The sequence below is a fragment of the Enhydra lutris genome, unplaced genomic scaffold, assembly GCF_002288905.1.
Source record: "Enhydra lutris kenyoni isolate GAN:26980312 unplaced genomic scaffold, ASM228890v2 scaffoldscaffold4, whole genome shotgun sequence".
NCBI classification, from domain to species: domain Eukaryota; kingdom Metazoa; phylum Chordata; class Mammalia; order Carnivora; family Mustelidae; genus Enhydra; species Enhydra lutris.
Window position 1 is genome coordinate 46731822 of NW_019154088.1, and position 51832 is coordinate 46783653.

Sequence of the window (51832 nt, forward strand, 5' to 3'; positions counted from 1 at the left end):
ACACTCATGAAAGAAATTGAGGAAGACACAAAAAGATGGAAGACCATTCCATGCTCTTGGATCGGAAGAATAAACATTGTTAAAATGTCTATACTGCCTAGAGCAACCTATACTTTCAATGTCATTCCACTGGTATTTTTCAAAGAGCTGGAGCAAATAATCCTAAAATTTGTATGGAATCAGAAGAGACCCCGAATTGCTAAGGAAATGTTGAAAAAACAAAAATAAAACTGGCGGCATCACGTTACCTGATTTCAAGCTTTACTACAAAGCTGTGATCACCAAGACAGCATGGTACTGGCATAAAAACAGACACATAGACCAGTGGAACAGAGTAGAGAGCCCAGATATGGACCCTCAACTCTATGGTCAAATAATCTTCGACGAAGCAGGGAAAAGTATACAGTGGAAAAAAGACAGTCTCTTCAATCAACGGTGCTGGGAAAATTGGACAGCTATATATAGAAGAATGAAACTCCACCATCCTCTTACACCATACACAAAGATAAACTCAAAATGGATACTGATTCAAGTGTTAATCTCATCCAGAAACTCTTCTCAGACACACCCAAAATCATGCATGACCAATGTCTGAGTACCTCTGGCCCAATCAACTTGACACATAAAATTATCTACCACATTGCCCAAGGCTGATTTTTTTTTTAAAGTAACTCTTTTGATTTACTTTCTCCTTACCAGACTATATTTTTTACATAATTGCTTTCATATTGTTTTCCATTTCTCTTCAGCCACCTTAAGCTGTTGGTTTTCTGTTTTTCATTTAGATGCCATGATTAGGAGTTTCTTCTTTGCAGATTCTTAATGGGGCACTGTCAATATATAACTTGGAAGACCTCAAGTTCTTTTGGTTTTGTAACTAGTCAGGGCTATAATTGTTAATACCACAAAGCAGTAGATGTGAAAGCATATTTTAAATTTTTTTGGTATTAAACCAAAAAAAAAGAAAATGTCCATGTTAACTGGTTCATCTTCATGTTAAATATCACTGGCGCTTTCAAAGAATTGTGTACAATTCCAACGAAGGAAACCAACAACAAAACAAAAAGACAACCCACTAAACGGGTTGCTTCCCACTAAATGGGAGAAGATATTTGCAAGTGATATATCAGATAAGTTAATATCTGAAAAATATAAAGAACTTATACATAAAGAACTTCTATAACTCAACACCAAAAAAAAAAATAAATCCCATTAAAAATGAAAAGACATGAATAGACATTTTTCCAAAGAAGACATACACATGGCCAACAGACAATGAAAAGATACTCAACATCATTAATCATCAGAGAAATGCAAATCAAAACCACAGTGAGATTTCACCTTATACTTGTCAAAATGGCCAAAATCAAAAACACAAGAAACAACAAGTGTTGGTGAGGATGTGGAGAAAAAGGAATCCTGTACACAGTTGATGGGAATGTAAGCTAGTACGGCCACTGTGGAAAACAGTATAGAGGTTCCTCAAGAAATTAAAAATAGAATTACCATAAAATCCTGTAATTCCACTACTGGATATTTACCCAAAGAAAATGAAAACACTAATTCGAAAAGATATAGGCACCTCTATGATTATTGCAGCATAGCCAAGATATGGAAGTAGCCTAAGTGTCCATTAATAAAGGAAAGAATAAAGAAGATGTGAGATAGATAGATAGATATACACAAATGGAATATTATTCAGCCATAAAAGAGAATGAAATCTTGCAATTTGCAACAATATGGATGGAGCTAGAGACTATAATACTAACTGAAATAAGTCAGTCAGAGAAAGACAAATACCATATGATTTCACTCATGTGGAAATCAAGAAACAAAACAAATGAACAAAGAGAAAAGAGACCCCCCCCCAAAAAAGAAAAAAAAAACAGATTTAAATATAGAGAACCAACCAATGGTTACAAAACAGAAGATAAGAGGATAGGTGAAAGAAGGGCATTAAGAGTATACTTATCATGATGAGCAGAATACTGTTTACAATTGTTGAATTGCTATACTATACACCTGAAACTAGTAACACTATGTTAACTATACTTGAATTTTAAAAATAAATAACTTTATAAATATGTGCGATTCCTCACCAGTAAGATCTTTATGAAATTTGGGGAAAGAAATATTTATTTAATCTCATAGTGTTTATCTCATCACCTGTGCAGATAAGAAATTTCTCTCTATTGTTCATGAATACTGTATACACATTGACTAGAAAATATAAATATAAAACACCATATGCTGTTTCTTAGGAACTTCCTTCTGTGGAATGGAACACCCATGAACAAAAATTAAAATCCTCAAAGAGATACCCTCCATACCAAATATAATAGCTTGTTTGCAAACATGGCTGCAATAGCTCCCCTCCCTACCTATGCCCTGGGGATTCCCATTCCACACTGATGTGGCTTGGCCATTTGACGTGCTTTTTTCAACAGGATAATAGCAAACATGGTACAAGCAGAGAATCAAAACGAGTTTCCTTTCTTGGCTACTTTTCAGAAACTGCAACCACCACAACACAAGAAGCTCAGGCCAGTCTGTGGATGATGAAAGACACTTAGCCAAGTCAGCTCCCTTCACCCCACAGACATCTAGGCAACTGTCAGACATGTGAGTGAGGCCATCCTAGAGCTCCCAGCCTAGCCTGGCTAGCCCAAATCAGAACCACCCAACTTGCCCACAGATTGTGAGAATTGATCAACGTATCTTGTTTTACACCCCTAAATTTGTGGGTGATTTGTTACAAAACAAAAGCCAACTGAAAGAGAAATGATCCCAGAATTAGAGTGCTAAAGTAACGAAATCTAAAATAGGTAGCATTGCCTTTTCAGCCAGGTAGCAAGCAGAGCCTAGAAAAGCAACCAAAAAAAAAAAAAAAAAAAAGTTCAGGCAACTCTAAAAAATAGCAAGCAAACTGTTAGCAGAGCAAAGCCATGAAGAACCTGCTGTATCACAGGCTGGAAAAATGGCACCCCATGTTATTTCATAAAGAAACAATTGGCAAAACTATCATGTATGGTAACTTAGAAGATAGGAAATAAACATAATGAAAGTGTAGAACTTAGCACAATGATTTCCAGGCAAAATGTCAAAAGTGTTCATGGGTAGGGCGGTGGGGGGGGGGTGCACCTGGGTGGCTCTGTCAGTTGAGCCTCTGACTCTTGGTTTCAGCTCAAACCATGGTCTCAGGGTCATGAGATCGAGCCCCCAGTCAGACTCCATGGTCAGCACAGAGTTTGCTTGGGGATTTCTTCCTCTCCCTGTGTCCCTTCCCCACCTCTCTAAAATAAACAAGTATTTTTTTTTAAAGTGCCAACTGACTCATTTTATCTGATTATGATAAGATATGAGAAAAAAAGAGCAGAACTAAAGGAAGAGCTACACCATTTGCAAGCAGAATTCAGAGCTACAGAAAGAAGCCAAAACTTGCTGGATTGGACGATGCATTTGCTTCTCATTCCCAGCCCCTCAAAGATTCTCAAAGTAAGACACAACCTCAGGACAAGGATCAAACTAAGAAGACTTTGCAAGCCCACTCGTTAATATCTCAGAAAGACTGCAGGCAGTGACCAGTGGGCTCTCTCAGCTATGCCAAGTGCTTTCATTAAAGTTATTGTCCCACTGCAGCCTGGCAAGTCCCCCTTAGAAGAAAAAGGCCTAGCTCAGAATGTAAGTGAGATATCTATTGAATGGAGTAAGAATCTGAATCAGATTCTTAAAAAAAAAAAAAAAAAAACTCACGGATAATTTATATCTGATAAAAGTAATGCCAGCTTGGACTAAAATAGACTGAGACACTTAAAAATGAAGGGAAGTCTCTGGGCCTCCAGCTTCCTAGAAGAAAAAAGCAGGGTGGAAAATTTACTCACCTGCAAATGCCAGTCATTCCTTATAGACTAAACTACCTAGTGAACTAGGGAGCCACTCTTGGGGGGCAGAGCTCAGCCCTAATCATGGACCATCCCCTGATCCCAAAGAGAATCATGTATGGCACATGTGTTTAGCTGGATGTCAGAACTGCTGTGCACTAGCAAGTTCTCTGTGATTCCTGTTTTTTGCCTTTTTGAACTGACATTTTAATGCGGCTTTCCTAGCTCTGTCTCACAAGGGGCTAGATAACCTTGTCTTTTCAGTTCATAGGTCCTTAGACCAAGAAGCTCCCCACACAGGAACCCTCATTGGGACTTGACATAGACCACAAGACCCTAGACTTCAAGCTTGGTGCCCTTAATTACCACAAGACTTCTGGGGTCCTGAGTTGGGAATATTTTCCGTTTAAGAGAAATGTGAATAACTGATGGCCAAAAGGCAGGCTATGGGCTGATTGTAATAGTGGCCACGAATTCTATCCAGCTCAGTATGTTGCTTTGCAATGTGACTGTATGGGTATTCCCATTAAGAGGCCGTCTCTTCTTGTCCACTCTGCAAACCTGGGATTGGCCATGTGACTCACCGGGACACATAGGACATCAGCAAACGTGACACAACAGAGACAAAAAGCATTGCTCACTGGGGCTTTCCTTTTGCTTGCTGAACTTTGAATCCTGAGTCTGGTATGTGAATAAACCCACGAAAGCCTTCTAGAGGATTAGGAGCCACATGGCAGAGAAGTACAGCTAGTCAGACCAGCTGAAAACCTGACAACTGACAGACACACAAGTGGAGCTAACTTAGAACACCCAGCCACCAGCTCCTCCAACAGCTGATTGCAAAAGAACTGCCTGACTGAGCTCAGTCCTTGTGTCCATCCACTGCATTGTGAGCTAACAAATAGGGTTACTAGACCAATAATTTTGAAGAGTTATTGTGCAACAGAAACTCATTCATTCACCAAACAACCAATACTTATCGAGCCTTTAAGGAAACGACAGAGGAAAATATAAGATATAATCTCTATTCTCAAAAAACTAGCCATTTACATTTAGGAAAAATATCTGAAAGAAAATTAATAATACATGGTAGAAAGAGAAGCATGTTACCAGTTGAAAAGACACTGGATGCTTTTAAAAAGAGAGAGAGAGAGGGAGTGTGTAGTCACCGCCTGCCGAAGTGAGGTCCAGGGAGATTTTATAGAGGAGGTGGGTTTTAACTGTTTGAGCCAGAACAGCGGAGGTGAAGAGTGAAGGGATTTACAAAGCAGGGGAGTAGCAGAGCTTCGGGGCTCTTTCAAGGACCTCTCTTCCACTGTAAAGGTCAGCAGAACCCTGCCCCATTCTGGGAATTGTAAATGCAACCAGGCTTTTATCTGCCCACCCCTCTTCAAACCACAGCTGAAGACCCCTGGGGTCCACAGTCCTGAGCTCCACAGGCACTCCCAGATGGCACTACTGAGTGAAACCCCCATCAACTTATCCCTGACACCCCTTCTCAGGCTTCGCCACTGAACTCCACTCTTACCCATTTCCTGGTACCTAGCTTCAGCCCTGACCCTTACTCCCCACTGATCCTCCCTGCTCTCCATGGTCATCCAGACACTTGTCTCAGCAGATGTTCCAGTAAGGTTTAGGCTTCTGGCCTCTGAACCCACCCTCCAAGTGCCCTGACTGGGCCTTATGTCCAGACACACAGCTTTTGGCTTCCCTCTACATGTGAATTAATTCAATTCAACCAATGACTAAAGGCCCAAGTCCCTGTAGTGCCAAATGATTAAGCAAGAATTCCTGCTTCTGGAAACAAGAGACAAAGTCTGTATGCCATAGAAGCTGTGGTAGATTCTTTGCCAAGATGGCCACAACGATTTTTCCCCTCCCTGTAGGCATGCCTCCTTTGGAATGAGACCTTATAGATCCTCTCATCAAGAGGTGGAGTCTATGATTCCACTCCTTGGATGTTGGCTGACCTGTGACTTCCTCTGACCAAAAGAATGCAACAGAAATGACATGGTGTGATTATCTGAGCCATTATGTCAAGAGACCTTGAAGATTCAGCTCTAGCTGTCTTAGAAGGCAGTGTTACCCTGCAAGGAACCTCAGACTAGCCTGCTGGAAGATACATCTACATATAGCAGAGATGAGCCATTCCAACTGAAACCCCCAGATAACTACAGAGACCCAGGTGACTGCAAGACAGACAAGCAGGAGAACCAACCATCTGGTACCAGCCCAAATTGCTGGCACATACAATCATGAGCAATTGAAATGACTGGTGCTCTTGAACCACTAAACTCAGGGTATTTTGTTACACAGTAGAACTAACTAATACAGAACTATAGAGCAAAAAGAGGTTAATTCCACCTGTGAGAACATTATTTATGCTTTCCACAGATATTGCATGTTTTTAAGGTGTTTATTTACCCAGATGGGTTCTGACTGGTAGGATTTCAGGCTGAATTACCAGGTAAAACAATGGGGGTGAAGGATAACTAACATTAACTAGAAAATTCTTGCCTGGGAACTAGCCTGGGTTGGGGAACAGTTGGCCACTTCCCCTCCACTGCTCCTTCTTCCTCATCTCAAAACCTAGTTCTCCATCCTAGTGCATCCTAGAAAAGTGCATTTTCAAGCACTAATGTATTCACAATGACTCCCATGTCAGGGACAGTCAGATAAGAAAGGACAGGACTAGAATGGAGACTTCCTGTATAGAATACCCACTTGATGTCCATAAGCGACATAGGCATTGTTTTTGCCAGGTAATAAGACTTGGAATCAAAAATATGCTCCTACCCATTCCTGTACCTCCCAAAAAAAGTTTTTTCTGTCTTCTGCTGAAACTTTGTTTCTATCTTAAGCTCACAAAAGGGAGAGTACCTGCCATCTCCATCAAACAAATACAAAGTGAATATTTAAAAGCTGATGAAGCAAGAAAAAGTCATAATTCTAGTCTTTTCTCCTACGTGGATTTTAAATAAGCCCATTCTCCGAAAAAGTAACAGAAGACCCACTAGTGAAGATCATTAACACCAGAAATAGTCCTTGAGGAGTGTGCAGGGTAAATTAAAAGCCCAAGATAGGAGCCATACTGTAACATCTAGGAAGGGACCCACACCAGTCTTGATAACCAAAATTAATTGTAGCTGTGCCCCGGCCCCCGAAAGTGCTAGCCATTAATCTGGGATAGCAACCTATAATTTTCCTAAAGAAAGAAAGGATGGAATACCCACAGAGTAAATTCTAGGCAAAGGGAAAATAAATTACTAGCTACGGGTAATTCCCTTTTGCCCTCCAAGGTGGGAGCTTTCTTTGGATTTTCTGAGAAAAGTGTGCAAGCAAAAAGGGGGAGCCAAAGTAGTTACAGGGATAAAAAGATTCAGGAGATGGGTAGGAATCAGAAGAGAGGTGAAACAAGGCAAAAACTGAGAACATAGATGTTAATGAGGAATTTCAAGGCTGGGAAAATCCTCTTCCCTGTCCCCCTAAAGCCCTCAGTAAACCCACCTACTGCCCGATCTTCTGAGTATTGGATTTGGATTGTTTCTGTTGTTGTTGAAATGCCTCAAAAAGGATATGGAGCAAGGCATGGGCTCCCCCAAAGAGACACAGTTACATTTGGGTTATTCCAATTAGGATTTTACCCATAAGTCCTTCTCTAGTCTCCTGTAACTCTGGATTAAATCAGAAATAGATCCCAATCATCTGAATTCTATCTCCTTTGCTTCTCCACTGGCCTGCTAAGGTAGGAAAGCAGGTGAGGCTCCTCTTCCAGAGCAGGGGCTCACCCTTCTTACTTCATCAGAGGGCAGAATGAAAATAGCAAAGGAGAGTAATTCAAAAAGAAAGTGAACAGAAGGAAAAAGGAAGAAAGAACTTTACACCTCTTCACACCTTCTTTCTGCCACTTATTTGTAGTGATATCTTCATCAAAAACCTAGCCTCCATCTAAATCTGGATCTTCTTGAAATCTCTGTCCTGTTCCATTGGGTCTACTTCTCTGTTCATGCACCAAAATCTTACTGTTTTTATTATTTTGGCTTTGCAATATGTTTTCATTTCTAATTGGGTGAATCCCTCTCCAATTTTCCTCCTTTTCAAAGTAGACCTCGCTTTTCTTGGACTTTTATTCATTCTTCCATATAAATTTATTCTAAAATTGAAGTTACATTATGCTCTATTCCTCTATGAAGCATGTGATCTCCTAAGTAAACCTTTTTTCCAGAAGGGAATAATACCCTGGGAAGAAAATTCAGGTGGTTAAATCAGAACTGTGAAAGCTTGGCTACCTCCAAAAAAAGAAGCAATAGAATTACTTTTATGAACCTGAAAATCCAATTCTAGAGTTGGTGAGTCCACCAACATGCAGCTGCTCCAAGAGATCATTCATGAACAGCTTTCCCCTTGCCTAATTTTACTGCAGTTCCTAGAATTTTGAAATCCTCAGGGACCATGAGGTCTGAAAGAGAGCTTAATACCAAGTCCCCATCAGGCCAGCTCCGTGGTGGCAACACATGTTTTTGACTTGATTACTCACCATCATAGAAGGCAGTATTAATGGGCTTAATCCCAAATATTTGGGTATGTTAGATGCAACATGTGTGAGATGAATTTTAACTGCTTTTAGAGCAATTTTTTTCCTCCTAATTCTGTATTTCTCAAGGGGGTTTAAAGTATGTTTCCTTTTCCAAACACATACCAGGAAGTCCATGGGGAAAAATTACCTGAGTTCAAATTTAAGAGTAAAATTGTCCTTCAGGGCTAGTGTCCAAACTCTATAAAGAACTTATCAAACTCAACACCCAAAGAACAATTGATCTAATCAAGAAATGGGCAAAAGACATGAACAGACATTTCTCCAAGGAAGACATACAATGGCTAACAGACTCATGAAAAAAATGTTCAACACTACTCACCATCGGGGAAATATAAATCAAAACCACAATGGCTCAGTCAGAAAAGCTAAAATTAGCAGGTCAAGAAACAACAGATGTTGGCAAGGATAAGGAAAAATGGGAACCCTCCTACACTGTTGGTGGGAATGCAAGCTGGTGCAACTACTCTGGAAAACAGTGTGGAGGTTCCTCAAAAAGTTGAAAATAGGGCTACCATCTGACCCAGCAATTGCACTACTGGGTATTTACCCCAAAGACACAAATGTAGTGATCTGAAGGGGCACCTGCATCCCAATGTTTATAGCAGCAGTGTCCACAATAGCCAAACTATGGAAAGAGCTCAGATGTCCATCAACAGATGAATAGATAAAGATGTGGTATATATATACACAATGGAATAGTATTCAGTCATCAAAAAGAATGAAATCTTGCCATTTGCAATGATATGGTTGGAACTACAGAGTATTATGCTAAGTGAAATAAGTCAATCAGAGACAGACAATTATCATATGATCTCATTGATATGTGTTTGTTTAAGAAACAAAACAGAGGATCACAGGGGAAGAGAGGAAAAAATAAAACAAGACAAAACCAGAGAGGGAGACAAACCAACCATAAAATACTCTCAATCATAGGAAACAAACTGAGGGTTGCTGGAGGGGAAGAAGTTGGGGGGATGGGGTTACTGGGTGATGGAGTTTAAGAAGGGCACGTGATACAATGAACACTGAGTGTTATATAAGACTGATAAATCACTGACCTCTACCTCTAAAACCAATAATATACTATATGTTAGTTAATTAAATTTTAATTTTAAAAATGGAAAAAAAGTTCCCTTCACACTTCCAAATTCAAGATAGTTACTTGAGTTCACAGATGGACCTCTCATTCCCTAAATTCCATTAAAGGGGCCAAGGAAATCTGAAAACTAAAACCAAAACTAAAACCCCTGTAGCAGAACTGGAACACAGGGAAGTCTGCTGACAAAGAGTTAAAATGGAATTTCTGAAATATGCAGCAGAATCGGATCAAACTGAAATGTAAGTCCATCAGTACAGAAGAGCCAACCCCTTCCACAGACAAAGGAGGCCCCCTGAGGAGAAATGAGTCAATTTCTTCAACAAACCCTGGTAGGGACTTAGGAATCAAGAAATCACTTAGGAATCAAGAACCAGAGTTATGAGTCCTCTACTGGAGCATTTCTTCCTCTCTCTTTGTCCCACACCCCTTCTCTCCTCCAGTTGTTACTGTCACTTAATTATTTATTCAACAAACATTTGTTAAGCAGCTCCTCTGCAGGAGGCCCTATCCTAAGCACCGAGAATACAGTGATGAACAAGGCAGACAAGGTTCAGGCTCTCATGGAGCAAATATTCTAATAGGGAGACAATAAAAATACCAGAAAACACCATATAATAATAAAAGCTCTGAATGAAATAAAAGAGTGATTGGGTAGAAATTATCTGTGAGACTTCTTTAAATTAGCTGGTCAAGGAAGACTTCTCTGAAGAAGTGATCTTTTAACTGAATATCAAGGAGTCAACTACGCAGAGGTCAGAGGATAGCATTCCAGGCAGAGGAAACAGGTGGTACAAAGGCCCTGTGGCACAAACCAACATGGCACCTATGCTGTCTCAGCCTAGACACTGCTTCTTCCAGCACATGCTCCCAACACACTGTATGTGTTTTCAAAGCTCCCTGTCCTCCCTTACTTCAGCATCATCACACTCTAGCCCAGTGGTTTGCTGACTTGCCCAGTGCCTCCTCTGGCAACTACCCTATGATAGTGAGCATGTCGTACTTTTGGCAAGCAGTAATGTCTAGATGCAGAAGATAACCAATCAATGTAATGTAGTGAATTAGCTAATCATTACTCAAATGCAGTTCTGATTCCTTCCACTGCAACATGTCACCTCTCTAATAAGTGAGGACTATTATCAGAGGACATATTTTCCTTCTGTTTCCTTCTTTCATCTTGGAATTTCTATCAGCTCATCTCTGCCTAATAATTAATTTTTGTCCTCCTTATTAAGCTTTTGTATTTTGTTGCAAACAATGGTTAGAGAGATGTTGCCCAGTCTACTTTCACTTTTAAATTATCAACAAATAATCTCTCTCGTTTTCTTAATTTTCCCCTATCCTCACCTCTGTAAACAGCCGCCAAAAATACCTCTATATACTAGTTCTTCCAGGTCAATGACATCTTTCCCTAATGCCTCTTTCTGGTTTTTTCCCATCTTTCGATAAAGCCCAATTTCTGACTTTATTATCATGATTAGTCTGATTTTTAAATCCCCAGTTCCTTTCCTCAGATAATCACACCTTTATCATTCCACTCTGCCAGTAACTGCCTGTGTGTTCACTTTACCCTTGGGACACTAAATTCAAATTCATTCACTCTATAGTCCCCAGACCAAATAATGCCACATTCAAACACAGCAACCAGAGTGCTCCCAGGTGTCTCTGCAGTAAACACTGCAATCAAGCCATTTGATTTTACTTTCCCAGGTTCCTAAGCTCATAACTCTCCTCTGCATATACAAGAGTCTAATAAAAGAGGAAAATTTGCAATGCCTATTGCACAGACACTCAGGAATGAGCAAGGGCAGGTATCACTCAGCAGTTCCACAGTGTGCACTGTCTGGTGCCTTCTGTTTCCACGGACCTCCACACACATTATCTCATTTGACTTTCATGGCAGTGTGTGGTGCATCTAAATGGTACTATTCATGATCTCTATTTAAAAATAAGAAAAAAAAAACTATGAAGCTCAGAAAGGTTAAGAGAATGGCCAAATACAGCTTACATTTGGACACATTTATTCAACAAACAATTCATTAATGCCTACTATATGCCAGGCCCTAGTCTAAGAGCTCTATATAATAGCATTGAACGAGCTAAAAAACATCCCCACTCTCAGGACACTCACATTCTAGTGGAGACAGACACGTTATTTTAGAGTAGTCAATTCATCAACAAGATATTTTCTCATTCTAAGTGCTATTTTTAAATAGATATACCATGGTAGAGTGCATGGGCAGGAGTTGCAAGGATGGTGCTACTTGAGATTGGGTAGTTAGAGAAGACCTCACAGACGTGGTGAGCTGAGACTCAGATGAAGACGAGCCAGCCATGTGAAGATATGGGAGAAAAGAATTGCATGCATGGGGAGAACAAGCATATAGGCCTGGCCAGGAGGTGGGAAAGAGCTTAGTGTTTGAGTGATAGCAAGAAGAGACTGGTTCAGGAACCAATAAATAAAAAATTGACAACACCTGTGATTCTGTAGGTCTTTTCTTCATGATCACAAGATGGTTGTGGTGGTTCCAGACATTGGGTCCACAGTCATGGCAGAAAGAATGGGAAAGGGTGAGTGCCCTCAATCAACTTTTAACAAGAAATGGGGAAGGAAAAAGAAAGAAAAAAAAAAACCTTCTCTAAAAAAATTCAATTTACTGTTATTGGCCTGAAGTAGTTCATAAACACCACCTACCCATCCATCTAGCAATAAAGTAGGCTGGGAAAGGAGGGACTTGTCATAATTGGCTTGGATTAGTCTTGTTTCATCACCTAGGGATATTGACACCCCCCAAAAAATCAAAAAATTCTGTTGGTAAGAAGGGGAGGAAAGGAAAATTAGGTATGCCATAATAATGACTGCCATTGGAAGGGGTCAAATAACACTGGGCCTTATAAACCATGGCAAAAGCCTAGATTGTTTCTAAATACAACGTTAAGTCCTGAAATATATAAGTAAAAGTGTGACATGATCTTATTTACATCTTTAAGAAATGATTGTGGTTGCCATGTGGAAAATGAATTACAGAAGGTGAGAGTTTACTTGGACAAGTTTACAAGGACAGTTTACTTGCAATAGAACAGGGAAGAGATGATAGTAGCTTAACTAGGATAGCAGCAGTAAAGATATAGAGAGGTGAATGGACTCAAAACATATTTTTGTAACTTTTGCTGGGACGACTCGCTGGCATACAGATGGGGGTCAAGGCAGGAAAGAAATAAACCAAAAGCTATGGTCTGAACCTCTTAGATCCATTATAAAAGCATTTATAAAGAAGAGACTCTGAGAAATAGGCTCAGAGAGAAAAAGAAAACAAAAAAAAACAAGGGCTGTGCTTTAGCTAAGCTATCTATTAGACATCCAAGTAGCCATCCCAGAACACACTGAGGTGGACGCTGTGGTGTGCTGCTTTGTTCCCTTGTCAAGATCAAGTTATGAATTCCCTCAGCTGCCAGGAGTGATGGCTGCTGGTAGCTCATAGTTCTGAGTTCCTCCCTGGACATTGCCCATGGCCTAGGGAAATGGTCCCCTCCAAGCTTATACCTTCTCCTTGAGTGGCCCACATCCAACAATTGGTTGACGCAGGGGTGCAATGACTTAGCTCCCTTGCCTCCATTTGTAACTACTCCAAACGGCCATTTGTTCCAGATATCCCCTCTGAGATTGGCCAAGCCCTCTGCCATGACAACGTTGTATCTTGTCTTCTCTCTCCGCCCAGACTTGCTTCCTTCTCTTCCCTCACAAGTAGTGTTTCTAAGACCACTTCCCAGTGAACTTTCTGCATATAAATCTCTTTCTCAGAATCTGTTTCCCAGGAAACCTGACCAAAGACACTTGGTACCAGGAGCAACTGAGAAAGCAAAATCTAAAAATGGGACTTTGAAGCTTGTCCACCTGCAGACTGACTACCAATAAAGATTCCATCTCTGCCCCTGGCATTCGGTAGGAGTGCAATTGTTAAAATCTTCACCAGTAGTGAATGAGGATGGGATACTGGTGGAAGGAAATGCACTGACAGGTGTAACATTTCATTTGAGAAGCAGTAATTTTAAGGGCAATTGAATCAGATGGTTATTGCTGGGTGCTACTAATATAACAGGGGAAGACCGGTGAAAAGCTGAGGGTGATCAATCACTAATTCAATGTGAATTATGAAAATCAAAGGTCCTGGGTAATAGCATATAAAAATATTTTCATCTCCTGGAGCCAAAAGATATAAAAATCTAAGAATTAGTCTCAGGACCTAATTATAAGGAGAGAAGAGGTCAAGTTGAAGTCTCAACCATGTCAAGTCTAGTTGTCAAGATTAGAGATCTGGCTGGGAAGATTTATAAAAACTGGGATGTAGACAGCTAGGCTAATGTACTTTAAAACCTTAAAGCCCAAACCACCCCCTACAGAAGTGTCCCATTTCCCTGTATTGGAGATTAGAACTTCTCCCTTGCTTGTAATCAATACAGAGATCTCTACCTTGCAAGAGAGCATGAGCCCACTCTCCATAATCTACATGTAGCACCTCCCTTCCTCATCAGTAACTAAGACCAGTAACTAAGAACGAGTCAAAATATAACCTAGCCAGAAAATACTGGGTCTATTAGAAGGAAAATCACTATATCCTGAAGAAGCTACAGGAACTAGTCAACACTTACCAGCAAGAGCCGGGAGCATATGTATGGGGCCAGATCCAGAGGGAACTTGACTGGGAGAGATTGGGGGATGAAACATAAATTTGTAAATGGGATATAGGATTTAACACCCTTGCAAGGGCCCCAGGAGATGGGACAAGCCTATTGCTGATCTAGCTCTTGGATGCTGGAAAAATTGATGGCTCAGACTAAGTGACGCAGAAATGCTATAATTGCTATAGTAGATGATAGGAAAGGGATCAAAAGACTCAGAGGAGTGGATATACTATTAAGATGAACAGAGAACGATGGCTGATAGAATAGTGTCCACAGGCACAAAGCATATAACAGACAATGAGGGTATTTCTCATCTATGAATTTTTTTCTAAATCAAGAACAGAGGATGACAGAAACTTCCTTATTCAAAAGTTACAATCGCTTGTCCAATTTCTGGACATGAGCCTGTTTTTCAATCTCAGAACCCATTGACTGAAGGAGAGACTAAGTCCCCAGGAGGAAAGACCCTGAAACACTATTGTGAATGAATATGGCGATAATTATCCCAGTCTGTTGCCAAATAGACCAATGATCATTTACTTGGGTAACCATACATTGGGTAAAAGGAAATACCAAGACATTTGAGGACTACTGGACACAAGCTCAAAGTTGACATTGACGCTTAGAGACCAGAAATTTCATAATGGCCTTACTGTTAGAACAGCAATGAAAAGGGGTCAGATCATCAATGACTTTATTCCAGGTCTACCTCGCAATGAATTCATTGGATCCAGGAACCTACCCAGTGGTCATTTCTCTGGTCACCCCCAACACATAAACATAATGGTTGACAGAACCCCCAGATACATTGTTTTTTCTTGGGGGGGAGGGGCCTCTGGGGTGAGAGCTGTCATAATGTGAGAGGTCAAGTGAGACCTTCTGAGCTACACTCCCCAAATTGGTTAAGATAGTAAAATGAAAATAAGTAGCATAGTGTGGAAGGAATGGTGAAGATCTAGTGTACCCTAAAGGAAGCAGGGGTCATCACTTTCATCATGTGCCCAGTATTCATTAGTCAGCCTTTACAAGAACTGAATGAATCATGGAGGATACAGTAGTGGACTACTGTAAACTCAACCAAAGTCAACTGTGGCCCTAGTTGCAGCTTGTTGCATCAGACACAGTATCATTTTTGGAGCAGATCAACAAGACCTCAAGTACCTTATATAGGAATCAAGCCAATGCAAATTTTTTCCATCCCTACTGAGAAGGATCAGAAACATTTTGTACTTACGTGGTGTGGACAATAGTATAACTTTATCATCTTGCCTCAGAGCTAAGCTAATTCCCACTCTCAGTCATGATAGAGTCAAAGAGTCTTTCCCATCTAGGCATGATGTTCAAAACTTCCCATTAGTCCACTATTCAGTACTAGCATGTTAATTTTATCAGATGAGCAAAAAATGAGTGGTCTATGACATTGGATCCATCCATGCTAGAGAGGGCAGGGAACCATCATGACTGGAATTAATACTTATTCTAAGTATGGGCTTCCCACTGCCACCTGCAAGACCTTAGCCAGCACCCCTGTTTGAGCATAGGTAGCATATATAAGGGACACACAGAGTGAGTCACTGACATGACGAGATCCCACACTCTATCTCATTGAGCCAAAGAGCCTACTTCACAGTATATCATATACTGCTGTGTCTTAGAAGCTGCCAGCATTACAGAGCAATGAAATTGGCCATTGAAAACACAGCTGAAGTATCAGCTTTGAGATAACATGGGGTGCCATCCTCAAGGAGCACTCAAATCAACCACAATTATATGATGCTATTTCCCCAACAGGTAGAAAGTAAAAAGTATGAGACTCAAAGGGAAGAAGTAGGAGTGATCCTCTCACCATAACTTCAAGGAACCCTTTGTGAATTTGTGCCTCCCAGGCCTGGAACTCTGGCTTCCATAGATTTGAGGGAGAATACTTCCACCAGAGGACACAGCAAAAGTTACATTAACCTGTAAGCTACAGCTGCCACTTGGTTTCTTTAGGTTCCTCCTGCTGAAAGACCAGCAGGCAAGGAAAGGAATCAGTCATCCCAACAGGGGTGATTGACCCTTGTTTGACCAGATGAGCAGAGTGAGGTCTGGGTGCTGGAGGACAACAGGGACAGGGAAGAATTTGTTTAGCACCTAGGTGGTCCACTGAGGTCTTTGGGTCCTCTCTTAATCATTTTTGACAGGAAATGAACAAATACAGCCACCATGACCTGAGAACGGCTGGTGACCAGGGGCTCAGACTCCCTAGGGATGAAGATCTAGGTCACCCCACCAGGTCAGCCATCTACACCAGCAAAAACATTGAGCATGAGAGGAACCTAGACAGAGATGATGGTACCAGTAGCCACCCTGAGACCCAGGGCAGCAAGAGAGGTTGTAGCTTATGTCACTGGCCTTTCATTTGTCAGTTCCCCAAAGAAACTAGAGAGAATCTCGAAAGAACTGAGCTCAGAAGGAGAAAATGTATTATATGAAGCAAGAGGATGCAAGTGGCATGGGATGTGGAATATGATGGGTGTGGAGGCTGAGAAATTAAGGCCATCCCACCCCAGGTTTAGCTTTAGCATAAGTACAGCCATCTTAGCTCCGGCAGCCATCTCAGACCCCTGTGCCCAAGGGCTGACCTCCCCTACTTTGCTTTAGTAAGCCCCACCCTGCTTTGGTTCCAGAAACCCCCACCCTGCTTTAGTAACAGTAACCCACAAATACCCCTGCCTTAACTAAGCTCAGGGTCCAAGTCCCTACTCCACTGTGTCGGGTATACTTGGGCCCAAGCTTAAGCTTGCTGAATAAACCCTCGCGTGATTGCATTGGTGCTTGGCTCCTTGGTGATCCCTCAGATGCAAAAACTTGGGCATAACATTTGGAAGTCCCACTGAGATCTGAAAGACCCCCAGGACTCCGACCCCGAGGGTCCTGTGCCAGCTGGTGAGTGCACTCATTTTTGTATCCATTTGCGCGCATACTTTGGGAGCTCCACTCTGCCTTTTTTTTTTTTTAACCTGTAGGAATTCCAGTCTGAGTATCTGGAGTCGACATTGGCTCAAGCGGACGCGTGGTGGGCCATTGACCCCGGGGTCTTGGGAGACGTCCCTCTGGCCCTATCTGGAGGCGCGGCTGCTGTTGCGCTCAGGCCCAGAGGACAAGGTCCTCATCTGTGAAGAGAGCCAGCTGCTGGTACAACCAGATTCTCCCTTAACTTCCTTCCAGTTTTGTCTTCACGGCCATGCCAGATTGTTTGTCTTTGTGAGTGTGTTCTTGTTAATTGTCGTAAGTGTATTTGTCTTGCTGTGGACTGAGGATGTGATGGGACAGACACAGACAACTCCTCTGTCTCTGATGATTGACCACTTCTCGGATGTCAGGGAAAGAGCTCATAACCTGAGCCCTGACATACGAAAGGGAAAGTTTCGGACTTTCTGCATGTCTGAATGGCCATCCCTTAATATTGGATGACCCCGGGAGGGAACTTTTCAACTACCTATTATCTTAGAGGTTAAGGCCATCATTTTCAGAGAAAAACCACACAGCTACCCTGACCAAATACCTTACATCCTGGTCTGGCAAGACATGATCGAAAATCTTCCCTCCTGGCTTAAACCTTTTCTTCCTCCCAAAGCAGGACCTGCATCCAAGGCTTTAGCCCTGAGGAACCCAACTCCTAGGTCCGACAAAAAGACAGAGTTCGAACCAAAGACTCCGCTTTACCCTGTCCTTCAGGACATCTCCACAGAGGACCTGATTTTTCCACCACCTTACGAGGTCCCCCTTTCCCCCCCATCTGCCCCCTCAGCGGAAGCATCAGGACCCGCCAAGGGAGTGTGCCCCCCCCAGATGGAGGGGCCCCCATGCATGGGCCAGCGGCAGGGACACGTGGATGGACCCATTGGGCAGCCCCAGCCCCAAACCTGGGACCAGCCGATTCCACTGTCCTTCCCCTCCATGCCATGGGACCCCCCCCCGCCCAATGAAACAGGGGGACAGCCAATGTTATATTGGCCATTTTCTACCAGTGATTTATACAACTGGAAAACCCAAAATGCAAAGTTCTCCGATAACCCAAAAGATCTTATCGATCTTTTGGATACTGTTCTTTTCAGCCATCAGCCCACCTGGGATGACTGTCAGCAGCTCTTGCAGGTTCTCTTTACCACTGAGGAAAGAGAGCAAATCCAGGTGGAAGCCCAAAAGTCCATCCTGGGTAATGACAGACAGCCAACCCAGAACCCCGACCTCATAAGTGCAGCTTTCCCCTTGTCTTGCCCCGCCTGGGACTACAACTCAGCAGAAGGTAAGGAGAGCCTCCGGGTCTACCGCCAGACTCTAATGGCAGGTCTCAAGGCTGCAGCACACAAGCCTACCAATCTGGCCAAGGTATGTGATGTAAGACAGGGTAAAGATGAGAGTCCGGGGGCATTTCTAGAAAGGATCATAGAGGTGTTCAGACAATACACCCCTATGAATCCAGAGGTCCCAGAGACCAAAGCTGCCATTGTTATGGCCTTTGTTAAACAAGCTGCTCCGGACATTAAAAGAAAACTGCAAAAAAAAAAAAAAAACTGCAGAGGATAGAAAGACTGGGAGAGAAGAGCCTACAGGATCTGCTGGTGGTAGCAGAAAGAGTCTACAATAACAGAGAGACTCAGGAGGAGCAACAAGCTAAGATAAGTGACCATCAGACCCAGAACCTGGCTAAGATCCTACTGGCCGCAACCATGGATGACCCACATGAGAAACAAAGACATGTCAAGAAGTTGGCTTCAGGAGTAGGTAAGGAGGATGGCCCCCACCGAGAATGCCCCAAACTGAATATAGACCAGTGTGCTTGTTGCAAGGAAAAAGGCCACTGGGTGAAGGATTGCCCTAATAAAAACCAGTGTGCCTATTGCAGGGGAAAAGGCCACTGGGTAAAGGAGTGCCCCAACAAAAAATCCAAAGGCCTCCACTACCATCTTGGAGGTTGAAGATTTAGATGATTGGGGTGTTGGGGTTTGGCACCTCTCCCCGAGCCCACGGTAACCCTTAAAGTGGAGGGGCAACCAATTAAATTCCTAGTAGACACCGGGGCACAACACTCTGTCTTACTACAACCTCAAGGAAAGTTGGCAAATAAGACCTCATGGGTGCAGGGGGCTACGGGCACTAAACAATATTCATGGACTACCCGAAGAACAGTGGATCTCAGCGTGGGCCAGGTATCCCACTCTTTCATGGTCATTCCTGAGTGCCCATACCCCTTGTTAGGCCGAGACCTACTCACCAAGATGGGAGCCCAAATTAGTTTCCACCCTAAAGGAGCAGAGGTGCTGGATAAAGAGGGGCACCTGATCCAGGCGCTTGTCTTAAATCTTGAGTACGAATATCATCTTCACCAAACGCCCCCAGCACCAATGATCGACATTTACCACTGGTTGCAGGAGTTTCCCCAAGCATGGGCAGAAACTGGGGGAATGGGACTGGCCCAACATCGGCTAACTATATACATTGAACTAAAGCCAGAAGCAGATCCGGTCAGGGTCCGCCAATACCCCATGCCTCTCACAGCTCAGAAGGGGATCACCCCACACATCCGATGGCTGCTAGACTGAGGCATACTGCGGCCTTGTCAGTCAGCATGGAACACTCCCCTGCAGCGAGTGTGAAAGCCACACTCTAATGATTATAGACTGGTCCAGGACTTGAGGGAAGTTAACCGACAGGTGATGGACATACACCCTACAGTCCCAAACCCCTACACTCTCCTCTCCACCTTGCCCCCAGACAAGACTTGGTACACAGTGCTAGACCTAAAGGATGCCTTTTTCAGCTTGCCTTTGGCCCCAAAGAGCCAAAACTTCTTCGCTTTTGAATGGGCGGATCCAGACAAGGGCATCCATGGCCAACTCACCTGGACTCGACTGCCACAAGGATTCAAGAATTCACCTACCATCTTCAATGAGGCACTGCACGAACTTAGGTGAGTTCCTTGCCAAGCCCCCTAAACTGACTCTATTATAATATGTAGATGATATCCTGTTGGCAGCAGAAGACCAGGAAACATGCCTACAAGGCACCAAGGGTCTGCTCCAAGCGATAGCAACTCTGGGATACTGGGCTTCAGCTAAAGAGGCCCAGATCTGCAGAATGGAGGTGAGCTACCTGGGGTACAAATTAAGAGATGAACAAAGATGGTTAATGGATGCACGAGAGGAGACCATTATGAGAATCCCATAGCCTCGAAACGTCCGCCAGGTACATGAATTCCTAGGGTCGGGGGGTTCTGCAGATTGTGAATCCCTGGTTTTGCTGAAATGACTAGGCCCCTTTACGAGGCCACGAAACAAAAACAGGACTTTGTATGGACTGAGGCCATGAACAAAGCCTTTAATGATCTTAAACAAGCCTTACTTTCAGCCCCGGCACTCGGGATGCCTGATCTGACTAAGCCCTTCCACCTTTACGTGGATGAAAAGAAAGGGGTGGCAAGGGAGTCCTAATTCAATACATGGGCCCCTGGAAGAGACCAGTAGCCTACCTCTCAAAGAAATTAGATGCTGTGGCCACTGGATGGCCTCCGTGCTTGAAAATTATTGCTGCAGTGGCCACCATGGTCAAGGATGCAGATAAGCTGGCTATGGGGCAGGAACTATACATCACAACCCCACATGCCATTGCAGGGGTACTCAAACAACCCCCGGACAGATGGATCAGCAATGCCCGCTTGACCCATTACCAGGGCTTGCTTTTAAACCCTACCAGAATTTTGTTCCAGGCACCAACAGCCCTAAACCCGGCGACGCTGCTCCCTAACCCTGACTGGGAATCCCCCCTACATGATTGTCAAGAAATCCTGGCTCAGGAGCACGGAGTCAGAGCCGATCTCCAGGACCGACCACTGCAGAATGCAGATGACACCTGGTATACAGACGGCAGCAGCTTTATCCGGGAAGGAATCAGGTATGCAGGGGCAGCTGTAACCACAGAGACAGAGACCATCTGGGCAGAACCACTAGCAGCTGGGACATCTGCCCAATGTGCAGAACTGATTGCGCTGACCAAGGCACTAACAATGGGAGCAGGCAAGTAGATAAACATCTACACTGATAGCAGGTATGCCTTTGCCACAGCCCACATCCACGGAGCCATTTATAGAGAAAGAGGGCTCTTAACAGCAGAAGGAAAGACTTTCGAAAACAAGGCAGAAATCCTTGAGCTCCTAAGGGCCCTCTAGCTGCCTAAGGCACTAGCCATTATCCATTGTCAGGGACACCAAAAAGCAGACACGCCACTGGCTGACTTAAAGGCAAAAGAGGCAGCCCTCTCGGTGGACCATGTCTTAGTGACCACACTGCCTGATCTGGGAGCACCGAGCTTGCCAGACAGCCCCAACTACACTGACGCAGACTTACAATGGATTAGGCATCTGCCCATGACACAATGCTTACGTGGCTGGTGGAGAGCTGCAGATGGCAGCATAATCCTACCAGAGGAACTGGGACGGTGAGTCCTATCCAAAATGCATAAAAGTACCCACATGGGAACAAAGAAAATGGAAGACTTGATGTGACATGCAAAGATCACCATCAAAGACTCCCAATCAAAAATCAAACAAATTGTGGCAAGCTGCCACGCATGTCAATTAACTAATGCCACTGCCCATGAATCTAACCCTGGGTACCCGGCTCCGGGGGGACCGCTCAGGAGCCTACTGGGAAGTGGACTTCACAGAGGTAAAACCTGGAAAATACAGATTTTCCAGGTTTTACCTTCACAGAGGTAAAACCTGGAAAATACGGTACTTGCTAGTGTTTGTAGATACTTTTTCAGGATGGACAAAGGCATTTCCCACCAAACATGAAACAGCACAAACCATGACCAAGAAACTACTGGAAAACATCTTACCGAGGTATGGTTTTCCTGTTAAGATTGGATCAGACAATGGACCAGGATTCGTCTCTAAGGTAACACAGGGAGTGGCACTGATACTTGGGGCAGATTGGAAATTACATTGTGCATATAGGCCCCAAAGCTCAGGACAGGTAGAGAGGATGAACAGAACATTAAAGGAGACCTTAACTAAATTAGCCCTAAAGACTGGTGGGTGACTCTCCTCCCCTTCGCCCTCTACAGGGTACAAAACTCCCCACATAAGATGGGACTTACCCCCTATGAGATCATGTTCAGTATTCCTCCACCTATTATTCCCAATTTAAAACCTGAGGTACTTGCTGAGTTTGATGATCACCAAATCCTTTGTTACAACGAACCCATTAACTGTTGTGGCCTAAGCTGAGGGCCCTCTATGAGACTGGGCCACCCCCGGACCCCGATAGATATCAGCCGGGTGACTGGGTGTACCTCCGGAGATACCAACACCAGACACTTCAACCACACTGGAAAGAACCCTACATCGTGATCCTGACCACTCCCACCACTCTCAAGGTCGACGGGATTACTCCCTGGGTCCGCTACATCCACGTCCCGCCAGCTGACCCACACGCCATTCTCAAAGACTTTGTCCCAGAATGGAAAAGTCAGCCAGACAAGGACAATCCCCTAAAGCTAAGACTGCGCTGTTCTCACTTACCCCACTAATGTTGCTTACTTTTGTCAAAGAGAGAGTCAGTACAGTTCAGTTCATGGTACTCAGACAGCAATACCAACCACCAGACCTTGTTGCTGAGACCAGCCTCAACCCGTGATTGGGTCCTTCCTTAGGTTCCTCTGAGAGGGGGAAATGTGGAGGCTGAGAAATTAAGGCCATCCCACCTCAGGTTTAGCTTTAGCATAAGTACAGCCATCTTAGCTCTGGCAGCCATCTCAGACCCCTGTGCCCAAGGGCTGAACTTTCCCCTACTTTGCTTTAGTAAGCCCCACCCTGCTTTAGTTCCAGAGACCCCCCACCCTGCTTTAGTAAGCCCCACCCTGCTTTAGTAACAGGAACCCACAGATACCCCTGCCTTAACTAAGCTCTGGGTCCAAGTCCCTACTCCACTGTGTCGGGTATACTTGGGCCCAAGCTTAAGCTTGCTGAATAAACCCTCGTGTGATTGCATCAGTGCTTGGCTCCTTGATGGTCCCTCGGAGGCGAAAACTCGGGCATAACAATGGGTACTCTGGCGCACCACCCAGATCTCCCGTTCTGGACCAAAAGGCTCATTTTGGTCCAGGCGGCAGGCATTCTGGCCACTGGGGGCTGAGGCTTCAGGAACCGCCCACTGCTAAAGGGAGATGCCTGGATCCCAGGTTACTTCCCCTTAGGCTTTCATTCAAGGGCTATTTCAACTTCTCCTTCTGCCCAAGCCTTTTTTCTTTACTCTTTCACTGGGGCTGGCCCCAGGCTCACTCCTCAATAAACAGATCTGTTTGCTGTAAGGGCCTATTCAGGCAGAGCGATTTCATCTCAGTTAAACAGTGATTTTGTTGTTTATGCAGTAAAACTTAAACTGACCCTGCCCCCCACCCCCAGGGGAAATTAGTTAAAAGCAAGTCCAGGAAATCAGTAAAATATGGTCCACCAGTCCCTGATAACAGAGCCCAAATACAGGGTGGGTCAGGTCAGGTGGAGATAACAGAGCCAGAATGCAGGGATGAGTCAGGCCAGGTGGAGACATCCAATCAGTGGAGCGCGCATACTGTCTCCCTGGCTACCAAGGAGTGTGGGCCCACCTTTTGGGTGCCTTTTGGGTGCCAATTCTGACCAAGGTGATAGGCTAGTTCAAATAGCTACTATGGGGTGAACTGTAATTCAATTGTCCACCCATGTGTGACCTAGCATGACTATGCAGCCTTCTCTGTGTGTTGCAACCTCACTGGCCACCAGTGTGTGGCCAGGCTCAACCACATGGTCTTTGCTCTATAAAAGTTAGTCTGTGAGGCTGGGAGTCACTCCCTCTCTCTGTAAGAGGCGGCCCAGAACGGTCGGTTTGATTCTCGATGCTTGGCGCAAAATAATGCTTTGCTTGACCTTCGCTTTGTATCAGTCTCGCTCCTTTGATCACGGACCTAATATTTGCAAATCTCCATTTCAAGGTTAATTTCCTAGGGAACCCTCCACCCCCTTCCTTCCCCCACTCTCTTTTCCCTCCTCTCCCCTCAAGAAAAACCAACTCACATCTTCAGGTTCAAAGTTGTAAAATGTAACTCTCGCACATAGGTATCAATGAATAAACTAGAGGAAGAAATGGCAATCATCTTCAATTACTTTAAATAAGACTAAAATGGGACACTGGGGTGGCTCAGTCAGTTAAGCAGCCAATTCTTTTTTTTTTTTTCTTTTCGGCATAACAGTATTCATTGTTTTTGCACCACACCCAGTGCTCCACGCAATACTTGTCCTCCTTAATACCCACCACCTGGCTCCCCCAACTTCCCACACCCAGCCCCTTCAAAACCCTCAGGTTGTTTTTCAGAGTCCACAGTCTCTCATGGTTCACCTCCCCCTCCAATTTCCCTCAGCTCCCTTCTCCTCTCCATCTCCCCATGTCTTCCATGTTATTTGTTATGCTCCACAAATAAGTGAAACCATATAATTGACTCTCTCTGCTTGACTTATTTCACTCAGCATAATCTCCTCCAGTCCCGTCCATGTTGCTACAAAAGTTGGGTATTCATCCTTTCTGATGGAGGCATAATACTCCATAGTGTATATGGACCACATCTTCCTTATCCATTCGTCCCTTGAAGGGCATCTTTGTTCTTTCAAGCAGCTGATTCCTGATTGAGGCTCGGGTCAAGATCTCAGGGTCCTGAGCTCAAGCCCCATGCGATCAGCTCTGCACTCAGCGGGGAGTCTGCCTTGTCCCTCTCCCTCTGCTCCTCCACCCTGCATGCTCTCTCTCTCAAATAAATAAATAAAATCGTTGAAAAAAAAATAAGAAAGGGGTGCCTGGGTGGCTCAGAGGGTTAAGCCTCTGCCTTCAGCTCAGGTCATGATCTCAGGGTCTTGGGATCGAGCCCCACATGGGGCTCTCTGCTCAGCAGGAAGCCTGCTCCCTGCCCTCTCTCCACCTGCCTCTGCCTACTTGTGATCTCTCTCTCTGTCAAATAAATAAGTAAAATCTTAAATTTAAAAAAAAAAAGTGAGGGGTGCCTGGGTGGCTCAGTTGGTTAAGTGGTTGCCTTCGGCTCAGGTCATGATTACAGGGTCCTGGGATGGAGCCCTGCATTGGGTTCCCTGCTTAGCAGAGAGCCTGCTTCCTTCTCTCCCTCTCCCTGCTGCTCTGCTTACTTGTGCTCTCTATCTCTCTGTCAAATAAATAAATAAAATCTTTTTTTAAAAAAAGTGAGTCCTTTTAAAAAAAAATAAAAATAAAAATAAGACGAAAACATGAAGAAAGAGATGGTGTTACTGCATTTGTTCTTAGTGACTAGGTTAGCAACCAGCCTGGTTAAAAGCAGAAAGGGCGCCAGTTAGCAGCATGGATATAACATTCAAAACCAAGAGTTTACCACTCATCTTCTTCCAGGTGTAGAAAGAACCTTAAAGCTCAAGAAAAAAGAGTGAGAATGCAAAGAAATTTCTAATTGTATAAATGAAGCAAATAAAAGCAAAAATTAAATAACTCATTAATAGGGGGGTTTTTTTGTTTGTTTTGTTTTGTGTTTTTTGCAGGGGCAGGGCAGTTGTCACACAAAGGAAACTTTATTTGCAACAAATAAGGAGATCACAGGGCATGACTGCCAAAGTGTTGACTCCTGGACTCCTTCAAAGTATAACGAGAAATTAGCTCAGAAGTCCCGAAAGAATATAAGCAAATGTTGAAAATAACTTACATGCTGAGACTAAAGCTGATTTTTTTTAAGTATTTTTATTTGCATTTTTTCAATACTGGCTAAATTTTTAATTAACAACGAAGGTGTTTTAGATGGGTGGTTGCCAGAAGCAGGGGGTGGGGGTAGATAAAATGAGTGAAGGAGATTGAAAGCTACAAATTTTAAGTTACAAAATAAGTAAGTCCTAGGGATGTAATGTTCAGGGTTGCAATTATAGTTATTAACACTGTATCACATGTTTGAGAGTTGCTAAGAGAGTAGATCTTAGAAGTTCTCACTACCAGAAAAAGCATTCTGCAGCCATGTATAGGAACAGGGTTGAACTAGATTTATTATAATGATTATTTCCCAATATATACATTGAATCATTATGTTGTACAAAACTAATATAATGTATGTCAATTACCCTCAATTTTTTTAAAATGAGGCTATTTTAACTTTGAAAAAAATTTGAAGACCCTCTTTAAATATGTTTATTTCAAATTGTTTGACTCTTTATATAAAATGTATTTGGATATAAAATGTCTAGAAAGTTTTACATAGACATAAATTCACACCCTACCAATGACCAAGCTCCTTGAAAAGTCATCCTAAGGGCTCTCTCCATCTCCAAATTTACCACAGGTCCGTCTCCATCCCTACCACCGCAGCTCAAGTTCAAGACCTCAGCACTCAGAGTCATGTTGTCTTCCACCTGAGCCACTCTGGAAGCCCTAAGTCCTTCCTCTCTTCTTCAGGCTCATCCTCCTGCATCTCTTCTCCACAAGGCCATAGGTCAGCCCCCTTCTAAAGCTTCTCAGATGACCTTCTAACTTCCTCTCCAACTTCACCCTCAATGCTCTCCAGACACTACACTACTTCTAGCTCCTCAATTCACTCACATCTCCTCAGGGAGTCCATTTATTTGTCAGTTTGTTTCCATTTGTTCTAAAAAGAAATGAAGTGGCTACTTTTTTCTTCCCACATCAGCAGAAAAACAATCAGGGGTGATCAGGGCAACATTGGCGGCGGGGGGGGGGGGGGGGGGGCAGGCTGGGAAAGAAAGAAGGACAGAGGATGCTGATACTTAGGAGACTGGGTAAGAATAGTCCCAACTCTGCAAAATTCAGAGGCTTTTCTAAAAAACAATTCTTTGGATAGGGATTCCTAATATAAGAGAGTTAAGCATGAAACCTAGCTGACAGCTGAACAGAATAACGAGAGAAACACAGCTTGTGTTACCAAGCCCTCCACCTTCTAGCGCTTCCTCACAACCGCCAACTCAACTTGAATCTCTCAGGCTCTCCTCCACAGAACACTACTTTGTCATGAGCTATTAGTAGGTACATAATAAAAGGGTCTATGCTAAAGTGTGGAAAACACTGCCCAGACTCACACCCCTGGAAACACATATCAATCTCTTAGAGCTCTGCAGAGATCACTTCATTGCCAAGCAAGTGAAAGGCTAGTTGAGCATATTTAGCTATGAGTCTCAAGAGTGTTTAAAATACTTATATTTTTTGGTTCAGCAATTCCAAGTGTAGGACATTATCCTAAAGAAACAATCATGAACATGCGCACAGATTTTGCTAACAGAGATTCTGTTTAATAGAATAAACCAGGAATTACATAAAAGCCCAGCAGACTAGAGGATTGGTTATATAAAGCATGGTGTATCATACCCCCATATCATATCAGGGATGCCTGAGCGGCTCAGTCGGTTAAGCCTCTGCGGGGGTCCTGGGATTGAGCCCCCACCTCCAGCTCCCTGCTCAACAGGGAGTCTGCTTCTCCCTCTGCCTCCACTCCTCCCTGCACCTCTGCACTCCCCCCAGTTGTGCCCTCTCTCTATCTCTCTCCTCTCTCTCTCAAATAAATAAATAAGATCTTTTAAAAAAACAAAGTATGGCCTATCCACGCAATTGATTATCATGCAGACAAAAGCAATGATAACATTTAACGACATGGGAAAATGTTAATGAAATTTTAAGAAGAAAAAGCTTATACTTGAGTACAAAAGAATAACTCCCTTTCTAAAATTAAACATTATCCAAGAGGGAAAAGATGAGAAGGCCTTATAACTGGGGTTTCAAACCCAAATATCTCAGGTACAGGTGGATAAAGCAAGCAGGGTTTTCTTTCCTAAACAGAGCAGTGCCTTCTCAGCCCTGAGCCCTGACATGCCAGAATGCAGGTTGCATGATGCCAATGTTCCAGACTACAGAAGAAGCTAGAAATATGTGTTTGTGAGAAATCATCCAATTTTTTTATGCAGAAGCTGTAACCAAAAAAATGGAAATAAAACCATCATTAGAGGCTCTGACTTATGCAGAATGTCAACAGTGGCTAAATCAGGTAAGTTTTATTTCTTTTGTTTGTTTGATTTTTACACTTTTTCCATATTTTCTGCAATGAAAAATAAATCTTTTTAATGAAAAAATACATCTTGATTGAACTTTTAACAGTGCAGTTGTTAATCACTGCCACTGAGAATAAGAGGAAAGTTAGAATTTAAGAACTTAGTCTGGAAATGATAAAGTATAAACCAACCTATATAGTGGCAATATGAAGCATAACATTTACACAAAGTGTTAGAAAAGTAGTCTACTTCCTTCCTGTCCTTGGAGCTATCTGGAAAAAAAAAAATCTCTAACATTTTTGCAGATTCTTTCCTTCTGTTCAAAACATTGGCAATGTTACAAATACAAACAACCTAAGGTTATGGGAAGTTCTATTATAGTAATTTTTCTGTAAAAACCATAAGAAAAATAGATCCATCTATCCAAAATACAATTTTCCAAACTGGGTTCCTCGGAAGTTCCATGGACAAATCAAATTGGAAAGTACCGCATCTCTATCTCCCTCAAGAGTCCAATGCTTATTGACAAGACAAGGCTCTGACCTGTCCTGTAGTTTAAGCATGTGTGCACACACGTGCACACACACACACATATACAACCATGTGGCTTTGCTTAGCCAGACAGTCTCAAACTGATTTGTCTATAGAACTCTCTTTTATGGAACATCTATTACTATCCCACACATACTCGAATTCCTTAAGACACAAATTAGAAAATATAGAATGAGTCACGAACAGGGAAAAAAAAAAGGTCCTTAGTAATCCATTCTGTATGACTGATCATTTTCAGTGAACTCCCAAATTATATAGTCAACCTTTCTTAAAGAGGTATGCAGATTTCTGGTATTTAGAAACTCAAGGAACAAAGACTTGGCTCTGAAGAGATTGACCCAACCACTCGAGGTAAGGTGTATCTAGAAAACCCACACATTAAAGGGTCCCTTGAGGTCAGATTTTGGAGTCTAATAACAAAATGACACTGAACTCCAAATCAATGGGGGTCAGCTGTGGGGCAAAATGAAAGACTGCCTGGAAATGGCTTTCCTTTTTTTCTTTTTCTTTTTTTTTTTTTTAATGACTTTCCTTTTTCGAGCAATTTTACTTAGACCTCAGTTAACAGGACTTCTACTCAGCATGATGATAAAAATAAACTGCATCGTTTTCTTTTAAAAGAAAACAACTATTGAAGCTTCAAGTCAGGCTCAGACACTCTAGCTCAACATCAAAGCCATCCTCTTTGAGTCAACTGTTTTAAAATAGCCTCTACGTTCCAAAAAGTCCTGATATTTGACTATTAGCTTCTTCACCTACCACAGGTGCCTGGAGAGCTCGTAGTGGGATCAAACAGCAACACCATCTCTTCAGTGCCTCTCTCCCCTCCCCTATGCCCCCATTCCTTGCCCCCTCTCCCTCCCCTTGTCTGTATTCTGCTGGTTTCCATCATCACCTGAGACAGGGAGCATGACCAACTGAACGATTTGTTAGGTTTGTGCTTACATGTGTCAACTTAAAATATGGAATCTTCACACTGATTATTACTTATTTAAAATGTATTATTTTGTCTGCAAAGGATCATACATCATGTTGGTATCTGACGGCGACCTTCTAACCGCCCCCACACCCAAACAGAGATCCAGCTCAACCTGCTTTCCCCCTCAGCTAAAAGCCAGCTGTTATTCCTCTCCTACAGAAATTGGGCAGCATCTTCCACAGGGCAAACATTTTTCTTTCCTGGGGATTTTGTTTTTGTTTTTTTCCTGTTCTGGACTTTTCAGGAGATACACTATTCCTGGCTAATCCATCATTGGCTTGCAGCATTCAGAAAATGGCCCCTGGAGAATTCTGCCTCTTTGCTTTTATTTGTTTGTTCACTGATTCTAAAGAAAACAAACTTCTGGTCAATAACCACTTGTTTCAGAAAGGGCACAGCAACTAAAATATACTGAAAATCCAAAAGACATCAAGAATTTTTCAGAGCCTGGGGGAAAAAATACCTTTTTCAAGGACCCCAGTACATACACAGGGAAGATAAGAACCCTACAGTATTTGTCCCATAATAAGCTTAAGTGAAAGCAATTTTCCAACCTGGAGCTCTCTCCATGGTTTACCTCAGAAAAAGCCTACAGTGGGATTTTATTTTTCCCCCTCTGAATCATTTTCCCTTCTCATTCAGTTGATAAAAGCCTTCTTTTGTGAGAACCATTTGATGTTGAAAGACCTCTTCAAAATGCATGGGAACAGCCTCTGGAGAATTCTTGGAACACCAATCTAAACGTGAGTTTTAATAACAGGAAAGTTTAATTAGCTGTAAACAAATTCCAGTGCCAAATTCCAGATAGTAAGAATTCATGTCCTCATCGTCATTGGCCCCTGAAGTCCATCAAGGGCAAGTTAGAGTTTGACCATGCACACACTTCCATCCCTTACCATTTAAATGTCAGAAACAGCTACTACTGGAACAAGGAGACCAGTGGACCGTCACAGCGAAAGCCAGCTCTCTACTATTCTTGTCTAATCATCACACAAGAAGTGCAAAGCTATCCATGGTCTCCATCTTCCAAAGAAATTCCTGCCGTGAAGTCACAGTTCAAGGTTCCCCACATGCTTGCGGAGCTTGGTGAACACACAGGGGAGGATGTCATCAAGGCTTGCATCCTTTTCGCCATTTGCATCATTAAATATTTTCCCCTCAAGGAAACAGACCCTGGGATGCCTGGATGACTCAGTCAGTGGAGCATGGGACTCTTGACCTCTTGGTCATGAGCTCAAGCCCCACATTGGGCATGGAGCCTACTTAAACACACACACAGAAACAGAAACAGACCTTAAAGCCCTAGGATACATAGGTAGGAATTGGGTCAAAAGGAGCAGACTGAATGCTGTGATTTTCCATTTTTCACTATTAAGTCCAAAAACAAATGGCTTTGGATTTGGGTTTTACTTGAGGATTTTCTTTTCTCTTGCTCTCAGGGAGATTCTGAATCTTCTACTGACTGCAACACTATGTTGCAAAAATCCAGAAAGTGAAGTCTGGAGAACTCTAAGTCTTTGTTTTTTTTATTTGTTTTTGTTTGTTTGCTGATTGAATTTCTAGTAAATAATCTCTTGTCCTTAAGAAGTCACAGCCACTAGAATATAATAACAATTAAAGGGTTTTTTTGACCATTTGATTCTCCTATTCTGACTTACATTAGCTTCCTGCTAACCACCATAATTGAACGAACCAAGCATACTGAGTAGGTACATCTTACTGTCTCACAAAAATTCCATTTAATCCACATAGATTCTCACTCAACTGGGGGTAGGGAAGTACAGTGCAAGTTTTGACCTAAGTAAAAAGCTGCCACTGGTCCTGTATGTCCACCACTCTCAAATCTACCTTCCAATCCACACCTTTCCTGGGTCAAAGACCCAAACATCTGATTCAACTTGGATATCCTACAAGCACCACAAACTCAGTTTCTCCAAAGCTTAATTTATCTTTTTTACCAACTTCTATTCTTCCTCTATTCTCTATGGTAGTAAATGTCATCAACATCCACCCAAGACCAAAACCAGAAACCAAAAAATCATCCTAAACTCTTCACTTCCCATCTGTGACTAGAACCACCTTAACACTCCCCTCTGTTGGACTAACCAGGTTTCTTCCCTTTTCTTTTAATTTTTTTTATTATATTCAGTTAGCCACTGTATACTACATCATTAGTTTTTAATGTAGTGTTCAATTCATTAGTTGTGTATAACACCCAGTGCTTATCACAATCTGTACCCTCCTTAATACACATCACCCAGTTACCCAATTCCCTCCCTCCCCTCCCCTCTGAAACCCTCAGTTTGTTTCCCAGAGTCCATAGTCTCTCATTACTCTCTCATTACTTCCCATTCAGTTTTCCCTCCTTTCCCCTATGGTCCTCTGTGCTATTCCTTACGTTCCACATATATGTGAAACCATGTGATAATTGTCTTTCTCTGCTTGACATATTTCACTTCACATAATCCCCTCCAGTTCCATCCATATTGATGCAAATGGTGGGTATTCATCCTTTCTGATGGCCAAGTAATATTCCATTGTTTATATATACTACATCTTCTTTATCCATTCATCTGTTGAAGGGCATCTCAGCTCCTTCCACTATTTGGCTATCGTGGACATTGCTGCTATAAACATTGGGGTGCATGAGCCCCTTCTTTTCACTACATCTGTATCTTTGGGGTAAGTACCCAGTAGCGTAATGCTGGGTCATCAAATAGCTCTATTTTTAACATCTTGAGGAACCTTTATACTGTTTTCCAGAGTGGTTGTAACAGCTTGCATTCCCACCAATAGTGTAAGAGGGTTCCCATTTCTCCACATCTTGTCAACATTTGTTGTTTCCTGTTTTGTTAATTTTTGCCATTCTAACTGGTGTAAGGTGATATCTCACTATGGTTTTGATTTGTATTTCCATTATGGCTAGTGATATTGAATATTTTGTCATGTGCCTGTTAGCCATTTGTATGTCTTCTTTGGAGAAGTGTCTGTCAATGTCTTCTGCCCATTTTTTGACTTATTTGTTTTTTGGGTGCTGAATTTGAGAATTTCTTTATACATCTTGGATACCAGCCCTTTATTTGTAACATCATTTGCAAATACCTTCTCTCATTGTGAGGGTTGCCTCTTAGTTTTGTCGACTGTGTCTTTTGCTGTGCAGAAGCTTTTTATCTTAATGAAGTCCCAAAAATTCATTTTTGCTTTTGTTTCCCTTGCCTCTGGAGATGTGTCTTGAGAGAAGTTGCTGTGGCCAATCTCAAAGAGGTTACTGTTTATGTTCTTCTCTAGGATTTTGATGGAATCTTGTCTCACATTGATGTCTTTCATCCAGTTAAGTTTATCTTTGTGTATGGTGTAAGAGAATGATCTAGTTTCATTCTTCTGTATGTCACTGTCCAGTTTTCCCAGCACCACTTATTGAAGAGACTGTCTATTTTCCACTGGATATTTTTTCTTGATTTGTCAAAGATTAGTTAACCATAGAGTTAAGGGTCCATTTCTGGAGTTCTGACTTAAACATCCTTACATTCACATTTCCCTGAGATAGTCCTGGTATATGCTTATTGTCCCAGAGTAATTATTGCTAACCACTTCCTTTATTATCACAAGAGTCACAGTTTAGAAAACAATGACACTTTAGTATGAAATCTTGAGAGCCAACCTCTGACTTCATCTGCCTCCACTCTTCTACACACACTACATTCCCATCACAACAAACTGCTTATGCCAGTGGATGACAATGTTGGCTCTACATTAAAATCACCATATATGATGAGGTTTAATAACAGACTAAATAAATATGAAATTTGACTCTCTGGGGGTGTCCCTTAAACATTCAAAGATTTTTAAAAGCCTCCTAAGTAACTCTAATGTAGAACCCAACTGAGAACCCCTGACATGTGGTTGCCAGATCAACCATATCAAGTTATTTTGTTTCTTCTGCTTGTATGGTCTTAATGCCTAATGAACCCCTAGTTTTCTTTTTTTTAAGATTTATTTTATTTCTTTCTTTATTGAGAGAGAGAATATAAACAGGGGGAGGGACAAAGAGAGAGGGAGAGAGAGAGTCTCAAGCCAACTCCATGCTAAGCATGGAGCCTGATGCAGGGCTCAATCCCACAGCACTGAGATCATGACCCAAGCCAAAATCAAGTCAGACACCCAACCAAATGAGCCACCAAGGAACTCTGAACCTCTGCTTTCTTAAAAGTCCTCAGATCTGTGACGTTTTCTCTGACCTTTTACAGTACCCTGTATGTGTCTTTATTATAAGACTAATAGCATTGAACTACAATTATTTCTTTACATGTCCATCAATAGCTAAGTCCTATTGACCTGTAATCAATTTGTCTCTCATGTCTGTATCTTCCTCATTTCCCCACAGTAGCTCATTATCAGCTCTCACTCAAAAAATTGCAGAAGCTCCTTAGTACTTTTTTCTGCTTCCAATCTCACTACCCTCCAAATTTCTCCCAGATACTCTTTTTTAAATAGTATCACTCCACCACTCAAATTCCTGATGGCTTATCACCTTCTACAAAATGATATCCAGACTCCCCAGGATGGAATTCAAAAGTCTTCCCAAGTGATTCCAAGAGACACAGGATTCCTCTTACCCTCACTTCTAACACCACCCACCTCCAGCCCCAAAGGATGACTCATCCATCGCATATCAAGCCACCATGTTTTTGCTTGAGCAGATCCTTCTACCTAAAATGACTCTCAATTTCCATCAGGTAAACTCTTTATTTTTAAAAATTCCTTTTAAGTATTACTTCTCTAAAGCTGTCCCCTCACCAAGAATTAATCTCTCCCTTCTCCTTCCCACATTTCCTATTTAAAATAGCTATAGATCACTCACCATAATTTGGTTTTCGTTACATAAATGCCTGCCTTCTTCATGGCAGTGAACATCCCAGGGCAAAGCCCAGGTGCTACTAGTACATATCACCCCCTATAAATGATAGTTGAATTCACTTGAGAAAGCATTTTTAAATCCCTAACTGGTAAGTATAAGACAAGCATCTTTAATCATTTCTGTCCCCTCATCCATTGGAGGAACTGGCAGTGGAAATAGCTTACATTTCCAAGTCTTAACATTTTAAGAATTATAGACCTCAAAGAAATCTTTGGAGACTGGTTCCAGTATATATTTTGCTGGTTAAAAAGAGAGAGAGAGAGAGAGAGAGAGAGAGACTCTTTCCAGACAAAAATACTTCCAAACATGAAATCTATTAAGCCAGTGTCTTCTAGCTTTTAGATTTGGATTCTCTATTTTAAACAAGCTCACTGAAAAGTTATTTATTGATAGAAATGATAAAGCCAATTTATTTCTTTTTTTTTTTTTTAATAGAGGGACGGGATGTCTCTTCCCTTATTTTTTTTAAGATTTTTTTTATTTTTATTTTTATTTTTTATTTATTTGACAGAGAGAGAGAGATCACAAGTAGGCAGAGAAACAGGCAGAGATAGAGGGGGAAGCAGGCTCTCTGCCGAGCAGAGAGCCCGATGCAGGGCTCGATCCCAGGACCCTGGGACCATGACCTGAGCCGAAGGCAGAGGCTTAACCCACTGAGCCACCCAGGCACCCCAGCCAAATGATTTCTTAAAAGATGTTGAGAGAGTTCAGGAAGGGTTTCCCATTTCTAACCTTTAGAGTTTCAAAACTCCTGTTTTTATAGTAAGAGCTACTATGAACTGCAAATTGGAGAGGTTCAAAGCCTTTTTTGTACCCTTATAAGACTGATAGCACCCTAGGAAATCTGCTAGGTTCTTAATTGTAGGTTACCAATGACTAATTTGTATAAAAATCAATATCTAATGACAGATGCTCCCAGATACTCCCGGGAATTACTTCCACTGCCTTATCAAATATCAATGTGATATCTGACTCTGCATTTAGGATCAATAAGGTGTAGAAGAAATATATTAGGGAAAGGTCCAGCACTTTTTTCCTGAAATACTCTAAAACATACACCATTCTCTGCAATTTCTCATGCAAAAAAATGGAAGTTAAGACATTGGTGCAAATGAAATTTTTTTTAACAGTTCCTTAACTCTCTTCTACAAACAGATCGCTGCCTGAGTCAAATGTACATGGACCTCTTCCCTCATGGGTGATACGATGAGGTGGGCGCCTGTTGCATTATGAGTTACACCTGACTTTTTTTTTTTAAAGATTTTATTTATTTATTTGTCAGAGAGAGAGAGAGGGAGAGAGAGCAAGCACAGGCAGACAGAATGGCAGGCAGAGGCAGAGGGAGAAGCAGGCTCCCTGCTGAGCAAGGAGTCCGATGTGGGACTCGATCCCAGGACACTGGGATCATGACCTGAGCTGAAGGCAGCTGCTTAACCAACTGAGCCACCCAGGCGTCCCACACCTGACTTTTTTTATAGTTGTGTATTTATGTTTATGCACCTTGGGAGAAAAAAATGTAACTCGTGCAACACACCCAAGGACCTTGTGGCTTAGGAAGAGAAAATAGTTGTTATGACTGCAATCATCTGACTTACGCAAAATGAACAAGGCACTATGCCCTGGCATTTGCATGAGTATTTCAAATCTTTAGTAACTGAATTTCATAACTGCTCAGAAGCATTTCTGATGATGATGGTCTATATCTCTAACATGGATCCTCACAGAACCGTATTTCCATACATTTTCATAAATGAGCTCTTGTACATATTAGCACACACAATTTTCTCAGAAAATGCAATTAATTATCCTTGGCTCTTTCTAACCATATACACCTGTGAGTGATAATCTCAGTAATAAGTGACACCAAAATCAAAAATAGTAAACTAAACTTCAACTTTGTTTTAAATGAGATGACATTAAACCTACTATTCCCTTACTATTGAGTGCTCAAAAAATTCCATTCTTCTCAAGGAACTTACTTCTAGATATGTGTTTTGTAAATCAATTCCGTATTTTAACTTGATGTTATTGTTTGTCCTCGTTTTTTATTTAATGACAGTGCAGGGTAAAGAATTTTTTTGCATTTTATTTATTATTATAATTATCTCTTATTTGTGACACTTGAAACTGGCTTTTACTTGTAGTAAAAATGCAATGGTGGGGCACCTGGGTGGCTCAGTGGGTTAAACCTCTGCCTTCTGCTCAGGTCATGATCTCAGGGTCCTGGGATCAAGCCCTGCATCTGGCTCTCTGCTCAGCAGGTAGCCTGTTTCCCTTCCTCTCTCTCTGCCTGTCTCTCTGCCTACATGTGATCTCTCTCCGTCAGATAAATAAATAAAAAACCTTTAAAAAAATACAATGTTTCTTTTTTAAATGAATTTAAAGTTTTTAAAAAGGGAGTGTATTTAAAGAAAATGGTTAGTGAATAATACTACAGGTGACAGGAAAGTCATGAAAATGGCAGGTAAGGTATGTTTTAGAAGCCCCATCCTAAGGAAAAGCTCTTCATACAGGGGAGCCCTCTTTCACAGACAGTGCATAACTTACATCATTATCACTGTCGATTCCAAAAGCTAATGACATATAAGCAGGCAACCACAAAGAATACCACTATAGAAGATATAGGTAAGATTAAAACTTGAAAAAAAAATTGGGGGGGGGTAGTACAGAAAAACTCAAACAGGGATGAGTAATTTTTAATCACCACCAAGATAACCAAAGACTAGTTTAGTCCCTTTTTAAACCCTTAGGTCATAACTCCTTAACAAATATGAAAGCTCAAACTTCCCCATGAGAATCACTAATAGGAAGAAAAGATACTACCTCCCAGGTATCCTTACCAACCAAAGAAATATTTTTCTGTGCTTTATTTCTCATTGTTCATATTTTTAAAAATAGGGTAACCACATAGATACCTGGAAAACTATAAACTATATCCTGGTAAATATGCTTTTTTTTTTTTTTTTTTTTTTAGATTTACTTATTTAAGAGAGAGCACAGAATGAAAGGCAGAAGGAGAGGGGGAGACAAACTTTAGCAGACTCCATGCTGAGCACTGAGCCCGATGTGGGGCTCAATCTCACGACCCTGAGATCATAACCCTAGGATCACAACCTAGCTGAAACCAAGAGTCAGGGCTTAATCTATTGCACCATCCAAGTGCCCCATAAATACACTTTTACAAACTCCACTCCTCATTTTAGAATCCCTAGGCCACAGCCCCTTGGGAATCATGTACCATGAGTTGGGAATTACTGGCTATCTTAGATTACCATTATAAAAAGTGTAAGCTGCTCTCAGTAACCAAGACATCATTCATTTCTCCTTAAAAGGCACACTGTAATTACTTCAGACAGTTTAAATTTTTTCAGTGATAGTGAAGTGCACTGTTAGAAGCCATAGTTAACTTGCTACAATAAAGCAATTTGTAGAGAAATACAATTAAAGTAAGTTATTTTTATTCTTATTTTAATAGCACAAGAAGAGTGAGTTTGAGGTAACATAGCAACTGTAGGTTGCTATAGAAAGTGAAGTAGTAATATGATTTTTATAATAAAAACAAAACAATTGTTGAGGAGGAACTGTAAGCCTGCCCTGATTAGCATTCCTAACCTTGCAAATATGCCGAAAAACAATCTTTTACAGAATGTTAAATGCCAAGGCTAAAAATGTTTCAACTGTACTTTGATGGATATTACATCTACAGTGTGTATTGTCAAACACAGTGTAAAACAAGCTGTAAAATAAAATCACAAAAGTAAAATAAAACCACAGGGCTTGTAGGAAAGCAACACCACAAGGTACATATGGAAATTTAAAAAGCAAAGGACACTGCTAAAAAGATAACTGTAGGCATCCACAGGGCACATAAAACTAGCTGTCCTTCAAAAACCACTCTACACTTCTTTTATAGTAACAATGACCGTCATTTTTAATTGCATACCTGGCAGTCCAGAATAAGGACCTCATTTCCCAGACAAATGGAAGAAAGGGGTTTCAATACCATTTAAATTCTGAACGACAAAATGTAAGGGAAAATGTTAGATGCAACTCCCAGGAAGTATCCTTAGAGAAATGAAGCCTGACCTTCCACTCACCCTTCCTCCTTCCTGCTGGCAGAGGACAAACATGGTGGCTGGAACAGGAGCTCTGTCTTGGAGCATGAGATGGCCTTCAGAAGAGAGGCCAGAGACACAGCAAAGAAACAAGACGTAAGAAGCTTAGATGTCTGAAACCGCACAACAAAGGCCTTGAAGCCTGACCTTTAGATTTGCACAGGAAAATTAAATAAATTTCCATCTTGTTCAAGCTGTTATCTGGGACTTACGGTCATTCTCAGTCAGACCTGATCCGAGTGTGTCCATGTATATGTTTTCAACCACGCACAAAATTTGTTCCTTCTACCAACTCTTTAAATTTGCTTGAGTTTCACTGTTTCAAATCATCTTAGAACACATTTATTGTGGATTGTTTGAAGCATTAGCTGTCACGAATGAATTTTATCAAATATATATACAGGTAATACAGAAAGAGTCCAGCAATTAATTATTTAATACAAATGTTTCCAATGCTTTTAAATTCTTGCATTTCACTGATGAGTAAAGGAAGAACAAAAAAAATAAGCCATTTGCTCAAGTTCCCGTTCAACGTTCACTAGATTTTCGGTAAATGAAAAACGTGAAGTGAAGCTTAGATTCTACTGGGGGACATGGACAAAAAATAAGAAATAAAAAGTATGAATGGAGATGCAATGAAGGTGGTAAGTTGCTGAGAAAGCCTAGCAAGCAGGAGGAAGGGAAATGGCCAGCCAATGTTTGCTTCGTGTCCTGGAAGGCTGAGGCCTAAAGGGCCAGAGGAAGCCACCCTAGGAAACTGGAGGAAAATGCATCCTGGCTAGAAGAAGGCTCAAATACCTTCATGTGGACAGTGCTTTACATCTGAATAACTGGGGTGCCTCTTCCACATTCCTGGAGACTACTATAGTGAGCAACACTTCTGCACTTCCCCAGGTACCACAAAAGCATTCGTAAACACATGATCACGTTTTCCCCAACAGAGCACATCAATTGAAGCGTGTGCACTGAGATGTACATCTGCTAACAACCACGCTCCTTTGTGGGGCCTGGATTTGGGAAGGAGACACGAGGGGCCACCATGGATTCTAACTGCCATCACAGGACATTTGGATGAATAGCCAATCTGAAATCAAAGGTCAAGGCCAGTAAATCCAGCATGAGCATCAGAAAACCCCAATAGGCTTCTGGCCTGGAACAGTCTCCAAAACTATCCCATCCTGCTGCTCTCTCCCTCTGTCCATGTTACACTTTCTTCTTGCCTCATGCCTACAGTAAAAAGAAAAGAGAGGAAACTAAAACCAAAATAAGACAGAAACTTACAAAATGAAAAGTAGCAGCTCCTGGCCCTTTTCTGACCTACCAATCCCTCTTCTCAGATAAACTCACTTTTATCAGTTTCTGCTTTTAGTTCCTTTGGTGGTTATCAGCCATATCTAAATGGTAAATTATGCCTAGTTCCTCATTTATCAGTTTTAAACACTTTTTATCTATTCCTTGCTTACTTTAAAGTAGTTACTTAACTGTCTTGTGGATCTTTCCCTTATCAGAATAAAGAGTCTCTCTGCTGCTTTTTCACAGCACAATTATTCTCTCCTAGATATCCACATGGCTTCTTCCATCACTTCTTTCAAACTTTCATTCACTTAACATATGTTCCAGTGGGCACAGCAACAATACATAATAATGGGAAGTGGTCCATTGAAGATCGGGCTCAAGCTGACCCATAGGTCACAAGGAAGCTGCACCAATAAGGGTCCCAGAACCCCATGTCACCTACCACTGGTTGTTCTGATGTCTTGCCTTCACTTCCTGGGGGGGTTCCCCAATGACCAGCTGATGGAGGATGAAAATTCCCACACCTGAATCACAGGTAGGTCAGCTCAGTAGGTGAGCACAAGCAAACAGAGACTGCATCACACTGTAGCCCCACTCAGGTAGACCTCAAAGTTGGGGAAGGGGACATTCTCCCAGTGGGTACACACCCAGCTGCCTACTTTGTGTGGAGAGAGAAGGGGCTTGAGGTAAGAATATAAATAGACACACAGATGGCTCGTCAGGGCTCTGGTTAGCAAGAATGGAAGAGGGAACAAGGAGGTCTGGGGAAGAGGTGAGTTGATGAACCCATGGGAATGGGTACAAACGTGAGGATCTCTGAATCACACATCCGTGACCACCAGAGATCACACTTCAGAAAATGTACCAAACAACCAAGTAGACAGGATGGCTCACCCAATGGATGTCAGCCAGATTCTGTCAACCACACTAGCATATATACAAGGTTCTCATGCGACCAGTAATCACTTTGGAGGCTACTCTTGGACCCACAGGTTGGGAACCCTCTCACCAAAGTCAATCCAGCTACTGCTGCTGAGAAACATCTGACCTACCAGCCATAGAAACCATCACTGAGCCCCTAAGATGGTACCATTCTTCTCATTGAGTCACTTGGTGGCAAAATGATTACATCAGACCCCTTCCATCCTGGAAGTGGCCATGTTTCATGCTGAGTGGAAATGATACAAACTCTAGGGATGGGTTGGTCTTTACTGCTCACAGTTCCTCAGCCAGCACGGCTCTTCAATAATGTGTCTTGGGATACCAATAAGCTTGCACACCAGCTAATCCCTCAAAAGGCTGTTTCATCACTCCAACGGGTTGGTAACTCCTGAATCGTATGAGATACGATAGCACGTTATAGACGCCCAGTCACCTGCCTATATCACCTCAGCAAATTTGTAGCATAGTTCAACCTTTAGGCTGATGTGCCAGCTTGGAGATAACACCCTGGAGAGATGAGCATTATTCTTCAAAACATAGCATGCCTTAAACATGTTGTACATGTTGTGCCTCAGAAGCTAGAATATGTAGGTTCAGAAACCTAGTAAAAGAACAGAGGAGAGACTGCTCGTGAACACTCCTAGTGACCCACTGAGGGAATGTTTGCTTCTCTACCCACATGACTTAGGCTTTGGGAGTCAAGAGGTCCTGGTTTTTAGAGGTTTATAACCCTTCCACCAGGGGAAAAAGAAAGAGTCCCACTAAACTGAAAGCTACAGCTGATGCCTGATCACTTGATGTTACTCAGAGACAATAGACCATCAGCAAGGAGAAGAGTTATACTTGCAGAGAGATTATAATAGCCCTCATCAGGAGGCAGGGCTGCGGCAACAATATACTAAGAGCTTAAAAAAAAGTGTGCTAGGCATTAAAGTAGTCCAGTGGACATATCTGGCTATTCCCATGCCCAGTCAGAACTGTAAATGGAGGAGCACCTGGGTGGCTCAGTTGGTTAAGCATCTGTCTTCAGCTCAGGTCATGATCCTGGGGTCTTGGAATCGAGACAGCACTGGGCTCACTGCTCAGTGGGGAGTCTGCTTATCCCTCTCCTTTCCCCTGCTCATGCTCTCTCTTCCTCTCTCTCTCTCTCTATCTCAAATAAATAAAATCTTTAAAAAAATAATAACTGTAAATGGACAGATCCCAGCAACCATAGACTGATAAGGACATGGAGTCAAGGGTTTAGATTCTCAAGGAATGGGGTCTGGGTTAATTCACCAAGCAAGCCATTTGGACCAGCAGAAGTGTTCACCAAAGAGAAGGGGAGTCTGGTAAGAGTGAAAGGGGAGGAAAATTGTGAGAATCAGTTATGACATTAGGACAAACTACCCTTTAGACAAAAACACCCTTTACAAGCAGTGGAGGGCTCTTCATCCCACTAACTTTCCTCTTATAAGTTATCTCAGAAATTGTGAACACCCAAAATCTTGAACTGTGACTGAATGCAGCAAACTTAGTATGAGAAGCAAAATGATTTGAGCTGTGCAAGGGGGATAGTCGAGTGGATGCTATTGATAATCCTCCTCAAAGCCCTTTACAAACCGGCACACCTGACCCAAGCTGGAAGTGTTGAGCAATAATAATTCTGCTCCCTTCTGGGAGAATAGCCCTCCTTCAAATGGGAATGCCTCCCCCAGGAGAACTCACCCACCACCACCAATAGGCAGATCTTGGCCAATGACTGGATAGAATGTGCCTCAAGGTGAGATCGACACTATAACACAACTGACATACCAGGGTTCCCTGTGGATTCAGAATGCAATAGTATATAGCTGAGATCACATTCTTGCTTATCTTTTCTCCCTTGCCTTACCCTACTTTCTTCCCTCCCTTTCTATAGAGAACACCTTCAACCCAATGAATCATTTGATTCACTAAGGCCCCATCTCAAGTTCTGCTTCCAGGGAACCCAATCTGGAAACCACCATACTGAATTGATTCTGCAAAAAATAAAATTCATGCACTACCATCTCACAGTTGATATAGTATTTTTTCCTAACTAATAAAAATAGAACACATTAAATATTTAATTAAGAAACAGCAGACTTTCTAAGCTGAGTTGAGGAGGGTATATCCACTTAAATTATTTTTCTAAGTGGTTTATTCAAAGCATGACCCTCTGAATAAAACATTAGGGACATCTTCCCTTGCTACAATCATATAATATGGCCAGTATAACATAAGCACTTAAATTATAGCTAAGATAGCCTCACTAGGAGACTAAGTGCTCACACACAACAACTCTGATCCTTGAAGGCAGGCCCTGTCACCAGCTCTGACATGGGAAGATTACAGGCCAAAACTCTTCTCACTCTACCTGTAAAATAAGCAGTCAGCCAAATAGCTTCACCTACCCACCTTGGAACCTCACAGGGGAATTTTAATCTGTCTAAAGCAAAATGAAAACCTTTGGCTGTGGAAGACACTAGTTTTATTCTACTGGCAAAGTAAGTGAACCTTACCTAATCTACTCTTAAATATTAACCAAGAGTTTTAAAGCTCTCAGAAGTTTCTTCCTATGACTACCCTAAATTTCTCTTGTGGAAATTTTGTTATAGACTTAGAAAAGAGGTAACAGACTAGTTTTCATCTTAAATAATTTAAATGTCTACACATTTTCTTATAGGCCCTGGCTTTCTAAGCACCCAATGTATCAGTCTCTGCTAACTTTTAGAGCATCTTGTAAACATGTCTATCTATTGTCTCCTTGAAATTAAAGGTCCAAATACAACCAGAAAGACTCATCAATGGTCATAGTAGAGATGGATCTTAAAAAATAAAATCTCTGGGCACCTGGGTGGCTCAGTTGGTTAAGTGACTGCCTTTGGCTCAGGTCATGATCCCAGCGTCCAGAGATCGAGTCCCACATAGGGCTCCCAGCTCCATGGAGAGTCTGCTTCTCCCTCTCAAGCTCTCGCTCTCTCTCTCTCTCTCTCAAATAAATAAATAAATAAAAATCTTTTTAAAAAAATAAATAAAATAGAGGAGTCAAGATGGCAGAGAAGTAGCAGGCTGAGACTATATCAGGTAGCAGGAGATCAGATAGATAGCTCATCAAACCATTGCAAACACCTACAAATCCAAAGGGAGATAGAAGAGAAGAAGAGCAGCAATTCAAGAAACAGAAAATCGACCACTTTCTGAAAGGTAGGACTGGCGGAGAAGTGAATCCAAAGCGACCGGAAGATAGACCACTGGGGGAGGGACCAGCTCCCAGCAAGCTGTGGAACAACGGAGCACTAAATCAGGACTTCTAAAAGTCTGCTCCACTGAGAGACATCGCTCCAGAGGCTAAACCGGGGTGAAGCCCACGTGGGGTCAGCGTGGCCCCAAGTCCCACAGGGTCACAGAAGGATCAGGAGTGTCTGAGTGTTGTGGAGCTCACAGGTATTAGAGTGGGGAAGCTGGCTACAGAGACAGAGCCGAGGAGTGAGCTCTCAGCTCAGGGGGTTACCTTGAACTGGTCGCAGGCTGGGTGAGCTCAGAGCACAGCCAGAGGCTGGGGAGACAGGAGGGATTGACCACTTTTCTCCAAGTGCGGTCAGAAGCCAGGGAGACGGGAGTGATTGAGTGCTTTTCTCTGAGGGCGCACTGAGGAGTGGGGCCCCGAGATCTCGGCTCCTCCGGGCCAGAGATTGGGAGGCCGCCATTTTCATTCCCGTCCTCTGGAACTCTATGGAAAGCATTCAGGGAAGAAATCTCCCGAAAGTGAACCCAAGCGGATTACCTAGCCTGGTCATTGGTAAGGGTGGTGCAATTCCGCCTCGGGCAAAGACACTTGAGAATCATTACAACAAGCCCCTCCTCCCAGAAGATGAACAAGAAATCCAGCCAAGACCAAGTTCACTTACCAAGGAGAACAGCAGAATTCCAGAGAAGAAAGCAAAGCATGGAACTCATGGCTTTCTCCCCATGATTCTTTAGTCTTGCAGTTAATTTAATTTTTTTAATTTAATTTTTTTTCTTTTTCTTCTGCTAAATTTTTAACTTTTACCCTTTCGTTTTTTAACATTTTTTAACTAGTATATCTTAACAATACCTTTCATAAAAAAAAAATAATAATCTTTTTTGAACCTTCATTATTACAGTCACATTTTATCCTTCATTGTATCTAACTTTATTTTTTGTATACACATAGGGTTTTTCTTCTAAAAAATTTGGGGTACAACTTCTTCTAATATATCAAAATATACCTTAAATCTAGCTCCAGGCTTGTTCTAGTCTCCAGCCCAAGCAAATTCTCTCCACTTTCTTTTTCTTTATTCTCCCAACCAATGTACTTCATCAACTCCTTTTTAAGAAATTTAAAAAAAAATTTTTCATCTTTATAAGCATATTCCATCCCTTCATTGTGTTTACCCTTATATATGTTTTTCATTCTTTAAAATTTTGGGAGGTAGTTTCTTCTAAGAGACCAAAATACTCCCAAATTAAGTGGGTAACCCTGTTCTAGTCACCAGTCTAATATATATGTATTTTTTTAATATTTTTTCTTTATTTGTTTTTTTTTTTTCTGAACTTCTTTTTATCCCCTTTCTCCCCCCCATGATTTGGGGTCTCTTCTGATTTGGTTAAAGCGCATTTTCCTGGGGTCTTTGCCACCCTTTTAATATTTTATTTGCTCCTTCATATATTCTTATCTTGACAAAATGACAAGGCAGAAAAACTCACCACAAAAAAAAAAAAAAAAGAACAAGAGGCAGTACCGAAGGCTAGGGACCTAATCAATATGGACATTGGTAATATGTCAGATCTAGAGTTCAGAATGAGGGTTCTCAAGGCTCTAGCCAGGCTCGAAAAGGCATGGAAGATATTAGAGAAATCCTCTCTGGAGAGATAAAAGCCCTTTCTGCAGAAATAAAAGAACTAAAATCTAACCAAGTTGAAATCAAAAAAGCTATTAATGAGGTCCAATAAAAAATGGAGGCCCTTACTGCTAGGATAAATGAGGCAGAAGAAAGAATTAGTGATATAGAAGACCAAATGACAGAGAATAAAGAAGCTGAGCAAAAGAGAGAGAAACAGCTACTGGACCACGAGGGGAGAATTCGAGAGATAAGTGACACCATAAAATGAAACAACATTAGAATAATTGGGATTCCAGAAGAAGAAGAAAGAGAAAGGAGAGCAGAAGTTATATTGGAGAGAATTATTATAGAGAATTTCCCTAACATGGCAAAGGGAACAAGCATCAAAATCCAGGAGGTGCAGAGAACCCCCCTCAAAATCAATAAGAATAGGTCCACACCCCATCACCTAATAGTAAAATTTACAAGCCTTAGCTACAAAGAGAAAATCCTGAAAGCAATCTGGGAAAAGAAGTCTGTAGCGTACAATGGTAAAAATATTAGATTGGCAGCAGACTTATCCACAGAGACCTGGCAGGCCAGAAAGAACTGGCATGATATATTCAGAGCACTAAACGAGAAAAACATGCAGCCAAGAATACTATATCCAGCTAGGCTATCATTGAAAATAGAAGGAGAGATTAAAAGCTTCCAGGACAAACAAAAATTGAAAGAATTTACAAACACCAAACCAGCTCTACAGGAAATATTGAAAGGGGTCCTCTAAGCAAAGAGAGACCCTAAAAATAGTAGATCAGAAAGGAACAGAGACAATATACAGTAACAGTCACCCTACAGGCAATACAATGGCACTAAATTCATATCTCTCAATAGTTACCCTGAATGTTAATGGGCTAAATGCCCCAATCAAAAGACACAGGGTATCAGAATGGATAAAAATACAAAACCCATCTATATGCTGCCTACAAGAAACTCATTTTAGACCCGAAGACACCCCCAGATTTAAAGTGAGGGGGTGGAAAACAATTTACCATGCTAATGGACATCAGAAGAAAGCTGGGGTGGCAATCCTTATATCAGATCAATTAGATTTTAAGCCAAAGACTATAATAAGAGATGAGGAAGGACACTATATCATACTCAAAGGGTCTGTACAACAAGAAGATCTAACAATTTTAAATATCTATGCCCCTAACATGGGAGCAGCTTTAACAGTGATTCTCAGTTACATATTCAAGTTTAAATCTAAATAAGTACAGTAATTCTTCCTCCTCCAACAGGGCCTTTGAGAACAATTGTCAAATGACCCCATTTACTCTCCACTTGGACCAGAGTCTCATAATCACATATCATAATCATCTGTGGGTCTTTATAAAAAACAAACACATGTCTGGGACACTGTCTTGTGGGTTCTGAATCTAGAGAAGGTGCAGTCTGCCCATTTTAGTTCAGAAGCTCCACAGGTAATAATAATTAGAATCACTGGGTATTTATCAAGTGCCATGCACAGCATGAAATATGTAATCATGATTCTGATGATTACCTCTACTTAAGAACTACTTCCGCAACTACTCCTTAACTACTTCCTTAAACCAAAGGCTTTAAATTAACTTTGCAATAAAGATTATTAGCCTTGGAGTCCATGGTCAAGCTTAGGAGTTCATCAGTCTCTTCCTGTTGTAGGCAACTTTGTATGTGTGTGCGTGTGTATGTGTATGTGTGAGAAAGAGAGAGAGAGGTAGGGAGAGAGAATTTTATTGGGAAGAGGATCCATTAGACCTTTCATCATTTCTTTAAAAAGCTTTCTGGGTGGCTCAGTCAGTTAAGCCTCTGACTCATAATTTCTGATGAGGTAATGATCTCCTGGGTTACGGGGTAGAACCCTGCCTCCACCCCAAGCTTAGGGGGGAGTCTGCTTGAGATTCTCACTCTCTCTCTCTCTCTCTGCCCCTCCCTCTCACTTGCATTCTTGTTCTCACTGTCTCTCTTTCTCTCTCTCAAATAAATAAATAGCTCTTTTTTAAGCAAAAAGATTTCTGATCCAGGGTCTCCCGGGTGGCCCAGCCAGTTAAGCCTCTGACTCTTGGTTTCAGCTCAGGTTGTGATGTCAGGTTCATGAGATCAAGCCCCACGTAGAACTCCCTGCTCAGCAGGGAGTCTGCTTCAGATTCTCTCTCTCCCTTTCTCTCTTTCCCTCCTCCCTGCCTGCCATCTCTCTCTCCCTCTCTCTCTCTCTCTCTCCCTTTATTTCTCTAAAAAACAAATAAATTGGGGCACCTGGGTGGCTCAGTGGGTTAGGCCTCTGCCTTCAGCTCGGGTCATAATCTCAGGGTCCTGGGATCGAGCCGCACATTGGGCTCTCTGTTCAGCAAGGAGCCTGCTTCCCCCTGTGATCTCTCTCTCTCTCTCTCTCTGTCAAATAAATAAATAAATAAAAGCAAATTTAGAAAAAAGATTTCTGACACAAAAGTAGTTTAAGTACTGCTTAGAATAAAATTCTCCTGTCATTATATACTCACCTACATTTATTCATACACTCACCAAATATTTGAGCCCCTACCACATGCCAAATATAATTTCAAAGTTTGAGAATATCAATGAACAAAACCAAGCCCCTGCTTGCCCTCAAGGAAAACTCTATTTTAGAGGAATAAATATATAATTATCTAATATGTCAAACAAGTCTTTGGGTCAGAACATAACTTCTTAAACTACTGGCAAAAATTGCACAATCAATGGTGGCATTTAAGACTCCCATTCCAAAGCTAATTCTAAAACCCATGCTAAAAAAAATAAAAAAATAAAATAAAACCCATGCTATTTCCATTTCTTGCTATTTTCAAATATAACCTATTTCATGATGACAAAATTCTTGCCTATTATCTGTTACTGCTTACAGCAAATCCTTTCATAAGTAAATGGCATTTTGCAGTTTTGTAAAATGTCATATAGTGTTCAGTTATTCAAAAATATTTCCAAAGGATCAAAATAGTCATGTTGTATTTCTCTAAATTCCATGAACAAATGCAGAAACCAGCAGATGAGGAAAGATTTTATTATTGATATCACACATTTACATTATAATTCCCAGAATACATCATTATGTTTTGCTTTAAACAATTATCTTTTAAAAAGAATTAAATATTTGTAAATGTCTTTTATTTCTAATCACATAGTTAACAATTTCCGGTGTTCTTCATATCTTTATGTAGATCCTGTTTCCATCTGGAATCATTTTCCTTCTGTCTGAAGAACTTCCTTTAACTTCCTCCTAGGGCAGGTCCACTGGCAAATCATTCCTTCATTCACTGCTGTATGTCTGAAAAATCTTTATTTCATCTTCATTTTTAAAAGATATTTTGCTATTATGGATTTCTAATTTGAATGGGTCTTGTTTTACTTTTTTTTTTCCTTGTTCTTATTGCTTGTCTTTTTACAGTTTGAAGATGTTGCTCCTCTGTTCTCTGGCTTGTTCTGTTTCCTACAGGGAATCAACTGCCACTCTCATCTTTATTTATTTTTATGAAATGCAGCTTTTCCCCTCTGACTGCTTTTATGATTTTTCTCTTTATTACTGGTTTTAAGACATCTGTTTTGATATACTGTGATATAGTTTTCTTTGTGTTTGGAGTTTATTGAGCTTCTTAGACTTGTAGGTTTATGGCCTTCATAAATTTGACATTTTTTCTTTAGGTCTTCAAATATTTTTCTGTCTGTTTGCAAGAACTTCAGTTACACATATATTGGCCAACTGAAGTTGTCCCACTAGTTCACTAATACTCTATTTTTTCTAGACTATCTTAGATTTCATTTTGGATCATTTACATTACTTTGTCTTCAAGTTCACTAATCTTTTCTTCTACAGTGTTTATACTGCTGTAAGTCTTATCAAGTTGTTATCCCTTCAAGTCCAATTTAGGTATTTTTTTAGTATCTTCCATGTCTCTATTTAACATACTCAATCTTATCTCTAACTTCTTGAACATATGAAGTACAGTTATGATAACTGTTATAATGTCCTTTTCTCCCACGAAATCTTTTTGGAGTTTGATTTTAGTTTTCTTGGCTAGTAAGTACATCTAATTCCTATAACTCCATCTTGGTCAGAAGCAGAATTTAACTTTAATTTAACTATAATCAAATATTTTTATTAAATTGTATGATAAAAATTATTTAGTAGAAAAATTTTGAAGAACACAGATTCAGTATACAAGGAACACCTTTAGGATATAAAACATAGAGAATTTAAGTAAATGGATTTAAATAAAGGAATAAAATTTAAATAAAGGAATTTAAATAAAAATTTAAAGGTTTGAGGAAATACACTGATTCAAATTATTTGTATAAAGCCACCTGATTATATTATCAACTGCATTCATCTATTTCTTGACCTGTTTGGGATTTACATAGCTGTTCACTTTACAACAATTTAAGCCACACATTTATATTGTATCAAACACCTTTGTGTAATATCTTATCTTTTTTTAATTTTTTTTTAAAGACATGTAGTCACATCTTCAAGGAACTTATAATAACAGAGTAAGACTATGGGGGGGGGACAAGATGGCGGGGAAGTAGGAGGAGGCGCCTTTTCAACCTGTACCCTAAAGTGAGCTGATTACCTACCAAAGAACTCCGATCACGCATGAAACCAGCCTGAGATCAGAATTACACACATCTGGATCTTTACAGGGGCAGAAGATGCCAGTGGGCAGGTAAAGCGGAGTGGGAAAGGCAGACTGATATCGGAAGATAAACAAAAGGGGGAGGGAGCCACCAGAGGTGACCAGTTGGAAAGTAATACCCCTAATACGAGCGAGAGTGCCCTGCGTCTGGGGACCAGCATTAACTTGGAGACTGGTTGAAAGCACTCCAAAAGAGCAAAAGATCACGGGGGGGAATTGTGGGGATCGGGGTGGCTAGGGACGGGGGCTTAAGTCCCTGGTCCCTGGACAGCCTCCCCTGGCACTGAGCCAGAGAGAGTGCGGTGGAGAAACAAGGTCTTGGTCCCTGAGCTGCCAGCACACCCAAGATTGCATGGGTTCTGGCCTCTGTGAGGGGATGGGAGCCACGCCGGACCGGACGGCAGAACGCGCGAGCCCTGCTACAGAGCCTGAGATGCGCGCCCCTCATCCTCCCCTGAGAGAGGTACAAAGGCCCAGCTGGCGCTCTTTGACACGCGCCATTGTTTCAGAGCCTAAGACAAGCGCCCGAAACTCTCCCCCGAGAGAGGTGCACGAAGGCCCAGCCTGGTGCTTTCAGACCTGCACCCCGTTCTCAGAACCTGAGATGCGTGCACAACCCACAGCCTCCCCTGAAAAGGTGGGCGCAAGCCAGGCACTCTTAGACCTAGAAAGACCAGGCACTCCCAGCCCAGGCCAGCAGGAAAATCTCAGTGTGTGATCACTGCTTGGAACCTCTCTGGCGGTCTGGAGCTGCCCAAACAGCTGCCGCTGCTTTGGTTTTGGATACAAGCAGAAGATCCTGCGTCCCCAGGGACCGTGACTTGGAACCTGCTCTGCCAGCAGCCAAGGGGGGATTTATATGGGCTCTGCAACACCCACAGAAGAACAGACTGAGGCTTCTCTCTGAGAGGGAGGTCAGGGTGCAGTTTGCTTTCCTCTAAACCTACAAAAACCATCAAAAGCAGTCAAGGCGAGAGGAAAAAAAAAAGGTGAACAAACATAAAAACCTCCAGAGAACAAAAGCCTGAAAAAACTGGTTTCCTCAGAGCCCACCCCCTTGAGGGGGACTAGAGGACTTAACTCAGGGAACATCATTGACTGAAAACCCACATGGCAGGCCCCTCCCCC

General features: G+C 41.9%; 1 pseudogene; it reads left to right on the plus strand.

Moving 5' to 3' along the window:
• The first annotated feature begins 17827 nt into the window (after window positions 1–17827).
• On the plus strand, window positions 17828–22831 carry LOC111139809 (annotated as a pseudogene).
• The last annotated feature ends 29001 nt before the right edge of the window (window positions 22832–51832 follow it).